Below are 70,702 nucleotides of genomic sequence, written 5' to 3'. Positions count from 1 at the left end.
AGAGTAGGGGGCGATATAACGCTCTATAACTTACATATTATCCACACGGTCGTTCTGACAGAGTGTAATACACTACGTGAAGAGTAGGGGGCGATATAATGCTCTAAAGTCCCTTTCAGACCTGCAGCGTATCCCAGAACTGTTCCGGACATTATTCAGCCCCCGGGTAATATCTCAGTGACCCCTGTGTGAACAGAGCCGGGAATGTTCTGGAGGATCACTTACTTTCCGGACCACGCCAGCCCTGATTAAGATGATTACAGAAGATGGATGGATGAATGGGCAGTACTCTGTAGTACTGAAATAGTGTTGTTTCTATCATGAATTTACTGAATTCCAGGCCCAGCTCTAGAGAAGGGTGTGTGAAACCTGACTGAGCAGTGTGTGTGTGTGTGTGTGTAACTGAGCTGGAATAAGAAGCTCAGCTCATTAAGTCCGTCATCTGAGCTCTGAGTCAGCTCCAGGCCGTGCAGTGAGGGAGTGTGGATCCTAATCCTGTTAAAACAGATAGGTGTGACATCCGAGGAACGGACGCTGGCAGGAATGCTGTACTGGAGCGAGAGCAGGAGGAGAGAGGAGTGTAAACAGTGACTGATTCACTGCAGAGTCAGCAACCCACACACACACATACACACTCTGTTTATCCTGCACTGTCCCTGGCTCTGAGAACTCTACAGCTGGGCACTGTCAACTCAGAGAGGGTCAGAGCAGTGGAAAGTGGAGGTGAATGGAAGCAGACGTCCTCCTCTAAAAGCCCCTTACAGAAAGTGAGGACAGTAGACGGTGGGGGACACACGGCTGGTGTCTGAGTGTAGTGGGGAGAAGGGGGTGGTGTGTAAACCCTGTCCTTTGGGAGAGGGACCTACAGGATGCTGTGAGGGACACACACTGACTGAAATGTTCACTGTTGGTTGAGTAGTGGTCCTCAGTTTTACCAAAAATGAGAAGTGATCACTAGACCCAGCCCTTTTGAAGGTGTGTGCTGTGTGAAAGGTGTGTGTGTGTGTGTGTAACTGAGCTCAAATAAGGAACTCTGAACATTAACTGCTGCTGAACATTGAGTCAACACCCGCAACATGATGAAATTTCCTGATTAACACACACATCACATCACATCTCTCTCTCTCTCACACACACACACATATAAACACTGATGTAGTGTGGGTATATGTTCAGTATTGTTAGTGTGCTATTAGAGTTTTCCAACTGGTTTTAAGGTGGTATGAGGCCGAAGTGTTAGTGTACTGCTGGTTTTAAGGTGGTATGGGTGTGTAGTGAGGCTGTAGTGTTTGTGTACTGCTGGTTTTAAGGTGGTATGAGTGTGTAGTGAGGCTGTAGTGTTTGTGTACTGCTGGTTTTAAGGTGGTATGGGTGTGTAGTGAGGCTGTAGTGTTTGTGTACTGCTGGTTTTAAGGTGGTATGAGTGTGTAGTGAGGCTGTAGTGTTTGTGTACTGCTGGTTTTAAGGTGGTATGAGTGTGTAGTGAGGCTGTAGTGTTTGTGTACTGCTGGTTTTAAGGTGGTATGCGTGTGTAGTGAGGCTGTAGTGTTTGTGTACTGCTGGTTTTAAGGTGGTATGCGTGTGTAGTGAGGCTGTAGTGTTTGTGTACTGCTGGTTTTAAGGTGGTATGAGTGTGTAGTGAGGCTGTAGTGTTTGTGTACTGCTGGTTTTAAGGTGGTATGAGTGTGTAGTGAGGCTGTAGTGTTTGTGTACTGCTGGTTTTAAGGTGGTATGAGTGTGTAGTGAGGCTGTAGTGTTTGTGTACTGCTGGTTTTAAGGTGGTATGGGTGTGTAGTGAGGCTGTAGTGTTTGTGTACTGCTGGTTTTAAGGTGGTATGGGTGTGTAGTGAGGCTGTAGTGTTTGTGTACTGCTGGTTTTAAGGTGGTATGAGTGTGTAGTGAGGCTGTAGTGTTTGTGTACTGCTGGTTTTAAGGTGGTATGGGTGTGTAGTGAGGCTGTAGTGTTTGTGTACTGCTGGTTTTAATGTGGTATGGGTGTGTAGTGAGGCTGTAGTGTTTGTGTACTGCTGGTTTTAAGGTGGTATGGGTGTGTAGTGAGGCTGTAGTGTTTGTGTACTGCTGGTTTTAAGGTGGTATGGGTGTGTAGTGAGGCTGTAGTGTTTGTGTACTGCTAGTTTTAAGGTGGTATGGGTGTGTAGTGAGGCTGTAGTGTTTGTGTACTGCTGGTTTTAAGGTGGTATGAGTGTGTAGTGAGGCTGTAGTGTTTGTGTACTGCTGGTTTTAAGGTGGTATGAGTGTGTAGTGAGGCTGTAGTGTTTGTGTACTGCTGGTTTTAAGGTTGTATGGGTGTGTAGTGAGGCTGTAGTGTTTGTGTACTGCTGGTTTTAAGGTGGTATGGGTGTGTAGTGAGGCTGTAGTGTTTGTGTACTGCTGGTTTTAAGGTGGTATGGGTATGTAGTGAGGCTGTAGTGTTTGTGTACTGCTGGTTTTAAGGTGGTATGGGTGTGTAGTGAGGCTGTAGTGTTTGTGTACTGCTGGTTTTAAGGTGGTATGGGTGTGTAGTGAGGCTGTAGTGTTTGTGTACTGCTGGTTTTAAGGTGGTATGGGTGTGTAGTGAGGCTGTAGAGTTGTACTGCTGGTTTTAAGGTGGTATGAGTGTGTAGTGAGGCTGTAGTGTTTGTGTACTGCTGGTTTTAAGGTGGTATGAGTGTGTAGTCTTGCTGTGCAGCTGACTCAGGGGTTTTCAGGCTGATTTTAAGGTGGTATGTGTGTGTAGTTATAGAACACTCCCTGGTTGGGTAATCTTAGTGAAGAACAGTTAAAGGAGGGAGGAGAAGCCCGGTCTGTTCGGCCGGAGCAGGTTTAGACACGAGTCTGAGACTGGAGCTTGGAGCAGTGTTTGGAGCTGTGTTTACGAGAGGAAGGAATGTGGGAACATAAACCTGCAGATCAGAGGTCACTCGGAGAGGAGGAAACTGCGGAATCAGCTCATTTCACTGAATCCTCAGAGAAATCCTCTCACTGTACATCAGTTTAACACAGGGGGCATCTCACGGGTTTTTTCTAAAGAAGAGAGCGTAGGGAGCGATCCATAAACACGAGCCACGTCACAGAACAATAGCAGATTCCAGAGAGATATATATTCTTTTATCAAGTGGAAAATTCTATTTATTGTTGTTGCACAACTGTCCACGTTTACATTTATGGTCCCCAGCCCTCTCTCTAACCAAAGTATTTAAGGGTTACAGTGCGTCTGAGAGAAGAGTCTCACACTGAATCAGTGCAGTGTTTAAATCTGAGGTTTAACTCCTGCCGTTTTCACAGCTCCTTATATGGCCATCCAGCCACACCCACAGCTTCTTTTATGGCCTTCCAGCCATGACCGCAAGTCCTTTTATGGCCTTCCTGCCATGCCCACAAGTGCTTATATGGCCATCCAGCCACACCCACAGCTCCTTTTATGGCCTTCCAGCCATGCCCGCAAGTCCTAATATGGCCATCCAGCCACACCCACAGCTCCTTTTATGGCCTTCCAGCCATGCCCGCAAGTCCTAATATGGCCATCCAGCCCCACCCACAATTCCTTATATGGACATCCAGCCATGCCCGCAAGTCCTAATATGGCCATCCAGCCCCACCCACAATTCCTTATATGGACATCCAGCCATGCCCGCAAGTCCTAATATGGCCATCCAGCCCCACCCACAATTCCTTATATGGACATCCAGCCATGACCGCAAGTCCTTATATGGCCATCCAGCCACACCCACTGCTCCTTTTATGGCCTTCCAGCCCCACCCACAATTCCTTATATGGCCATCCAGCCATGCCCGCAAGTCTTTATATGGCCATCCAGCCACACGCACAGCTCCTTATATGGATATCCAGCCACGACCGCAAGTCCTTATATGGACATCCAGCCACACCCACTGCTCCTTTTATGGCCTTCCAGCCCCACCCACAATTCCTTATATGGACATCCAGCAGCTGACACACTCAATCTAAGGCAGAAATGTTTTCTGTTGGTTTAGATTTTCTTCAGAAGTGTTTTGATCAGAAAGACAGAATCGTGTAAATAAATATGATTAATGTGTTGTGTATTTTGTTTCTGCAGATGGTTTAAGTTGGTGGGGAAGCCAGGAAAGCCGGAGAAGGATCGAGGAGAGGTGCAGCTGCAGATCCGTTTCCTGAAGAGCAGCCTCTCCGCGAGCATGTTCGAACTCTCCGGCTCCAAGCCCCGCTCCAAGATCGGAAAACTCTCCGACAAACTCCGCGGGAAGAAAAAGGAGGGGCTCTCTGACTCCGCCTCCGCCATCCTGCCCTCCGTCACTCAGGTGATGACGGACAGCGAGGGAGAGGCGCAGGAGGAGGAGCAGGAGGACGAGGAGGAGGCTGGAGCCGGAGAGAAGAAGAAGAAGAAGAAGAACAAACTCAAATCCCTCTTCGTCCCAAAGTCCTCGTTACAGAAGACCTCGTCCCAGTCCATGTCCTCGCTCGGCCCCACCCCCGAGAAGGACACGTCCGGACTCAGTGCCGAGTCTCCAGAGGGTGAGGAAAGACTTATTTATACACTGCGTGCAGCGTTTGATGGTATTCAGCCATAAGTGCCATAAGCTCACGCTCTGAGGAGTGTCCACAAACCTTTGGTCACTTGGTGTTTTAAACTACACGATCCTTGTATCTCCACAGTGGGCACCGAACATGCCTCGGTTGATGGAAAACGTGTCTAAAATTCTGATGTTTGTCTTTTCTTGTTCTTTTGAAGGAAAGAAGAAGTTTAAGTTGTTCACACACAAACGGCCGGACAGCTCAGACACGAAAGCGTCCCGACTGACCACTCCTCCTCAGCTCTGTGTGAACGACAGAGCGCTCGACACAGAACCTCAACACGCTGCCTCCACAGAGAGAGAACAAGCGGAGGAGGAGGAGGAGGAGAGGAGGAGAAAACTGAGCGAGGAAGAAGAGGAGCAGGAGAGGAGAAAGGTAGAGGAGGAAAGACAAAGAAAATTTGACGAGGAGAGAAAGAGAAAGGAGAGGGAGGAGGAAGAGAGGAAAAAGATGGAGGAGGAGGAAGAGAGGAAGAGGAAAATAGAGGAGGAGAGAAAGAGAAAGGAGAGGGAGGAGGAGGAAGAGAGGAAGAGGAAAATAGAGGAGGAGAAAAAGAGAAAGGAGAGGGAGGAGGAAGAGAGGAAGAAGATGGAGGAGGAGGAAGAGAGGAAGAGGAAAATAGAGGAGGAGAGAAAGAGAAAGGAGAGGGAGGAGGAGGAAGAGAGGAAGAGGAAAATAGAGGAGGAGAAAAAGAGAAAGGAGAGGGAGGAGGAAGAGAGGAAGAAGATGGAGGAGGAGGAAGAGAGGAAGAGGAAAATAGAGGAGGAGAGAAAGAGAAAGGAGAGGGAGGAGGAGGAAGAGAGGAAGAGGAAGATAGAGGAGGAGAGAAAGAGAAAGGAGAGAGAGGAGGAGGAAGATAGGAAGAGGAAGATAGAGGAGGAGAGAAAGAGAAAGGAGAGAGAGGAGGAGGAAGAGAGGAAGAGAAAGATAGAGGAGGAGAGAAAGAGAAAGGAGAGAGAGGAGGAGGAAGATAGGAAGAGGAAGATAGAGGAGGAGAGAAAGAGAAAGGAGAGAGAGGAGGAGGAAGAGAGGAAGAGAAAGAGAGAGGAGGAGGAAGAGAGGAAGAGGAAGATGGAGGAGAGAAAGAGAGAGGAGGAGGAAGAGAAGAAGAGGAAGATGGAGGAGGAAGAGAGGAAGATAGAGGAGGAGAGAAAGAGAAAGGAGAGAGAGGAGGAGGAGGAGGAGGAAGAGAGGAAATGGCAGATAGAGGAGGAGAGAAAGAGAAAGGAGAGGGAGGAGGAAGAGAGGAAGAGGAAGATAGAGGAGGAAGAGAGGAAGAGGAAGATAGAGGAGGAGAGAAAGCAAAAAGAGAGGGAGGAAGAAGAGGAGTGGAGAAAGATGGATGAGGAAAGACAAAGGAAGACAGAAGAGGAGAGAAAGAGAAAGGAGAGGGAAGAGGAGGAGGAGAAAGAGAGGAAGAGAAAGATAGATGAGGAGAGAAAGAGAAAAGAGAGGGCGGAGGAGGAAGAGAGGAAGAGGAAGGAAAGAGAGGAAGAGGAGGAAAGGATAAGAATAGAGAGAGAGAAAGAAGAGCAGAGAATAAAGATAGAGGAAGTAAGACAAAGAAAATTAAGAGAAGCGGAGGAAAGAAAGAGAAAAGAGAAAGATGAGGAAGAAGGGATGAGGAGGGAGAAGGAAAAAGAAGAGCAGAGAAAAAAGATGGAGGAGGAAAAAGAGAGGAAGAGGGCTGCAGAGAAGAAGGTGGCAGAAGAGCAAAGGAGAGAAGAAGAAAAGAGGGAGAGAAAGAGGAGAGAAGAGGAGGAAGAGAGGCTAAGGATGGAGAGAGAGAAAGAGAAAGAAAGACTGATGAAAGAAGAGGAGGAACATAAACAGAGGAAGAATGAGCGCGGGATGAAAGAAGGAGGACAGGAGCAGAAGCCGGTTCCAAAAGCCAGAAGTTCTAGAGTGGAACCTGTGGAACCTGGAGAACCGTTCTCTCTGAACCCGTTTGAGGAGCACAACGCCGTTCCCTCGGCCAGAGTCACCGCAGTGAAACCCAGGTTAGTCCCAGTTCTGTCCCAGTTAAACACAAACACCAGATTAGTTTAGCCAGATAACTTCAGTCATTAACTACAGACTCACCTTCACGTTCTGAAGCTGACGTTACACTGACCCCTAGTGGCCTGGACGTATCACAGGCTCCCCCTGGTGGTGAAGCTGGGTGGCATTACACAAAGTCAGATTTTTCAGTTAGCCAGATAACTTAAGCCCAAAGTTGGAGGAACAGCCCCCGAGTCTTTTGGCTAAAATGATCTGGCTAACGAGAGCAATCCACCCCGGATCTGCTCTAGGGCTGCGTTCACATTACAAGTGACTCAAATCAGATTTTTTTTTTTTGCCTTAATGTGACTTAGGTCTGATTTCTTCAGAGCTGTGTGAACATGTAAAATCTGATATTTTCAAATGTGCTCCTAGATCTGATATGTATCAGACCGATGAATGTGAACAGTCAAATCAGATTCCATTCACCTCTTTGCCTGTACACCTGCACTTAGTGCTGTGTCATCAACGACTGCAGGCTGTGTCTCAAACGGCCCCTTGCTCCCTACATAGTGCACTGCACTGTGAGGAAGCTACAGCATCTGCACCAAAAGACTTCCCTGAATGTTGAAAAGGAGGCGGCAGGTGAGAGCTGAGTATAAACGGATATGTGTTAGACAGACTGCGCTGTGCTGTGGTGTAGAAGTCGTTATTAAAGAACCTACATAGTGCCCTACACAGGGCTTAGGGTGACATTCGTGACGGAGCCACATGCATGTATCAGTGTGTTTCAGGAACAGGTTTGTTCACATTACAGACTAGAGCTGGACAATAATTCAGTATTGATATCTATCACAATATAAAATATTTCAATAACAATATTATTTGAAGCACATTTTCAGTATTTTATAAACATTATTTACAGCATCTGTCACTGACTTTTTAAAAAATAAATATATATTGAGATATAAATTGTGCCCATTTTGTCCAACCCTGTTACAGACAGATACAGGACGCATCCACGAGTGTGAACTTTTGAAATCCAAATCCAGTTTGAGTAAAAAATCTGAATTGATTAGAAGTTGTAATGTGAACGCAGCCTAGAAGTAAACAAGCCTTATTTACTAATGGCCGAGGACATGTTTGATCTTCATTAAAGCTTGTTTATGTGTTTTGTTATTGATCTTCCCGACCGGGTTCTTTGTGTTTGGTTATTGATGATCACCTGATCAATAGTTCTGATAGATAAAACCTTCTAAAGACGATGAGCCTCTGCTCTTGCGCTTCTCTCACTGCTCCAGTTCGGCTCTAACCTCCTCCGCCCTCCACATCACCCTCGCTCTGCCTCCGTCAGCAGGGAGCGTCGCTGCCTCTACACTGCCTCTGCTCCTCCGTAGTGTGTTCAGGACTAACGATGAGTGTTTGGAGAGGAGCCTGTGACGTGTTCCGCTGTGGCATCTGACACCGTCCTGCGCTGAGCAGCTCATTAGAGGAAGATATTCAGTGCCTCTCTGAAATATTCAGAGCTCCTGGGTGAGTGTGAGGCGTGAGGTCATTCCTGATGAGCCCCGGTTCAAAGAGTTTAGAAACACACTGAAATAAATGATGAAAAACATGTTTAATATTCATTTTAAATGTATTATTTATCAGTTGTACTGTCCAAGTTTGGCCCCTGAGGTCCGTTTACTTGTATTTACAAAACAGAAGTGTGTACTAACTAGTTAAGTACATGTGTATATATGTAAAATACTCGAAGATTTGTAATTTACTGAGTACTTTTAAGTACTTTTCCATATTCTGAAGTGTTCTGAGAATGGGGTCTTCACAAGGAACATATAGCGCCACGATGCTCACTGTACAACAGCCATAGTCTCGTGGGGCTGGTTATTGATATTGTAGAGAGAAGAGCTCAACAGCGCCCCCTAGGTTTGTTTAGAAATTCCCTGTGGTCAGGAGGCTGTGAGTTCAATCAATAATGAGATAAAAATGGGTTAAAATGACTGTGACCAATATTTTTAAATATAACATTTAAAATATAATATTAAATTATATAAACAACTAGATCCGCCCACTGCTCCAGGTGTGTGTGCTCACTGCCCCCTAGTGTTCAGTGTGTGTAAATGTGTTTCACTGCACGGATTGGGTTAAATGTGGAGAACTAATTCCTCTGTGTGCAGCACAGTGGCCAATAAAGTGATTCTAAATCTGATTCTAAATCTACATTAACCTAAAAATCTTTGTCCTCAAACATCCTCAATCCTTCATCATGCTTGGCCCTGTGAGGCCACCGTAGGCTGAACTAACCGATCACCTCATCATTAACCCGATTACCTCCACGTCACAATAAAACAGTTCCTCCCTGTGTCTGTCTGGTCTTTTCCTCGTTGTCGTGTTTAATGCTGACCGACGTTTCTGTAATTCCTGCTAATCCTTGTCATCTCTAACACCTCAGCACTTCCTCTGCCCACAGGAAGCTGAGGAAACCGCTGTCAGGCCCAAAACTGCCTCGTCAGCAGCCGACTCCTGCTTATTCACCCAGATATCTCCCAGAAACACATACTGACATCGGGGAGGGAGTGGGGGGGTGGTCACTGCTGGGCTTTGAGTCTTTTAAGGAGCCGGTTTCCTTCCTAAAGACCTTTTACAGAAGTGTGTTTAAACGAGCAAGAGTTCTCTTCCAGTCCTCTGTGTAAATAATGAATGGCTTACTGTGTTGAGGACTTGGATTACGCTGCAAAAATGATCTCTCATGACATGAAAGAATCCTAACTTTAATCGTTATGTCTCTAATATTTCTCTTTATATAAAAAATTATAGCTCCCTGTTTCCAAAAATGTTGGGACGCTGTGGAAAATGTAAATATAAACAGAATGCAATGGTGAGAAGTTCATTTAAACCCTGTCTTTAACTGAAAATTGTACAAAGACAACTCTGTACGTGATTATGAATGTTTTATTACTTATGGAAAATATTTGCCCGTTTCATGCCAACAAAAGCATTCAGAAAGGCGCAACAAAAGACAGAAAACACTGGGTGTCGCTTTATTAGCAACAGGTCAAAAGAGAGACTTTCAGAAGACTGCAAACTGTGCAGACAAAGAATGAAAGATTTCAAGAATAAAGTTTCTCAATGTAAAAAAACTTTATTTCAAAAATAAAGTTTCTCAATGTAAAATACAGAAGAACGGTGGGATTTCGTCATCTACAGAATTTAATATCATTAAAAGGTTTAGAGATTCTTGAGAAATCTCTGCATGTGAATTACAAAACAAAACCTTCTATGGTGATTTTCTTCTAGCCCTCAGACACCACTGGGTGTGGGGGACTGTCACATCTGTAAAGGCACTATTAATGCTGAAGGATATCTATAGCGTTTGGAGTGACACACTGCCGTCCAGGCAACGTCTTTTTCAGGGAAAGCCTTGTTTTTCGATTCTGCATCTGCATAAGAGTCCTGGCACTAAAATGACATTCCTGTAGTCCAGAACTGTCACTTACTGAAACATCTGGTGCATTATGTAGAACCCTGAGCTTTTAAACAGCTGAAATCCTGTATCCAGCAAGAATCAGAAAACTGTTTACTGTCAGGGCCACAGCGACTGGTCTCCTCAGTTCCCAAACGTTTACAGAGTGCTGGTAAAAGAAGCATGCTTTTTGAAACATGCCATTGGCATCAAACTTATGTGCAAATATTTTTCATATATTATAAACTTTCTCTGGTTCAGCTTCAGATAGATTTGATGTTAATTGTTTATTTTAATTATTTTTATTTTTATTCATTAAGACAGGGTTTAAATCATTTTAAAAAACTATTTACCATTTGCACAGCATCCCACCATTTTTTACATTTTATTTCTGATAGTTTTACATGGTTTAGGGGCCAGTGCAATGAGACACTGGGTAAAAAAGGCAAAGATCTTTAGAAATAGGTCAATGTTTTAAAATATTTTTATAAGGATCTCTACAACGGATATTGCCGATATCGACCTGATTTCGGAAGATATCGCTTCCTAAGATACAATTCTTTTTTGCAGTGTAAGGCTCTTGCTACTTGTATTTATCCTCATCCTGTTTCTTCAGCATTTCTCTGCCTTTTGTGGTCAACACCAACCCATTCTTGGACGATGATGATGATTCAGTAGATGGAAGCTTAGACAACTTTGGGAACATAGAGAGAACCTCTAAGAAAGGACGTGCCCCATTACCTCCACAGAACAGACCAGAGACGACAAGAACAACTGTTTCTCCCAGAGGGTTTACATTGGAGGAAACCAAGCAGTATTCCCAGACAAAAGAAGTGTCCAAGCGTCCAGCACCTCTACCACCAGGCAGTCTGAAGAAAACTACAGAGGAACCAGGAAAAGACCACCAGTCTTCTGTGGCTCTTGGTCAAGGGGTGAGGAAAACACTGACAGCCCTGGAGAAACCTCAGACAAAGGTGGTGTCCGTCTCCAAAGAGGAACTAAGGGCAGGGTACATTCAGAGCAAGAAGGAGAAGCATGTACAAGGTCCAATTCCTAAAAACATGGATCCCAACAACAAACAAGCTAATCCAAAGCATGCTGACACACAGATGGGCCAAAATCTGTCTAAGAAACAAGTTGATACCAATCCTTTCACGTGTGGAACATTGGTTGCCAAACACAACAAGGGACCAGCTCCTGCAAAACCCACCATTTCCTTTACATCAAGTCAGAAATCTCTATCTGACTCAAGTGGCTCAAGTCTAGAAGGGGACACCACTGACCTTAAGGAACAAGCACATCATTCTTTAAACCAAGATTGCCAAGATAAACTTTCAGACTTGACAGCAGCGGAAGAACCAAAGTCTGTTGTTGCTGACGACACCAAACCTGAGCTTGATGAAGAGTCCAGGAAGTTTACTGCTGCAGAACCTTTGCAGAATGACCACATTAATGATCATCCCAAAGGAGAAGTTACTGGAGAAGATCTGAACAAGTTGAACGTACCTGAATCTCTCAGCCTGAGAGACCAAGAGTCTCTTGTTTGTAAACAAGACGGATATCCGGATTTGGACAACCTGGCTCCTGAGAGTGATCCAGAAACCGAAATTTCCAAAAAGAAGTCCCAAGCTCCTCTACCTCCAGCTAAACCAAGACGAGCTGCAGACCCAGACTCACCAAATCAACAAATCTCTCTATCAGCAACTTTAAACCTCGGACATCTTCCAGTGAGCCGAAGCGATAGGAATGACCAAGAAAAGACCCAGGACACTGCAACTGTTACAGATACATCTTCCCCTTTCCCTCCACTTGCTGAAACACCAGATGTGAAGAAATCTAATATTTTTGTTTCGGCGGGTCCAGCTCCAGGGTCGGGGTCAAGGGCACTGCCGTGTGCCCGAGTGATGCCCACTGATGCCCAAAGCTCCACAGGTGAAATAAAGGTGGCAGGAAGTGCTCCTGCCTCGATAATCAGGTGAGATCTGTCTCTAGATCAGTCCCTAGATCCATCTACGTATATATCCATCCCTAGGCCTGTTAATAGATCCCTCTCAAAATCAGATCCCAGATCAGTCCCTGGATCTGTCAGTAGATCCCTCTCTAGATCAGACCCTGCATCAGTCCCTGTGTTTGTCACTAGATCTCTCTCTAGACCAATCCCCAGATCTCATACTAGATCCCACTCTGTATCAGACCTTGGATCTGTCACTAGATCCCTCTCTATATCAGCCCATAGATCAATCTCTGGTACTAAATCAAACTCTAGATCAGACCTTAGATAATACCACTAATCTGTTATTAGGTCCCCCTCTAGATCAGACCATAGATTATTCCCTGGATCTGTCACTAGATCCCTCTCTAGATCAGAGCCTAGATCATTCCATGGATGTGTTGTTAGGTCCCACTCTAGACCATTGCCTGGATCTGTCACTAGATCCCTCTCTAGATCAGAGCCTAGATCATTCCATGGATGTGTTGTTAGGTCCCACTCTAGATCAGTCCCTGGATCTGTCAGTAGACCCCTCTCTAGATCAGACCCTGCATCAGTCCCTGTGTTTGTCACTAGATCTCTCTCTAGACCAATCCCCAGATCTCACACTAGATCCCACTCTATATCAGACCTTGGATCTGTCACTAGATCCCTCTCTATATCAACCCATAGATCAGCCCATTCCATGGATCTGTTGTTAGGTCCCACTCTAGACCAGTGCCTGGATCTGTCACTAGATCCCTCTCTAGATCAGAGCCTAGATCATTCAATGGATTTGTTGTTACGTCCCACTCTAGGCCAGTGCCTGGATCTGTCACTAGATCCCTCTCTAGATCAGTCCCCAGATCTCATAGTATATCCCTGTCTAGATCAGACCTTATAGATCTTGTAGATCCCACTATAAATCAGGCCCCAGATAGGTCACTAGGAGTGTCTCTAGGTCACTAGATTTTTGCCTGGATTAATATCAGCTACTAGATCAGTCCCTAGATCAGTGCCTACACTAGTCCCTGAGTTAATCTCAGACTCTAGCTCTTTCCCTAAACTGTAGCAGTGAAAAGCACAGTGTCCTTAATTACAGCTTCTACTCTTCTGTAAGACTCTGAGCCTCTGTTGTTAAACTGGGTTTGATGGTGTTTCACCACGAGAGCATTACTGTGGTTAGGGACTGAGGTAATTCCTTCCAGACACACACTTCCATGTTTCTCCAGGCCGCCTCATGTTGGAGAAAAAGATTTTAATGCTCTGCAGATTGGGTCTCGCATGTGTAAGATAGATTTAGTACATAATCACTCACACACCCAGGCCTGTAGGTGTCAGTAATGTTTCATATTCAGAGGTAAAATTGAGTGAGAGTCACTTGGAAACTCAAAATAAACAGATCTTAGTTTGTTCGGTCCAAACTGCGTCTGATCCGAGATGTGGTGTGCATTTGGTCTCTGCGTTTCGCTGTGTGCCTGTGGGAGCTTTAGCAATAACACAGTTCTGTCACAGTCTGAGAACACCGTTCTCCGTGTCCTGTTTTCCGTTCTCTGTTCTCGGGTTCTTGAGGTTGTTCTTGGATTGACAGCTTGTCAAGAACAGTGTTCTCATAACGACAAATCTGATTCCTGACATTCCTGGTACTGAGAATCACACTATGGCTGTATTCAGATGGACATACTGCACTAGTGTGTACTGCATACTGCCCCCTGTATGTAGTATTCAGTATGGTAGCAGACGTTGACACACAACGTAGGGTTCTACAGTCACCTCACCTTTCCCTCAGAGCTGGGAATTCATCAGACGATTTTTAACTGTAAAAACGTCCTACATTTCAGTTATTAAAACCTGTCACTGCAAGAAGCAGAAGGTCTGCGCTGCTGTCCTGAACAGACTAGTTCCTGGTTTTGATTGGTTTCCATGGTGACACATCAAAGGAGTGAAGCTGAACTTTTTTATTTGCTTTGTTCTTTTTAACTTCCCCACACAGAGACACTGACAACAGCTGAACAGATCTAACACACCTCTCTCTGTCTCCTGCAGACAACACGCAGTTAAACCCCTCAACACCAACCAACAACAGCCGGACAGCAGCCAAACTCCTGGAGTGAGCGACACCATGCGTCCCGGAGCAGAGGTACTGATCAACCCTCTAATCCAGTCTGAGTCTGGTGTAAACCAAATCCATGGAGGGCCGGGTTTTTTTCAACCCTCCTCCATTCAAGCCTCTGTCTGATTGGTCAATGGTTGTAGGTGTAGACAGTGTTACACGTGTGGTGTTGTTGCCCGAGCTGGGTATTAAACCCCAGTCTGCTACATAGAGCACAGTGATGTTACCTTCTATTCTGTACAATCTACACTGTTATTTTACCCCTCTCTACCCCCTCTCCCCCTCTGCACTGTGTGACCCGACCTCACTCTGTGTTTCTCTGTGTTGCAGTCCACAGAGGAGGGGGGTAAAGGTCCGTACTCCCTGCTGACCCGTTCTGAGCTGATCTCTCTGCTGATGCAGCAGCAGGAGCAGCTCTCCAAGCGTGACAACAGGATCTCAGAACTGGAGGAGTACATCGACAAACTGCTGCTCCGAATCCTGGAGGAACAGCCAAGCATCCTCCTCTCCAACAGCTCCCAGAAAAAGATGGTGTAAACCATGAAGTCCAGAACACACCTCTCCGACAGCTCCCAGAGGAACAGCACCAACCCAGTGTGTGTCTCACACGTCGCTCTGCACCAGGACTGGGTTTAAACACCACCCCCTTCTCCAAACTACGGCCAGACACCAGCCCTGTGTCCTCCACTGTCCCCCACTGTCCACTGTCCCCCACCGTCTACTGTCCTCACTTTCTGTGAGGGGCTTTTAGAGGAGGACGTCTGGTTCCATTCACCTCCACTGTCCACTGTCTCCTGCTCTGACCCTCACTGAAACACTCTACATCACTGAAAGGTTTAAACTAGCCTTAGTCTTGAGAAGCACTGTGTTTTTTGGGATCTAGAGCTAAACTAGATTTAAGCCTGAATTAATGAGACATGATGGAGTTAAAGGTGTATTTCACTACAAACTAAAGATTAAATCTTTAAAATCTTTATTACTTTAAATGCACACTCAGAACTGCAAAAAAATATATATCTAAGCACATCTCAAATCGAGTCAGAGTCTCTAATATTTCACAGTCAGATTCCAAAACATTCTCATGTCCATCAGCTCCATCTCTGATCAAACCCCCGTCAGGTTCGAGAGCGAGTGAATCAGAGCACAACGGTTTAACACCATCATCAATAACAGCCATAACAATAAGAACAGGAGCAGACACTCACTAATAACCTGCACAGGGCTGGAGTCCTAAAGTGGGCGGAGTTATTCCTCCATGTGCCCTGATATAAACACACACCGCTCCTCCTCCTCCACGTTCTGTACGACTGACTCCACCCACAAACTCCACCCTAAACACAGGGGGTGGAGCCACAGCCTCTAATCCACTGCAGTAACACACCGTTTACACCGTCTCCAACCAATCAGCACGCTCCATTTACTCCACTGTTTACTTCTCCACACTCAGGCACAGCACATTTAAGGCACGGAAGCTGATTCATCAACTGCACTCAGATCTCTGCTTGTTTCTTCATTAGAGGAACATTTATACGTCGTTCAGCGCAGTCAGGTCTGAGCTCATTTACATAACTCTGATCAATACGGGCTGACCACTCTGATCTGTAAGAGGCAGTGACTAGATTTAAGAGGGTTTACCTTTGTAATACCACACAATTTTCCTGTAAATAGAAACTTCATTAAGCACATTTCTCTGAGGATCTTTTCTATCTGCTCTCTGTTAAGATCCCGTAAGAACTTCTATAGCTTTATTTTCTTTAATGTTCCAGCTTTTCGTGTTTAATAACCCTCACCTTCCAGATGTTTACTGTACGATGATGATGTCTTTAACAAAAACAAAGCACTTTAATCAATGAATCATTTGCTTCTCAGTAAATCTGTAAATATTTTCTACTCGATGATTATTTGTTCTTGATCTGTCACTTTAACAATGAAAGAATAAAAGAATAAAACATTGTTTGCAGAAAGGTTTCTCACTGGAGTCATTTTAATAGAAGAGAGCAGGTAACGGGCTCTGATCATTAAAGCACCCACAGCCTATATTTGAACTGGGTTTAAAATATTCCTAATTCTGAAATCACTGACCTGCCTCTTTTTAAATCTTAGAATATAACAGACTGTGCCTTTAAGGTGGAGTCACAGCTGCAAGGGCTCGGGGTCCTCTCCTCGGGTCACTGTCTGTGAGGAGTATGGTGTGTTCTCTGTGTGTGAGTGTGTGTGTGTGTGTGTGTGTGTGTGTGAGTGACAGGGTGAGTGACTGGATGTGTGTGAGTGACGGGGTGAGTGTGTGAGTGATTGGATGTGTGTGGGAGTGACGGGGTGAGTGAATGTGTGTGTGAGTGACTGGATGTGTGTGGGAGTGACAGGGTGAGTGAATGTGTCTAGATGTGTGTGTGAGTGTTAAAGGTGAGTGTGTGATTGACTGGGTCTGTCCAGGGTGTGTTCCTGCCTTGCCCTCAGTGTTTTTTTTTTTTACAGAAAATGAATGAATGATTATAAAGCCTCAGTGGGTGGGGCCAAACCCGTGTCCAACAAATCAGTTTATGAAGGATTTATGTTAATAAACTCTGCTCTGATTGGCTGTACCGAGCGGAGCTAAACCTATTGAAATACAAGGTAGGTGTTTCTAATAAAGTGGCCAGAGAAAATGGGCAAATAAAATATATTTATAAAGTACTTTTTAAACACAAAATCACCCCAGAGTGCCTTACAGAATCAGAAGGGAGGTAAGAATAAAATACGTGACCGAAAAAGACAAACAAAGACGGACAGAAATAAACTGAGAATTTAAACTGAGATTAAACAGGTTTAAAACGAGGGAACGACTTGTAAATCATGGGAGTATCATTAGGAAAATAGACAGAGACTGCAGATTGGATTAATACTGACATTATTTTGGAAATATTACGCTTTATTTTCAGACTCTAATTTAATTTTAATTGTGTCTCTGGTTTTGGCGCGTGTTATTTACAGTGAGGGGCGGAACCTTTGTTTCCGTGGCTTCAGTTTCCGCTCGGAGCGCGTTGTGTGTAAACCTTCTGAACCGTTTTGAGTTTAATTCTCTAAATGTAGTCTGTTTTAAAGTGGTTTTTGCTCTAGATTCGGGACTAAACGAAGTGTGTGTGTGAACGGGAGTGTGTGAACCCGGCTTTAATCTGGATATTAAACGCTGCTCGTGACTTTTATTTATTATCGGTTATATTTCTACTTCTCTACTTGTTTCTCTGTTGTTATTGTGAAGGAGTGTGATTATATTCCGGTGCGTTTTTCTCTTATTTAACACCATTAAAGCCCGGTTAATTGTTATAATGGGAACTCTAATTTCTACAGTTCTGTGGAGGAGGTGTAAACACAGTGATGGCGTTTTGGTTCTAGATTCATTTTCGGGGGGTGTTTCACAAAATAAATAGGCGGATAACCTAAGCCCAAAGTTGAGGACTGTCTCTCAGCTCTGTTCCCATTGGACAGGCTCGACTTTGGGCTGAAGTTGTCTGTATAATCTGATAAATCCTCCTCTGTGGAGTACTCTTCAGAGTCCTTCAGCCTAAAGTCAGTGGAGTTCAGAAGGAAAAGAGCAGGAGGACATTCCTACAGGACAGTCCTCAGCTCTGGGCTTAAGTTATCCAGCTAACCGACAGACCCTGCTGTGTGGAACAGCCCCTGGGGGAGTTAGAGACCCTTGTAGACCCCCTGACAGGTGTGTGTACTGTGTGCTGGACAGGTGGATGATGCCGGACCCGTGTCCTGAGTGCGGCTCTGGGAACGTGGTGGAGGATGATCTGTATTCTCAGAAGCAGTGGGTCTGCGAGGACTGTGGGTCTCTGGTCTCTGAAGGAGTTTACACCACCACCCTCAGTGAAGAGCAGCACAGCAGGAGTAATCACACTCAGCATCTCCACACAGACTCTATTCAACATTAAAGCACTGTTAATCTCACTAATCGGTCTCCCCTTTCTGTGTTTACAGCTGTCCCCTATTACGCCACCACAGAGGTGACCAAGAAACCCTGCCCCAACCTCATTAAAGGTAATGTACTCTCATAGTCAATGATCTGGAGGTATGTGTCTCTGTGAGCTTCTGATGGTGTGTCCCTACTGGACTCCACTGGTCTGTTCCACTCCTCCACCAGGTGAATCAGGTCCTGGTTCTGGAAGCGGGTTCTTGTTTAGTGGCTGTTCTCTCGTGGTTCAGAGCGAGTCGAGTAGGGACTAAACCGTGGCGTGTAAACCTTGCAGAGCGCTGATTGTCCAGAGAGAGTCGTCACTCTATGCCACGCAACGCAGACGACCAGCACCAACTCTCAATTGGTTCCCCTTAGAGACGACACCCGATAAATTTTGGGGGGGAGCTGTGGGAAACCAACCAGGGACCAATCAGAGAGTAGAGTCCAGTAGAGTCTGTACCATGCAGTAGAAAAGCGCCATAAGATTCATGCAAAAACCAACGGTGTGCTAATGGCTCCCCCTTGTGGAGAAATTATATTATTGCTCAGGGAATTGATATATAAATTTTTATATATAACATCTCTCTTCCCTCTGCCTTCTGTCTTTCTTTTTTCCACTTTTTTCACTCTCCTCTGTTTGTGCTTTGTCTCCTCTGCACCCCCCACTCTGTCTCTGTCTCTCTCTCTCTCTCTCTCTCTGCCTTTCTCTGCAGGTCTGGGTCGAGTGAGGGCTCTGAGCCGTATCCTGCGGTTGTCTGCAGATCTGGAGTCTGCAGCTGTGTGTCTGTTTGAGCGAGCGTACGTTCATCCCTCGTTCCTCCACGTGCGTCTGGTGAAGAAGGAGGTCCTGGCTGGATGCTGTGTGCTCTCCACCTGCCGACAGAGCGGATGGCCCATCACCATGGCGACAGTCTGCAGCCTGCTGGAGGCTGACCCCGCCCTCATGGGCGTGGTCTATCAGGATCTGATCAAAGCCCTGGGAATCGAATCCACAACCACAAGCCTCATAGACCTGTTAGAGAGCTACTGCTGCGGGTGATTAATCCCTCAGATTATTAGATTATTAACCCTTTGATTATTAGATTAGTAACCCTCAAATTATTAGATTATTAACCCTCAGATTATTAGATTATTAGCCCTCAAATTATTAGATTATTAACCCTCAGATTATTAGATTAGCCCTCAGATTATTAGATTATTAACCCTTTGATTATTAGATTTTTAACCCTCAGATTATTAGATTATTAGCCCTCAGATTATTTGATTATTAACCCTCAGATTATTAGATTATTAGCCCTCAGATTATTAGATGTGTAATCCATTAGATTATTTATTCATAGATCTTTACATATTATCCTTTCGATTATTAACCCTTAGATTATAACTTGATATTTTTATTAATTGACCCATTAGACCGCTGCTTCTGTGGGTGATTTTTAAATGATTAACCCTTAGATTATTGAACCTTAGATTATTACATATTCTGTACCTAGATTTTTCTATTATTAGCCCTTAGAGAGTTAGATTATTAACCCTTAGATTATTAGATATTTAGAGCATTACTGACCTGTTCGTCAGCTGCTGCAGTGGATGATTAAAGTGTGTGTGGTGCGAGTTAATCCTGTGTGACTCGGGGTTTGTTTTGTTGGGTCAGGTTTAAACTGTCCCCTGGGGAAGTGGCGGATGTTTTTGTGGAACCCCGTTCTCGGCTGGTGGAACGCAGTTCTGTGCTGGTGGAGTTAGCGTCTGATACGTGGATAGTGACGGGACGCCACCCTCAGCCCATCCTCATGGCCTGTGTTTACATGGCCTGGCAGTCTCTGAAACCCACGGTGAGTTTAATAACGGAGTGTGTGTCGGGTGTGTGCTCTCCTCCGGAGCGTTGAGCTGGTCAGTGTTGGAGTTTGGAGGAAGCACAGGTCCCAGTCCTCCACTACCCTCCCGAGGCTGGGGCACTGTGTGGGCTCAGGGGGAGACTGGAGACCAGTCGTCTTTAACAGTTCAGTGACATTTGGGAAGAAACAGAAAATCTAAGGCAGGGTCTAGTTACACTAAATAAATAAAGCATATAAGATGTGTGTGTGTGGGGGGGGCCGGATGTCCCTATGAGGAGTTGGGGTGTGGCCGGATGTCCCTATGAGGAGTTGGGGGTGTGGCCATATTTCTCTGTGACGAATGAATGTAGTGTTTGAAAAATCTACAGATGAAATTTAGTCTTAAATCTATTTTAATTTATGGATTCTTTTATTGGTCTGTGCTGACTACAGAATGTGTGTGTGTGTGTGATCCTCAGGTCCGTATGAAGGTGAACCTGAATAAGTTCTGTAAGATCTCGGGGCTCAGTAAAGAGGAGTGCGCTGTGAGGAAGGACACCGTTCAGAAGCGGATCTCAGAGCTGAAGGAGGTCCTGTGTAAACTGGGAAATGAGCTGCCGTGGCTGAGAGGGGGCACTGTGGAGCACGGCACTGTGGCTCGGCAGGTGGATGACATCCTCAAACACAGACGGGTAAAATCAGATCAGTGTTAATCTTATTGGGTTTTTTGCTGTTGTAAATACACTGTGTCCGAAAGTTTGTGGACATCCGCTGGTCCATTTCTCCAGGCGTTAATCAGGAGTTGGTTCCTCTCCAGCGACGTTCTCTGATTTTCTGGAAAGACTTTATAACTGATGTTAGAACTTTGCTGTGAGAATTTCGCTGCCATACAGCTACATACACAGTTAGTTTACTAGTGACATGATTAGTTCTGGATCACAAACTGATCCCCAGAGGAATGGATGGAGCTCCATCACTCCACAGAGAAAAGATATGGTCCTTTCCCACCCCCTGCCCCTCCCCCTTACCCCTGCCCCTCCATGTCCCCTAGGGCTGGGGGTCTCAGCTCTTGTTGGGAGACAGAACTGTGAGAGCGACATGGCTCTTCAAACTGAGTTGTTTCAGAGTCACGCTCCAAGCGGAGGGTTCTGACGCCTTGTAAATCAGCAGCGAGACTCAGTGCAGCGCCCAAAGTAACCCACAGGTGTCAGTGTTTCCTCCTTTAAACTCTATGAGCCCAAGTGTATTCTCTGAGTTTAATGTAGTTTCAGTGGATTATGGCCTTTACTTCAGAACGAGCAGAAAACACCACGAGGAGCAGCTGATGTCTCGGGAGTTAGCTGTAAATGTTCAGTTCCACCTTAAATACTAAGTAACATTTAAGGTGGAACTGTGGTGTGAACAGAACTCTGCAGAATGAGAATCTGAGCTGAGCTCCATGTCACAGAAGAGTGAGGAGAGGGGGGTAATCTCTGATTGTGGAACTCTTCTGAAGGAGAATGAGGCTCTAAATGTAACTAAAGTCCAGCAGCTCCTCTGATATCACTGTGGTCTTTACTTCCCTCAGGACCTCGGTTTAACGTCTCAGTGAAGGACGGCGCTGTTTATTCAGTAAAGTAAATAAATGAAATTTATGATGTAACATTTTGATTGAATTGACCACCTTTTTCAGGCTCTGCATTTGAAAGCCATGAGACGGTACGAGGAGGAACTGCAGAAGGATCTCGTTAAGGATTCAGACACTAATAACGCTGTCTCAGCCTCGTCTCAGACCCTGACGTCCAGCGAGCAGGAGAAGAGTCCCTCGGAGACGTGTCCCGCCTCTGAGTTAAACTGCCAGGATGAATCTCCAGGGGAAGCGGCGCCTCCTGGTGGAGAGGTTCACTGGAGTAAACAGTACTTGTTCCTGCCCCCCTGCGTCCGAGCCGAAAAACGCCCGCGAGAGAACCCCCCCGAGACGAGCGTCACCGGAGACGAGGAGATCTCAGACTCGGAGATCGAGACGTACCTCCGCTCTCCGGACGAGATCACGGCTTATTTACAAACCAACAAGAGGTTAAAGGAGGGTCAGGACTCATGAACTTCTTCGAGGTGTTTCCGCCCCCTGGTGGGGGACCCTCTCTGTGGAGAATAGACTGGTTTATAGTTTGTTTACAGTTTGTTTATCTGCTCTTTATTATTCAGTTTGTGTTTGTGTTACACACTGAGTTCTTCCTTATTTTAATTTTAAAATGTAAATAAAACACAGCACACCATTACATTACACCAAATAAACAGTTCAACAACATGGGACTCCTGGTGTTCTGAAAGTGTGTGTGTGTGTGTGTGTGTGAAAGAGAGAGAGAGAGTGTGTGTATGTGTGAGAGAGAGAGTGTATGTGAGTGTGTGTATGTGAGAGAGAATGTGTGTGTGAGAGAGAGAGAGAGAGAGAGAGTGTGTGTGTGTGTGAGAAAGATTGTGTGGGAGAGTGAGTGTGTGTGTGTGAGAGAGAGAGAGAGAATGTGTGTGAGAGAGTGAGTGTGTGTGTGTGAGAGAGAGAGACTGTGTGTGTGAGTGTGAGTGTATGTGAGAGAGAGTGAGTGAGTGTGTGTGTGTGTGAGAGATCCTCAGGTCCGTATAAAGATGAACATTAATAACAGAGAGCCCTTCAGTTGTTGTTTGTATTTTTATTTACATGGCTCAGGGTCTGGGGTCTAATGCTATGCTCTTTGTGCACCCCCCCCTCCACCGGTGCAGATTAGATCGGACCGCTCGGTCTGACCCGCTTCTTCTGAGGGCTTCTCTCACGCTGGTGATTGGCCGATGCTGTCTCTGGAGCAGATGTGAGGCTGGTGTTTATCGTGAAGATAAAGAGTGGTGTGTCCTGCTGCTGTCTGTGGTCAGTTGGCGGTAGATTAAACCTCCCGCGGCTCAGGGGCGGTCACTTCAACAACATCGTGTCCTGAGAGAAGAGAACTGTCGTTCATTTCAAAATCAAAACATTAAAAATGATATGAAACATTTACCTGATATCGGTTCATAACTTAAATCTCTTTTAAAGGAACAGCAGGGAAGGTGTGTATTTGCCCCGGGGTCTCCCCCTGGTGTAATGTTGGGGTGGGGGTGAGAGGGGGGGTGTCCTACTTTCTTGCAGAAGTTACGTAATGCAGTCTCTGAGGTGCTGACAGGGGCTCTGCTCTCTCCCAGTTACAGCACTGTGGAGCATCACTGCACTACAGTGGTTTCCAGGCGAAGGACACACTTCTCGGTGAGTGAGGGGTTAAATGTAAAATGTTTCTGAGCACAGTGTAAAAGCCCTGTTTTTTTAAAAATAATTTCTTTATTGAGTGTCCACACACTACATATTACTTCATTACTGCTCCAGGGTTCAAACCCCAGCTCGGGTCACTGTCTGAGGAGTGTGTGTGTGTGTGTTTCTGTGAAAGTGGTGCGTCCCCTATTCTCACGCTGTTCTGCTGTATATGGGTGGCACAGTGTGTGGTCTGAGTTCCGTTATCTAGAACATGCTGCAGTGGAGGAAGTGATTCTGGGCTCTCACCACGTACCGAACCAATACAACGACAGCCTCAGCTCTGCTCTGTGATGGAGATCAGAATAAAGATAAACACGTTTAAATCTCTTCAGATAAAAACATTCTGCGCTTAAAATATCAGTCACTTTCAGTTCATTGTTGGAGAATAATGACATGACATTTTTACAGCACACGCAGACGTCTTTAAATTAACTCATTCATCCCCCCTCTCTCCGCACATACTCTAAAGTATATTATCACTGTCCAATAAAACCATGTGTCTCCAAAACAGGAACTTTACAGGAGAAGGGTATAAAGAAAACAGGGCTCAGCGCGACAGAAACTGAATTATGTAACTGAGAGGAGGGCAGGAAACCACCGCCACCTTGAATTACAGTGAGGGGAACCCCATCTGTAAACATTATCTTTAACATCAACCAACAGGGGGAGGGACTAAAATACCATCACTGTCCAATTAAAACCCTGTATCTATGGGGGTGTGGGGGTGTGAGAGAGAGAGAGAGAGGGAGAGTGTGTGTGAGTGAGTGTGAGAGAGTGAGAGAGAGAGAGAGTGAGGGAGAGAAAGTGGGGGAGTGAGTGAGTGAGTGAGTGAGTGAGTGATTTTATGACAGCAAAGTAAATGTGAATTACACTCAGCAGCAGGTAGAGGGAGCTCAGGTGACAAAAAAATCCATGTCTTACAACAGCATTTAAAGGAACAGAATGTATGTTGCACAGTGTTAAATGACTACATTTACGTATGGCACAGTAACGAAAGTAGAAGGTTCCCCTGCTGTGTGTGAGCCGCAGGGTGATACTCACTCTCCCTCGGTTTAAAGCACGGTCGGACTGAGCTGATGCGCTGATCGTGTGGTTCTGAGTTCTGATTCTCTGTAGAAGAGTCTGGGTCTGGGTCTGTTCTGTTCTGTCGACTGTGACGAGAGAGACAAGGACAGTGGTTCTGCAGGAGTTTACAGAGCCGGACCAGGACAGAGCTGGGGGCGAGGCCCCGACAGATTCTGGGTTTGAGGAGCAGGGCCTGGAAGGCGGCGCGGTACTCAGCGCTGTGGAAGTAGATGAAGGGGTTGAGGGTGGAGTTGAAGTATCCGAGCCAGTTCAGCCAAAAAAGAACAGTGTCCCAGTAACACATCGTCTTAGTCTGGAACGCCATAAAGATGTTCATCACGAAGAAGGGCAGCCAGCACACAGTAAACCCCCCCATGATCAGACCCAGTGTCTTCAGAACACGATGCTGGCGCATGATCATCTTCATCGAACGCTGGAACAGTCTTCGGCCCACATCTAACTCTACATGGGTCAGAACACAACAACAATAAAATATAAATTTCATAATAACAACAGTATCTGGATTGGGGCCCTACCCAAAACCTTAGTTCCTTGTTTACTCCTAGTTACAGCCGTTTACTCCTATATACAGTTACAGCACCGAAACACTGACACACACCAGTTACAGCCGTTTACTCCTATATACAGTTACAGCACTGAAATACTGACACACACCAGTTACAGCCGTTTACTCCTATATACAGTTACAGCACTGAAATACTGACACACACCAGTTACAGCACCGAAATACTGACACACACCAGTTACAGCCGTTTACTCCTATATATAGTTACAGCACCGAAATACTGAAACACACCAGCTACAGCTGTTTACTCCTACATACAGTTACAGCACCGAAACACTGACACACACCAGTTACAGCCGTTTACTCCTACATACAGTTACAGCACCGAAATACTGACACACACCAGCTACAGCTGTTTACTCCTACATACAGTTACAGCACCGAAATACTGACACACACCAGCTACAGCTGTTTACTCCTACATACAGTTACAGCACCGAAATACTGACACACACCAGTTACAGCCGTTTACTCCTATATATAGTTACAGCACCGAAATACTGAAACACACCAGCTACAGCTGTTTACTCCTACATACAGTTACAGCACCGAAACACTGACACACACCAGTTACAGCCGTTTACTCCTACATACAGTTACAGCACCGAAATACTGAAACACACCAGCTACAGCTGTTTACTCCTACATACAGTTACAGCACCGAAATACTGACACACACCAGCTACAGCCGTTTACTCCTACATACAGTTACAGCACCGAAATACTGACACACACCAGCTACAGCCGTTTACTCCTACATATGAAAATGTGTTACCAGCATTAACTTTGACAACCCTAATAATATGTATCTGTATGACTGTATCACATACAGTGCTGATATGCATTGTACTGTATGTTTGTGATGTGAAGACGCTAATACCAGTGCTTCCTTCTTGTTCCTCATGGATCTGTGAGTCATCTCTGGACGTGAAGCGGACTTTGCCCTGTTTGATCGTCTTGACCTGGCGAGAGGCGATAATGAACACCTGTCCATAAACGAACAGCATGACCAGCAGGGGGAGGTAGAAGGAGATCAGTGAGGAGGCGATAGCATATGTCTTGTTTGGGTTAAAGTCACAGCCCCGTGTTTCTTCAGAGCCATTGATGGAACTGTTACCATGAGCTCGATAGAAGTCTCCAAAGATTGGGACGAAGGAGATGAGAGTTGAAACTATCCACACCACTCCAGCAATGAACCGGGCTCTCCGCTTATCCAGGAGAGCCTTGTACCTGCAGAGAAAAAGGCTACAGGTGAGACACCATGACTAGCTACATACCACAGAGAAAATTCATGGAAATTCAGTCAGTAATTTCCCGATCTGTAATCCTTTAATTTAAATGTGAGGGGGCGCCACAGTGCATCAGTTGAACCAGATCATCAACATGGAACCACACCCAGACTCCTCTCCATCATTACATGAGGTGACACGGTGGATTGGTGGGTCCATGTTCTCCCTGTGTTTGTGTGGGTTTCCTATCACAATCTAAGGTTAATAGGATTCTCTAATAACTGTCCTGGTGTGTGAGTGAATGAGTGAATGTGTGTGTGCCCAGATATGACTGGTGATGAGACTGGTGCTCTCTCCTGGGTGAAACCCGGTGCCCAATGCAGTCCTCCAAGTGGACGGTCGTTCCTGGTTGAGAGAATGCTGTGTGCGTTTAGCTGCCACTTCTCAGCAGTTTGTTTGTATGTGTGTGTGTGTGTGTGTGTGTGTGTGTGTATTGAGTGTTCAATGGAATGGCGTTCTGTGCAGCGCTTATAGTAAAGTATCCTTTGGTGTCTAGAAAGGTGCTATATAAGTGTAAATATAGATACAAATAAAATAAAAAAATAAAATAATTTACACACCATTAGGAACCACTCCCCTCCCCTCACCTTCTCACCCCACCACCGCCTCAACCCCTCCTTTTCCTTCAGTGTCTCTGTCTTTGCTCGTCAAGGGGGCTCCGGCCTCAGTTTTCACCAGCAGAAGCCGTTCAGAGCACCAGGCCAATTCTGTCTTCAGGTGTGGCTCGCACTTCTCAAAACGCTGGACGCCCATCCTGAGGCTACTGTCCAATTCCATCTGGGCTTGAGCCCAGCAGAAGTGCAGTGACCAGTGAAACCCTAAAACCCAGACCCCACAACTGTGCATCAATGACATCAAGCTGTGCCACAGCACCTCCCTCTGATCTATCACCACACTTAAGTCCACGCTGACACAAGGTCAGTTTTTCACCAGTCTTTCTGTGTGTTACTTTCTGTGTGTTTCACCCTCTTCCCCAGTACAGTGTTGGTCGTGTGTTACCTCAGTGGCCTGGTGATGGCGACGTAGCGGTCCAGGGCGATGGTGCAGAGGGTCTGCGTGCTGGCCGTCACACCCAGGACATCCAGCGAGAGCCAGAGGTCACAGACCATTTTTCCAAGTGGCCAGGTCTTGGTCAGCAGACCCACCAAGCTCAGCGGCTGGATCACAGCTCCCACCACCAGGTCGGCCAGCGCCAGGGACGCGAAAAACACACCCGTACTGCCCCGGAGCTGCGGCGTCCGAAACACTAGCAGCATCACCAGCACGTTCCCCAGCACAGTCACCACCATCATGGGAACCAGGATCAGAGACAGATACGGTGAGTGTTTGTGGTCTGAAACCCCACACATGTTCATCTACTGAAACACAGAAGACACAGGACCACGCTGTGCTCAGTAGAAGAGGCAGTGCTGACATCTTAAATTCATTAAATATCCTGTGTTAAACATCTCATTCCCACACTTTGTTAAGTCATACTTATGGCCTTATTAAAATGTTCAGACACATTATTAATTATTTCCCAAACCCAGTTAATGACACTCTTTATTCATTTGTTGCCACACGTTATTAATGAAGTCATATGAGGGAATGTCCCCAGCAGGCCTCTGTAGAAAAGAGAATCACTGAATAAAGTGCAGGGAAAGCAACTGATGAATGGAAAAGAAAGGAAAGGAAGCAGTGCTCTACTTTTCCATGTACTGTGATAAATACAAACCGGATTCCAAAAGAGTTGGGACACTACACAAACTGTGAATAAAAACTGAATGCAATGATGAGGAGGTGCCAACATCTAATATTTTATTCGGAATAAAACACAAATCACAGATCAAAAGTTTAAATTGAGAGAATGTATCATTTTAAGAGAAAAATATGTTGTTTCAAAATTTCATGGCGTCAACAAATCTCAAAAAAGTTGGGACAAGACCATTTTTTACCACTGTGTGGCATCCCCCCTTCTTCTTACAACACTCAACAGACGTCTGGGGACAGAGGAGACCAGTTTCTCAAGTTTAGAAATAGGAATGCTCTCCCATTCATGTCTAATACAGGCCTCTAACTGTTCAATCGTCTTGGGCCTTCTTTGTCACACCTTCCTCTTTATGATGCTCCAAATGTTCTCTATAGGTGAAAGATCTGGACTGCAGGCTGCCATTTCAGTCCCCGGATCCTTCTCCTACGTAGCCATGATGTTGTGATTGCTGCAGAATGTGGTCTGGCATTATCTTGTTGAAAAATGCAGGGTCTTCCCTGAAAGAGATGATGTCTAGATGGGAGCATATGTTGTTCTAGAACCTGAACATAGTTCTCTGCATTAATGGTGCCTTTCCAGACATGCAAGCTGCCCATGCCACAAGCACTCATGCAACCCCATACCATCAGTGATGCAGGCTTCTGAACGCAGCGTCGATAACAACTTGGGTTATCCTTGTCCTCTCTGGTCCGAATGACATGGCGTCCCAGTGTTCCATATAGAACTTCAAATCGTGACTCATCTGACCACAGAACAGTCTTCCATTTTGCCACACTCCATTTTAAAAGACCCCTGGCCCAGTGCAAACGTCTGAGCTTGTGGAGCTTGCTTAGAAATGGCTTCCTCTTTGCACTGTAGAGTTTCAGCTGGCGACGGCGGATGGCACGGTGGATTGTGTTCACTGACAATGCTTTCTGGAAGTGTTCCTGAGCTCATTCTGTTATTTCCTTGACAGTGGCGTTCCTGTTTGAGGTGCAGTGACGTTTAAGGGCCCGGAGATCACGAGCATCCAGTAGAGTTTTACGGCCTTGACCCTTACACAATTTGTTTAGTGTCCCAACTTTTTTGGAATCCGGTTTGTATTAAAACTTACTTTAACTCTGGTAATTATTACTGAATCCATTTTTAACTCATTATTAGGACGACAGTGTGTTCAGTGGAAGTGACACTGGTGACATCAGACAGGGGTTCTATTCCCTGCTCGGGCCACAGACAACAGGAGATAAGACGTTAATTCCTGAAGGGAAATATCCCCACAATAACACCGTAGGTTCAGGGTCAGGGTCAGGGCTGAGCGGCCCATCGACTTCTCCATCCTTTGAGGTGGGTTTATCACATATTTGGGATACATTTGCATTGGGCCAATGTTCTACTTTAAGCTTAGAATAAAACTAACGTTTGAATTTGCACAGAGTCAGTAACACAAAGAATTTAGCTTTGAGCTGAGAGCATCTGTAGACACCCCACAATCAGAGCTTAGACTTCATTAAAATAATTATCAGCACAAAATACAGCAGAGTTATCACTTAATTATCACTTAATTATCACTGAATTATCACAGAGCTGATGGTGGGCTACAGAGGCATCGTGTAACTCCTCGTGTCATGTGCAGGAATAAAGGTTTACCTCTAACAGGTTTAATCTGAATGGAGGGCTGGACGATACGGCCACAGTTTATATCACAATATATTTTATTGATGAAAAATGGATATGGATATGAAAAATAAAAAAAGCCACAGAAAAACAGCAAGAACTGAAGGAAAAATATGACCTCAGCCTCAGACAACAACCTCTTAGCTTTGTCAATATTAATATCTTTAAACTAACTATAAATGGAGTGCTGAACTGACGACAGCGCCCTCTAATGACCGTCAGTCACAGACGCTGTAAATAACGAGTACTGAAATACTGACACTGTGTTTAAAATCATATCATTATTGAAACATTTAGTATTGTGATATTTATTGATATTGAACTATTGTCCAGCTCTAATCCGAATGCAATATTATAATTTATTCTCAAACCAGACTTTTTTAACCCTTAAACATAGTCACAGGTTGAATATTATGCACACTGTAGCTGATGTGGTGTGTGCGCTTCATCTCTCGAATGTTGGTGATGATATCTATCAAAACTCACTGACCTGAATCTGCAGCTCTGCAGCACCAGCTTTCTCAAAACTCCAGGAAAAACAGACTGCAGGTTGTTTTCAGAATTATAAACAGATCTAATCTAGTTCTGCTTCAAATGCAGATGATACAGAATTAGGAATGTGGCCCAAGGTCTTTATCCTTCCCTGAGAGGGGAATCAAACCCTGCTCTGCACTGGCCTTATGCTCTACACCAAACCTGCTGAAATCTGAAGACCAGGTCTGAGCAAACACACACTAAGACGAGAGCTGTGGATGATAGAAAGAGGTAACACCCTCCTGAACTGTTCCTAGACTGCAGCGCTTAGTAGAGACCACATTTAGACTGAAATTTATTTGTGAATAATATATTCCCTCATTTTCTTTTGTTGCTTACAGACAGTCACCCGGAGGAAACCCACGCAGACACAGGGAGAACACACCACACTCCTCACAGTCACCCGGAGGAAACCCACACAGACACAGAGAGAACACACCACACTCCTCACAGACAGTCACCCGGAGGAAACCCACACAGACACAGGGAGAACACACCACACTCCTCACAGACAGTCACCAGGAGGAAACCCACGCAGACACAGAGAGAACACACCACACTCCTCACAGTCACCCGGAGGAAACCCACGCAGACACAGGGAGAACACACCACACTCCTCACAGACAGTCACCCGGAGGAAACCCACGCAGACACAGGGAGAACACACCACACTCCTCACAGTCACCCGGAGGAAACCCACGCAGACACAGAGAGAACACACCACACTCCTCACAGGCAGTCACCCGGAGGAAACCCACGCAGACACAGAGAGAACACACCACACTCCTCACAGACAGTCACCCGGAGGAAACCCACGCAGACACAGGGAGAACACACCACACTCCTCACAGACAGTCACCCGGAGGAAACCCACGCAGACACAGGGAGAACACACCAAACTCCTCACAGACAGTCACCCGGAGGAAACCCACACAGACACAGGGAGAACACACCACACTCCTCACAGACAGTCACCAGGAGGAAACCCACGCAGACACAGAGAGAATACACCACACTCCTCACAGACTGTCACCCGGAGTGGGACTCAAACCCACAACCTCCAGGACCCTGGAGCTGTGACAGAGACACACAATTCATACCCACACATTATTGATGATGTCATATGAAGATATGTCCCCAACAGGCCTCTGTAGAAAAGAGAATAATCCTAAATAAAGTGCCGGGAATGAACTGAAGAGATCCTTTTACTCGAGAGTTTCACAAAGTGTGGGGTGTGTGGGTCCTGGAGGTGGGGTGCAGTGAGCCTGTCTTTGTTAATGCCTGGAACCAAAATGTGCTTTTATTCACAAAGCTTTATTTTGAAAATGCGCCCCTGAGATTAATGCATTTTGGCGATGAGTCAGAAACAGGATCTTTTTTCAGCCTTCGTTAAGGCCCCTGTTCAAATATAAATCTGCTCCAATCATCAGCTTCACCTCCGCTTCACCGTCAGAGTCTGGTTTATAAAGTTAGTGTCGACCAGCTCTGGTCTGAGGTCAGTGACGAGAGCACCACAGAGAACAGACGGATCATTACAGTTCTAAAAGAGGCTTGTATTTAACTGTTAGAGAAACAGAGGAGGATCTGAGAGTTAGTGAATGTTAATATCAGCTGTGTTCAGGTCGTGAGAAAGAGCTCTAAACATGCAGCAAGTTAACGTTAGTCTCTGGCCGTGTCCCAAACCGCACACTGCTGCTCTGAACAGTGTGAATATATACACCACCCTCAGCAGTGTCTCTGTCGTGTAGTGTGTAAAGGTCCAGTGTGTGGTTTGGGACACAGCCTCACTCTCTAATGTTAATGTTAATCAAATGCTGTTCTTTATAAACACAGTATTTTACTGCATTATCTACATAGGAATCAGCTTATAGATAATACTCTGGGTATGGGGTGGGTTTTGACTCAGCAACTATGTCCCTCACCAATATCAGACTCACTCCTACGCCCTGCACCTGCCTTTGCTCATTTTTGCACAGATTGAAAAGATTCTGCACAGTGTTTCTGTGTTTCTAAACAGTGGTGTTAGTGTTGTGTCTGCGGTTATAATGTTAATATTAAGCTGCTGATTTAGAGAGAGAAGTTGATGTTACTTAAATTAGATAATTTTTAACTTGCATGTGTATTTTATTACCATTTTTTGGGGCGATATGGTACAGGACAGGTGCGGAAATTCCCCTTTGTCTGAGGTGGGGAATGATAGAAAATGTTTGAGAACCACTGCTTTACTCTGATTTACTGCAGAAAGAAAAGAGAGAGAGGGAGGGAGGGAAGAGAAATGATAGAAAGGAAAGATACCGCAACAGACTGAATGGAAAAGAAAGGAAACAGTGCTCTATTTACATCTACTGTAATAATAATAAAACCTAACTCTTAAATACTTAAATCATTTTAAATACAGTTTAGCTCATTGTTATTGTACTAGAAAACGCCGGTGACCCCTGGAGAACTCTAATACACATACACTTTATAAGAAATGAACACATTAGCATGGTAACATTAACCCTTAAATGTAAAGAGGCTTACCGATCAGTTGAGTCTCATAGCCTTGCAATATTAGCATAGTAGCATATTAGCACATTGGTGCGTGTATTTACTGAGCTATTCTGACAGCTGTTATAAGTCATACTTTTATTCTTCTTCAGAACCGAGTCATTTTCCCAGGCATACGTGGTGTGTGTGTGCGAGTGTGTTGTGTGTACGAGGTGTTCTTGTTTCATCTTGACATCCTGTGGTTTCCATTTTGACATCCTGTGGTATCGGCGCAAGTTCAGCATTAAGGGTTGAGACCTGACACCACACCAGCAATAAAATAGAAATATATCAAAGCACAAAACAAACAAACACCAGCAAATACATAAATACAACAAAAGCACCAGTAAAGCACAGATGTCACAAAGTCGAAGAATAAAGGTCAGAGCACAAACAAACACCAACAAAAACCAACCAACTGAAACCAACCAACAACCAACACAAATGCCAACTATCACCAGCACACACCAACGTAAACACAAACACACACCAAAAAACACCAACACACACAAACTAAAACCAATACAAAGTAGCAAATACTAACAACAATGCCAACAAACACAAATAAACATCAACACACACCAACACACATGCCAAGAAACACAAACACACACCAAAAAATACCAACACAAATGCCAAGAAACACCAACAAACACCAACACAAATGCACACAACATAAGTTCAGCAGCAAGGGCATAGACACAAACACCACTGGAAACAAATTGCCGTTTCACACCTGCTTCACACTGTACTGGCGCCCCTGGGAATTAGGAGGGGTAATTATGTATATATTGTTGACTACAGCTCAGCATTTAACATGATAATTCACTCCAAATAGTCCACTGAGTGCCCACTGAGTTGGAAGATCTTGGATCTCATCCATCTCTGTGTCACTGGATCTCCAAACTCCTGAAAAACAGACCACAAGGTGTTCAGGTGGTCAGACATGTCTCGCCCACTCTCACCCTCACTCCTGGAGCCCCCCAGGGTTGTGTTCGCGACCCCCTGCCATATACACAGTACACTTATGACTGTGCGGCCTAATCCAGCTCTACACCCATCGCCATGTTTGGTGAGGACCCTGCTGTGATGGACCTGAACTCTGACAATGGTGAGTTGTGGAACACCAACTTCTGGTGAAGAAGGCCTTCCAAGACCCTTAAGACTAGGGCTGTTGCAGTGAAAGAATTCCCTGTGTGGTGTTTTAACCGGACTCAGCGCTGCGGTGTTCGATATCACTGCCCCAAATTACTTCACTAATCCTGATTCCAGTGTTACAATCCTCACTGTCACCTGGAACCGGCCTGAACTGTTCCTTCTGAGGCTGCTCCACGACTCTGCACTGCTGGAGGCAGAAGGGCTTCGAGAGCTGGACGACAGGAAGCTGGATGACACTCAAATTCTCATTTCCCCATTTCACAGAGACCTCTCTGGCACAGATTTTGTCTGAATCGCCCGGCTCTCCCTTTTCATTTGGTGAAAACTGAAATGCTCCCAAACTGAGGAAGCTGCATTTGGTTTTGCAGCTGGTTTGCTGCCATTGTGTTCATTTTATAAACGGAGACTGACACATAGTTCAGACGCAGTTCAGATGCCAGCAGCTGGAGAATTTTACACACAACCTTTTTTTAACTAATTACACACATACAAACATCAGACGTTTTTTAATAGACGCTTAGCATTGAAATGTAACCAACCAGAGAGAACTACACTTAGCCACAATAGACGTTCCCTGTTTGTTTCACAGTTTGAACTTCATTTGAACTCGAGCTGTTTAGTTTTGTAGCAACATCCTCAGCTTGGTTCATGCTTTACATCATTTGGAGGCCTCTTCATTGTCCAAATGCCATTCTCCGCTGTGAGCAGAGAGAGAGAGAAAGCCTGTTTTTACAAAAATGTGTATTTTTATTTATTACAGACACTGGATTCCTAAACACATTAGACAAGTTTCCAGTGCAAACCGACTGGACTTTGTAAAATTAAAATCATGAGCATTAACTTATGTGTCTCTGCTTTATTCATTGAATAAGAAACACCTTGTTTTAGACCAGAAACCCATACGGTTCTGTTAGCCCAGAACAAGTTCACTGTGCTAATGCTAGTTCAAAAATACTTAGCTGTGTTAATGCTAATGTGAATACTGTATAAGATAAACTTACGATGCATTTACTGTATAAATTATATAAGAAAGAGTGTAGAGATCTACATGTTGTTTTCCTAGATTTAGCAAATGCCTTTGGCTCAGTGCCACATAAACTTATGTGGAAAGCTTTTGAATTTTTCCAGGAGCCAGATAAGGTTACTAGGCTGGTTAAAGGATACTTTGAGGACAATCATTTGTACAGGGGAATTTGTTACGCCAACGCAGAATAGGTATCATGGCTGGATGTATGATTTCACCATTAGTGTTTACAATGGCGATGGAGGTAGTAATCAGGGCTAAGTGGGTTGTAGACGGGGAGAGGTTGCATGATGGCGCTCAGCTTCCCCCAGTCAGGGCTTACATGGACGACACTAACGACTACTGTGCCTTGCACATGGTAGTTGCTGTGGGAGTTAAATAATAATCTAAGGTTGGCACGGCTGAAAGTTAAACTGAGCAATTCTAGAAGTGTGATGATTGTCAAAGAAAAACTTGTAAAGGAAAATTTTGATGGAAGGAGATATAATTCCTACAGTACTGGAGAGACCAGTGAAGAGTTTAGGTACATGGTTTAGTGAAGCACCTAACCATACAGAACAAGTTGTGGGAATAAAGGCTGTTAACTGGTGAAGGCTGTTAATAGCAGTGATAGATAATGTTTGCCATGGAAGTCACAGAAAGTCACAGGTGTGTGACTGGGTGAGTGCCTAAAACTGTGCACAGGTATGAGTGACTGGATGAGTGTGTGAAACTGTCCACAGGTGTGTGACTTGTTGAGTGTGTGAAACTGTCCACAGGTTTGAGTGTGTGAGTGACTGGATGCGTGTGTGAAACTGTCCACAGGTTTGAGTGTGTGAGTGACTGGGTGAGTGTGTGAGTAATGTTTGCCATGGAAGTTGAAATTGTGGTGTCTGTAGTTTGGCTTCCTGCCTCACATTAGGTGGAAATTTATGACGTTTCGATCACACAAGTAGATAGACTGGAATGTGTTATGAACATGGCCATAAGGAAGTGGCTAAGAGTTGCCACAGTGAGTCATGAGATGATTTTGGCAGGGTCTAAGGATGCAGTGGTAAAAGCAGCAGTGCCAGTCACAACAACAGGAAGGAAGTTAAACCCACAAGTGGCAGTGTAGGTAGCCAGGATCTCATGAGAACTATAGGGATGTGATTGGCTAAGTGCAATGCGGAAGAGCGGGCCTTGGGTCAGGTGATTTGTGGAAAGCGTTTAGTAAGTCCACACCACCAAAGAGAAGGCAAATGATGACTACTTTTATTCGCAATAAGGAATAGGAGGTACAGTGCGCAACAGCAGCGTCACAGGGAAAACAAGGCCAGTGGCCTTGCTGGGAGAATCTAGAGAACTGGAAGATCACTGGGAAAGAGCTGTGGGCGATGGAGGCAAGTTGTATTATGTTTTTGCTTTGAGCAACTTATGACATCCTTCCAACTCCACAAAATCTTGGACCGTGGGTAGGTGAAGACCCTAGTTGTAGATTATGTACATGGGTTGGCATTTACTATCAGCTTGCAAGGTTAGTTTTTCGCAGGGGAGGTATACATGGAGACATAATCAGGTGCTAAGGGTTTTAGCTTGTTTGTTGGACAGCAAACGCTTAGAGGTAAATGCATGCAAGAGTGGTTGTAGTAATAAAGTGATTAGGTTTGTGCGTGTGGGGGAACGTATTCGAGCTTCTGCGCAGGCTACAAATATTGGTAGATTGGGTGAAGCACTCGATTGGAAATTGCTGGTGGACGTAGGTAAAAAAATAACAGGTCCCAGAGTGCATTGTGTTAAGTACACTGAGGATAGACACGATGCTGTAATCTGAAAGTAAACATAGTGTATTTCATAGAGTTAACGGTTCCCTCTGAGGATGCAGTAGATGAAGCATTAGAAAGGAAGAAGCTGAAGTACACAGACTTGGCAGTCGAGTCGAGAAGGAATGTGGGTGGCAGGCACATGTAAGACCGGTGGAGATAGGTGTTAAGGGATTTGTAGTCAAGTCTGCCACATCCCTGTTTGTGCAGTTTGGCATCAGGATCCAGAAATTAAGGGCATAGCTGTGAAGGAGCAATCAGAAACAGCTGAAAAGTGTAGTCAGTGGCTGTGGATAAGGAGAACACAGAATAGTTGGGGAAATGCACTGTAGAGGTGCTGTTGTGGTGGTTAATGATGTAGCACATAAAGCTCACATGGAACTGGTGGCACTGAGCATGAATTAACGGTACCAGTGGGGCTAGGTACAGTCACCAGGGAGGCCAGTATGGATTTATGGTTGTTGATGGTAAAGGGTAAGGCAGGACTTTAAAGCTGGCTCAGAGGTGGGGGTGGGTCTGGGACCATAGTTGTTAAGGCTCGCTATTTGCTGATCAGATCGGGTGTAGCTGTAGGATTGGAACAATAGAAATTGTGTGGCTGCTGGTAGGAAGAGAGTGGGGTGGGACATATGTGGAGCTCTAATGGATCTTATCTTGTGTATGATTATATTTAACTTTTTACATGTTTTTCAGTTTGATTTTACATATTTATATCCTAGGGTTATTTGTAGTATTTTTTGGATTTAATTTTAATAGATTCAGAATAGTTTATTTCTATTAAATTTCTTGTTAAAACAGATTTAACTTAAACTTTATAATTCAGATTAAACCAGTGAATTGTTATGGTTTGTATATGGAGTTCCGCTGGTATTTTCTGTTCCATTTTTGTGCATTATTTTATCTGATTGTTCTTGTGGTTCGGTGTTTATCAGATGGTTCTTGTTGATCTGTGTTTGTGAAGTAAAGCAGTTTGACCACAGTTTGGAGCTGTCAGATATAGCCAGTGATTTATCTCTATGTGGCTTGTGTTAAAGCTCGGTTTAATGCTGGATTTGACATCAGCTCATTTATGAACCCAGATCTTTATCTGGCACCTGGTAGATGTAAGGCAAACGTATTATTATAAGCACAATTATTTCCTTCAGTTCTTCAGATTGTTCATTCCAACTATTAACCAACAACTTACCTTAATGCCAAGGAGAGCAAATCTTGTACGAGGATAAAGTCAGAACAGTGTACAGTGGAAGTGAATGGAACCAGACGTCCTCCTCCAAATTCTCCTTTCTGGGGTGAACCAGCGACCTCCTGAAGACAGGGCCAACGCTTACAGAACTGATGATTCAGATGAGAGTTACATTTTCTAAACTTTATTTTGTCTCCTAACAATTGACTTAAGAAAGAAAAGAATCAGTGAGTGTAGGAAAAATAACTGTTTATTCATGTCAAACTGTGCAAATATCTTTTCTTTTTCTCCCAGATATACACATCAGAGGCGACAGACTGATACCATTTTAATAGAAGAGGTTATTTATCTGTAACTCTATCTATTTCACATTTAAAGGAACAATATAAAAGACTCTATCAATAAGCTTCTAGTGCTGAGGGTAAAAATCTGCTTTAGCTGTAAACTAAGAAAACTAAACTTTACAGACTTTACAGACAGAGGTCTGCTCTGAGTGCGTTTAAAAGTGCACATGAAAAAAACAAATATTTTCTGATAGAAAAGTGATGTGAGAGAGATGAACAGAACAGAAACAGTTTCTGAACTGAAACCCACCCACAGAGGAAACACTTACAGAACAAACACAGAAAAACTGTGCTACAACGCTGGGGGCAGAAAGGGGGCGCTGCTGGTTCTCTGGGTCCTGGGTGGGATATTTTCCTCGGGTCTCTGTGAAGAGAGTGGTGTGTTCTCCCTGTATCTATGTGGGTTTCCTCTGGGTTCTCTGATTATCTCCCACAGTTCAACACAGACATGTTGGTAGGTGGAGAGGTTGGTGAGTGACTGGGTGAGTGTGTGAAATTTCCACATGTGTGTGACTGGGTGAGTGTGTGAAATTTCCACAGGTATGAGTGACTGGGTGAATGCGTGAAACTGTCCACAGGTGTGTGACTGGGTGAGTGTGTGAAACTGTCCACAGGTGTGAGTGTGTGAGTGACTGGGTGAGTGTGTGAAACTGTCCACAGGTGTGAGTGTGTGAGTGACTGGGTGAGTGTGTGAAACTGTCCACAGGTTTGAGTGTGTGAGTGACTGGGTGAGTGTGTGAAACTGTCCACAGGTTTGAGTGTGTGAGTGACTGGGTGAGTGTGTGAATCTGTCCACAGGTGTGTGTGTGAGTGAGTGAATCTGTCCACAGGTGTGTGTGTGTGTGTGAGTGACTGGGTGAGTGTGTGACACTGTCCACAGGTGTGAGTGTGTGAGTGACTGGGTGAGTGTGTGAGACTGTCCACAGGTGTGAGTGTGTGAGTGACTGTATGAGTGTGTGAAACTGTCCACAGGTGTGAGTGACTGGGTGAGTGTGTGAGTGACTGAGTGAGAGTGTGAATCTGTCCACAGGTGAGTGTGTGAGTGACTGAGTGAGAGTGTGAATCTGTCCACAGGTGTCAGTGTGTGAGTGACTGGGTGAGTGTGTGAATCTGTCCACAGGTGAGTGTGTGAGTGACTGGGTGAGTGTGTGACACTGTCCACAGGTGTGAGTGTGTGAGTGACTGGGTGAGTGTGTGAGACTGTCCACAGGTGTGAGTGTGTGAGTGACTGTATGAGTGTGTGAAACTGTCCACAGGTGTGAGTGACTGGGTGAGTGTGTGAGTGACTGAGTGAGAGTGTGAATCTGTCCACAGGTGAGTGTGTGAGTGACTGAGTGAGAGTGTGAATCTGTCCACAGGTGTCAGTGTGTGAGTGACTGGGTGAGTGTGTGAATCTGTCCACAGGTGAGTGTGTGAGTGACTGGATGAGAGTGTAAAACTGTCCACAGGTGCGAGTGTGTGAGTAACTGGGTGAGTGTGTGAAACTGTCCACAGGTGTCAGTGTGTGAGTGACTGGGTGAGTGTGTGAAACTGTCCACAGGTGTCAGTGTGTGAGTGACTGAGTGAGAGTGTGAATCTGTCCACAGGTGTCAGTGTGTGAGTGACTGGGTGAGTGTGTGAATCTGTCCACAGGTGCGAGTGTGTGAGTAACTGGGTGAGTGTGTGAAACTGTCCACAGGTGTCAGTGTGTGAGTGACTGGGTGAGTGTGTGAAACTGTCCACAGGTGTCAGTGTGTGAGTGACTGGGTGAGTGTGTGAATCTGTCCACAGGTGTCAGTGTGTGAGTGACTGGGTGAGTGTGTGAATCTGTCCACAGGTGAGTGTGTGAGTGACTGGATGAGAGTGTAAAACTGTCCACAGGTGCGAGTGTGTGAGTAACTGGGTGAGTGTGTGAAACTGTCCACAGGTGTCAGTGTGTGAGTGACTGGGTGAGTGTGTGAAACTGTCCACAGGTGTCAGTGTGTGAGTGACTGGGTGAGTGTGTGAAACTGTCCACAGGTGTCAGTGTGTGAGTGTATGGTGTTGTATCCAGTGTGTGCTCCTGCCTTGCACCCAGTGATTCCCTGTAGGACACAGACCCAATCCTGAAGAGGATGAAGTGCTTACAGAAGCTGAATATATGAAAGGATGAATAAATGCAAGGATTAGTAAAAAGGTTTTTCAGAAGTATATATCTGCATGAAGTAAACAAAGTGGACAGTGGGTTGTCCGCGGAGGTGTCCACACTGAGTGCGGCGTCCCTTTCGAACCCGCTGTGATTTATTTTGTCACTGATCTGGAAAATGAAGCAGAAGACAGAAAGTTATGAAAGTGGATTCTGCAGTGAACAGACGCGGAGTCCTCATTTCCACTCGTAGGACCCCGGGCTCCCGACGCTCTGAACGCAGAGAGACTCCCACTCATCCCCACACCAGCAGGTCAAAGCCTGGAGGGAGATTAGACGAGCTGCGGGACTCAGCTGTATTTGGTTCCAAAGAAGAAAGAAATTGGCACCAGGAGAGTTCCAGCGTCCTGATTGGCTCTTTAAATTGTAGGGTGGGACTTTTCCTTTAAACAGACAGCATGATGAACACGACTAGCTTTGCTCACCATCTGATTGGTCGACCTGTTTGGACAGTAACTATGATGACTGAGCTCTGATTGGTCGGCCTGTTTTGACTGCGCCTATGACGACTGAACGCTGATTGGTTGGCCTGTTTGGACTGCGTCTATGACAACTGAGCTCTGATTGGTCGGCCTGTTTGTACTATGACTATGACAACTGAGCTCTGATAGGTCTGCCTGTTTGGACTGTGACTATGACAACTGAGCTCTGACTGGTCTGCCTGTTTGGACTGTGACTATGACAACTGAGCTCTGATTGGTCGGCCTGTTTGGACTGTGACTATGACAACTGAGCTCTGATTGGTCTGCCTGTTTGGCCTGAGACTATAAAGACTGAGATCTGATTGGTCTGCCTGTTTGGACTGAGACTATAAAGACTGAGATCTGATTGGTCTGCCTGTTTGGACTGAGACTATAAAGACTGAGATCTGACTGGGCTGCCTGTTTAGACTGTGACTATGACAACTGAGCTCTGATTGGTCGGCCTGTTTGGACTGTGACTATGACAACTGAGCTCTGATTGGTCGGCCTGTTTGGCCTGAGACTATAAAGACTGAGATCTGATTGGTCTGCCTGTTTGGACTGAGACTATAAAGACTGAGATCTGATTGGTCTGCCTGTTTGGACTGAGACTATAAAGACTGAGATCTGACTGGGCTGCCTGTTTAGACTGTGACTATGACAACTGAGATCTGATTGGTCGGCCTGTTTGGACTACGTCTATGAAGACTTAGATCTGATTGGTCTGCCTGTTTGTACTGTGACTATGACGACTGAGCTCTGATTGGTCGGCCTGTTTGGACTACGTCTATGAAGACTTAGATCTGATTGGTCTGCCTGTTTGTACTGTGACTATGACGACTGAGCTCTGATTGGTCTGCCTGTTTAGACTGTGACTATGACAACTGAGATCTGATTGGTCGGCCTGTTTGGACTACGTCTATGAAGACTTAGATCTGATTGGTCTGCCTGTTTGTACTGTGACTATGACGACTGAGCTCTGATTGGTCTGCCTGTTTGGACTGTGACTATGATGACTGAGCTCTGATTGGTCGGCCTGTTAGGACTGTGACTATGACAGACCTCTGGTCGTTGGCTGATCTTTATCAGCAGGCTGTCCTCACTGAACTGATCGTTAGCTTCATTTGTTTGTGAGGTGTTAATTGAATGTGAGCTGATTGCTGGGGGCAGGTTGTCCTCAGTGAGCTGATCGTTAGCTGATCTTTGTGAGCAGTTTATCCTCGGTCAGTGTGAACTGGACACTGACGGACATTTCAGCGATGAACCTCTCGCAGGCCGGGCGCGTCACGTGATCGCAGGAGCGAAGGTCAATGGAGCTGAGGCTCCCACAGCGTTTAAAATAAACCAGACACAGATCAGTCACTCTGTGGCAAACTGCAAAAAAAAACAAAAAAACAACACAGACTTTATTACACTAAAACATCACTCCCTGAGACTAGTTTATGTAAATTAGCTCTATTCTAATAGGCTGACTGGTATTGTACCTTTCCAGCTGAAAGACAGATGTGTGTGTGTGTGTACCTGACAGACTGATGTGTGTGAGTGTGTCTCTGCTGCTGGTTCCAGACGCTGTAATGATGTTGACGCTGTGGTCAGTGATGTTGTTACAGTAGCTCAGATCCAGATGTGTGAGTAAAGGCAGATGTTTAATAATGAGACGAAGGGAGAGGTCGGTGATGTCCAAGCCGCACAGACTCAGATCTTCAACGTTACCCAGTCTACCGCTGCAGTCCAGCTGACCTACACACACACACACACACTCATATTGCTGTGCATACACCTTCACAGAGGGCTGGCAGAAATATTCATCATCATGTTCTCTGTGTGTGTGTGTGTTTGTGTAAGACCTGGTCTGTAGTCTGATGGGGGGGGGGAGGCAGTGTGTGTGTGTGTGTGTGTGTGTGTGTGTGAGAGACCTGGTCTGTAGTCTGATGGGGGGGGGGGGCAGTGTGTGTGTGTGTGTGTGTGAGACCTGGTCTGTAGTCTGATGGGGGGGACAGTAGGTCAGTGAACTGTTGGTCTTTGAGCCCCTCGACCCACTGCAGGTCCAGAGTCCTGAGCGGAGGACAGGAGGAGGAACACAGCGCGGACACCGCCGCCCACGAACAACCAGCTAACTGCAGCTTACGCAACCCTGCAAAACACATACACTAATTTCAGAACTCTGTAATCTTAGACGGACTGTACTGTCACAGTACATTCCTCTTTACAGATTCATCAATAAACACAGTGCATCATGGGAAACATTCACACTGTCTTCTTAACACCGAGCCTAGGGCATCACGTGACAGCTGTAGTGTTGAAATTAGTTTGCAGCGTTTACTGTGTGTTTGGGAAACTCGTGCAGATGTAGATCTAAAGACTTCAGGGTGATGTGATGCTAAAATAACAGCTGCTTTTTACATTCAACATTCAAAATATCTTGCTCCTTCTCTCGCCCAGGAGTCCTCAGTAATCTCAGAGAGTCAGGGCCTCGGTTTACGTCTCATCAGAAGGACGACGCTGTTTATTTAGCACAGTGTCCCCTCACTGCACCGAAGCGCTGGGGTCCACACAGATCACAGGGACCAGCGCCCTCTGTTGGTCTCACTCGCACCAGCTCCATACACTGTACTGTGTACTGATGACTGAACCCCCCCCCCCAGGAGACAGGAGACAGAACACACCTGGGAGCCGGTTGATGAGCCAGCTCAGCTGTTTTTTGGAGATGTTTGTCCAGCTGAGGTCCAGAGACACCGGCTGTCTGCGAATTATTCCACTCAGCATCAGGGGGGTGATGGACTTACAGCGTTTCACATCAATCCTTCTCCACAGACGCTTATCACAGCACCTGGGGGAGAGAGAGAGAGAGAGAGAGAGAGAGAGATGAGAACAGGAGAGAAAATGGAAATAAAGAAGGAAAAAAGTATAACAATAAATAGAATATCAGAAACATTGGAGCACGCGTTATAAAGTTATCATTTTTGGAACATGTTTCCAGAGAACACTGTTCCACTGTTCCATACACCAGAGGAACTCCATCATTCCAGAGAACACAGTTCCACTGTTCCACACACCAGAGGAACCCCATCACTCCAGAGAACACAGTTCCACTGTTCCACACACCAGAGGAACTCCATCGCTACAGAGAACACAGTTCCACTGTTCCACACACCAGAGGAACCCCATCGCTCCAGAGAACACAGTTCCACTGTTCCACACACCAGAGGAACTCCATCATTCCAGAGAACACAGTTCCACTGTTCCACACACCAGAGGAACCCCATCGCTCCAGAGAACACAGTTCCACTGTTCCACACACCAGAGGAACCCCATCGCTCCAGAGAACACAGTTCCACTGTTCCACACACCAGAGGAACTCCATCGCTCCAGAGAACACAGTTCCACTGTTCCACACTCCAGAGGAACTCCATCGCTCCAGAGAACACAATTCCGCTGTTCCACACACCAGAGGAACCCCATCACTCCAGAAAACACAGTTCCACTGTTCCACACACCAGAGGAACTCCATCGCTCCAGAGAACACAGTTCCACTGTTCCACACACCAGAGGAACTCCATCGCTCCAGAGAACACAGTTCCACTGTTCCACACACCAGAGGAACCCCATCGCTCCAGAGAACACAGTTCCACTGTTCCACACACCAGAGGAACCCCATCAGTCCAGAGAACACAGTTCCACTGTTCCACACACCAGAGGAACCCCATCGCTCCAGAGAACACAGTTCCACTGTTCATTTTTAGCAGTAAGGAGAATATTTTCTGATCACCTTAATTTGTATTTAGAAACTGTGTGTGTGTGTGTGTGTGTGTGTATGTTGTGTGTATACTCACCACCTGTTCCAGGTCCTGCAGACTCTCATACACACACACAGCTCTTCGTGCTTTAACAGACTGAACACGCCCATCCACTCCTCTCGGGCAATCATGTGACTCCGCCCGTCTTGGAGTGGGAGGAGGTCTGGGGGTGGGCTGATGGGCGGCGGCCTGATGACATGCCTCTCCACCTTCACGCCATTTAAAATGATGATTATGATTCATGTTGTTATTTTATAGATTTTGGCTACTATTATTATTGTTTTTATATTTTGATTTTTTACCTGTGAACACCTGGGCGGGGCTTGGGTGGTGACTAGGGGCTGAGCTTTAATTGCTATAAGCTCCTCCCCCTTTTCAATCTCTTCCTTTGGCCCCAGCCAGTCACCTAGGCAACCATCCCCATCAGCAACACCCTCCTCCGTCTCTTTGGATAGTGCTCCGTTCTGATTGGCCAGTCTCCCCTCGCTCTGCTTCAACCGCTTACTCCTGTGTTTTGATTGGCTCTTGGCCTGTTTCTCCGTGCGTGATTTGCTGGAAGCCTGTGTCTTGTTTGAGAGAGTTAGGGGTTTTTGTTCCTCTCCCTCTCTCTCCTCCTCTTTCAGGCAGAAAGTTGTATCCTTCTCATCTTCCCCTCTCTCCTCCTCTTTTTCCTCACGCTCTCTCTTTATGCTGAGCAGGATTTCAGGGCTCGGGACGCCGGGGATCTTCTTCTAAGGGATCACAGACAGCAGGAGATAAAGTCATTTTGGGGTCACTGCAGATCCACCCACTGTCCTGGTCTCCTCCAATCACATTGTTCTGAAGCAGGAAGGGTGTAGGCAGCACATGCTGCAGTGTATCTTCACAAACTGGCACTAAGGGCACTTTTCCACTGCACTGTATCTCTCTACTGGACTCCACTCTCTGATTGGTCCCTGGTTGGTTTCCCACAGCTCCCCCCTGAAATGTATCTGGTGTCGTCTCTAACCCAGTCTCTAAGGGGAACAGTGGGCTTTGGAAACCACAACAACGGCGGCGGTAACGTTAAGCGGTGTTTACTCATGGTGTATTGGCGTGTTGTTGTTGTTTGGGACTGAACACAGCTCCGTCATCAGTTCAGACAGATCAGTAGAGTTTGTTCCTTCCTTGTTGCAGCGTCCAGCTCTCGCTGGATTCTTTCGTCGGCCACCGATCCAAGGAGCGTTTGAAACTCAAAAAGGTTCCTTCAAAACCTCAAAAAGAACCTTCAAAAGACCGCGCCGTAATTTTACGAGCTGCCGTCGTGAGTCGGATAAAAACAAACGTGATCTCTGCTGCAGCTGGAGATTTTACAGATGGAGAGTTGGTGCTGGTCGTCTGCGTTGCGTGGCGTAGAGTGACGACTCTCTCTGGACAATCAGCGCTCTGCAAGGTTTACACGCCACGGTTTAGTCCCTACTCGACTCGCTCTGAACCACGAGAGAACAGCCACTAAACAAGAACCCACTTCCAGAACCAGGACCGGAGTCACCTGGTGGAGGAGTGGAACAGACCAGTAGAGGAGGGACCATGCAGTGGAAAAGCACTGTAACACACCACTGGAGCTCAATACGCTTGGAGGAGATCACTAATTGCTCATTTGTAATGCAGTAAGAAGGGTGTAGCAGACACAGCATGGTTAACAGACAGGATTCGTGTCTCTTTAATGAACAAAACTATCTGTACCATTCACTAATGTATCTGAACTATGCAGTTAGTGATCTCCTCCAAGCATGTTGAGGTCAGTGACCCCCAGCATCATGTGACAGAGGGAGAACTAGCTAACAGGTGGAAGTGGGCAATTCATAATACAATAACCAATCAGCTCAGGCCTGTTGGCATGCTAATGTTGTTCTTGAGTGACAGGTCCAGTGACCTTCTTCCTGCTGGGCTCTATCTCAGAGTCTTTACAGCATTTCCTCTTCCTGTGCACAGGCTCCTCCTCCTCGGCCTTGGGTTTCAGCTCTGGCTCCGCCCCCAGGGAGGGTTGTGGCTTCTCTGCTTGGTCAGGTTTACTGATGGGCGTGTCCTCCGGCTCTGTTTTCTGTTTTGAGGCTGTCGAGTCGGGGGTGGTTTCCGCGGTCTTGGTTGCGTCCGGTTTTGGCACTGGGTCGCTGGGGGGGCGTGGCTTTTGGACAGAGCCCGGCAGAGTCGGAGCGAACTTAAACCCTGGACCCCTCTTCTGCTTAAAGGTCAGAGAGAAAACACAATAAAAGGCTTTATGACTTTCCTAATAATAAAAAAAAATACTAAAACAATATAGAGCTGTTATACTGACACCTTGTGGCTAAAAATGTCAGTGGTATTATTTTCAAAATGTATTCAAAGTGTATTATTCTCATAACATTCAACCTTAATCTTTACTAGACCTTTGTTAAACATGGTCACTGTGTTACAGAATAATTGTCCTGAAGCTGCGAGATGTGCTCAGTCTGTTAGAGTTTTTAAAAGTAACCAGAAAACAAATTTATAAAAACTGTTTTATACCAATTACATTTCAGTTAATATTTTAAACTGTTTTTAGTTTGTATACAGTTCATTCACTCATTGTCTGTAACTCTTATCCAGTTCAGGGTGGAGGTGGGTCCGGAGCCTACCTGGAAAAACACTGGGCGTACGGCACACACCCTGGAGGGGGCGCCAGTCGTTCACAGGGCGTCACACACTCACACATTCACTCACACACACGGACACTTCTGAGTTTCCAATCCACCTACCAACATGTGTTTTTGGAGCGTGGGAGGAAACAGAAGCACCCGGAGGAAACCCACGCAGACACAGGGAGAACACACCACACTCCTCACAGACAGTCACCCGGAGGAAACCCACGCAGACACAGAGAGAACACACCACACTCCTCACAGACAGTCACCCGGAGGAAACCCACGCAGACACAGGGAGAACACACCACACTCCTCACAGACAGTCACTCGGAGGAAACCCACACAGACACAGGGAGAACACACCACACTCCTCACAGACAGTCACTCGGAGGAAACCCACACAGACGCAGGAAGAACACACCACACTCCTCACAGACAGTCACCCGAAGGAAACCCACACAGACACAGGGAGAACACACCACACTCCTCACAGACAGTCACTCGAAGGAAACCCACACAGACACAGGGAGAACACACCACACTCCTCACAGACAGTCACCCGGAGGAAACCCACACAGACACAGGGAGAACACACCACACTCCTCACAGACAGTCACTCGAAGGAAACCCACACAGACACAGGGAGAACACACCACACTCCTCACAGACAGTCACCTGGAGCGGGACTCAAACCCACACCCTCCAGGACCCTGGAGCTGTGACAGAGACACTACCTGCTGCTATATATAGTTCTCATGTTTTTATCAATTTTAAATTTAAAACATTTATTTCTAACCTTTTATATTTTTATGTATTTACTCTAATTATGTAAAGCACATAGTATTGCCTCTGCTGTATGAAATGTGGTGTAAACATAAATGTTCCTTGGAAACAACTAAAATAAAAATGTAATATGTGAAAAACATTAAACATAACAATAACAATGGATTCAGTTTGAAACTCAGCCTCCTCTGGGTAAAGCCTCACCACAGACACGGCAATGTTCTCATTAAACTAATCACTGCTTAATTAAAAACATCGTTTAAAGGACTTTTATTTTAGTCTAGTTCAGCGGTTCCTGGTTTTGCTGATGCCCGTTCTGTGGCTATTAGTGAGGGGAGTGTGGGTGGGTTAACTGGTCATTTCTGTGGTCAGTTCTTACTTTCCCAGCTTTTCCTGCCTGGCTGCATTTGGGACACTCCCAACAGTTTGGAACCACCTCATTCACGACTCCGCCCACTTCCTGTACAAAATACAACACACCAAGCATTAATCTACTGCAGCAGACACCAAATCCATACGTTACAGTAAGCAGTCTGACATTTTTGTTTTTCGTTGAAAGTTCTCTGCAGTCCTCAGTTGTCTCCAGTTCCCCGTCAGTGAGTCTCCCCCTGATCACACAGCGCCCCCTGCCTCCGGAGGGCCATGGGGACACGTGAGAGTGGGGTCTAATGAGGCATCCCCGGGGATGGACCCTGACTCTTGGAGGAACTCTTAGACAACTGCACAAACCAGTGTTTTAATAAATGCTCAGTAAATTTAGTTTTAAAGTTTAAATACTGAACCTCTGATGATATTCTAAGTGAAATGATGTAAATCCTCCACAAAGAACACAATTAAATTATGCATTTCTGATTCACTCTTTATGAGTACAGATAACTTTTAAGCGTTTTTGTGCAGCTTTTAAATTTAATAAAAAAGTCAAACATTCTCCTGTTCTTTTGTTACTTTACAGTGACTGTGTGTCGTATTAAAATCACAGTCTCATTCTCTTCAACAGAAAAGAACCTGAGACTGAAGCCGTGTGGAGAGTGAAGAGTTTATTGGGCGCTGCGTTGGTTCTGAGCTCCATCAGGAAAAAGCTGCAGAAGACTGTGATGGGTTTGTTCTGTTCTTGGGGACAGTACTGTGTCCTAAAGTCCGTGTGAGTGTGGGTTTAGACCAGTTACAGATGGAGTCAGTGTTAGAGTCGGGAACGGAGCGCAGTGACACTGTGTTTTTAGGTTCTATTCTGTGGAGTAAAATGAGAATGTGATTTTTAATTCTACACAGTTACTGTACAATGACCAACGAGCGGAGAACGTATGAATTATTAATTACAATTACACTCCAGCCACAAACACTTTAAAACGTCCTAATATTTCTTTTTAATCATTGGCGAGGTCTGTTTTCCACACTCCACAGGAGCGGGTGTCACTCGTCAGTGAGTAAAGGCTGTTACCGGGGCCTTGAGGCAGGCTGGGTGTATGATCTCATTACAGACGGAGCACTCCATCAGCATCAGACGAAACTTTTCATCCTCCTTCTCCACTGTGTCCTCCTTCCCCGCCTCACCACACACCACACACACCGCTGTGTGAGGCAGAACAGGCTGTAACACACACACACACACACATACAGCTTTATTATTAAACTTCACGGCCAACACTGCTCCCTGTAAACCACTTACATCTGACACTGACACTTTACTCACACTAACACAGACTCTAAACGTACTGGAGGATGTACAGTGCACACGGCACCAGAGGCGATGAGATTTAAAAAGCTGTTTATCAGAGCAGTAAGGGTTTATTTGCTAAAAAACAATACCCCTCATTAGATTAAACCCAGTCACATGACTCCAGTGTGATCCTCTGTGTGTGAAAGTCTCTCCTCGTGGAGTGTGTATTATTTGAGGTGATCATCCAGTGCCTGGTTTTAGCGGTGAATTAATAATGACATTAAATAATGTGCTGTGGATTTAACAAATTCATGTAAATCAAGGAGAATCTGAACAAAACACTGTTCTTCAAACTCACTCTCACCCACTGCTTTATAGAGAAACATTGTCTTATGTTTCTGATGTGTTTCATATTATTATTGTTTGTGTTTACTGTCATTATATAATATACATAATACAATATATATAATGTGTAGAAATGCACTCAGATTAGCAACACTGACTGATTCTTCCAATCTGATGCACTATTATTATGCCCCAAGATTGATGTCACTATTATGATTATTATTATGATTATTATTATGATTATTATTATTATTATTATTATTATTATTATTATTATGTAGCATAATGACACTTCATTGGTGATCATTTAAAATTCAATCTACAGTTTGATCAGAGGAGGATGGGTCCCCTTTGTGAGTCTTGTTTCCTCCCAAGGTTTCTTCCTCCAGCCTCGAGGGAGTTCTTCCTTGTCACTGTCGCCATCGGCTTGCTCTCATTGGACTTTGATTTAAATGTTCTGTTCTGAAACTGTGAAGCTGCTTTGTGACAACGTCAGTTGTAAAAGGCGCTATATAAATAAATTTGATTTGATTTGAAATACAATTTATATATTATTAGATTTAGTATAATAATTATAATATTTATGTTATCTTACATTATTTATATTATTATTACTACATATATTTATTATATTATTATAATACAGTATTTATTCTATAATATTCTTTCTACCAGCCCCACACTCACAGAGAAGGCATTAGTTTAAATATATTATTATTATCTCAGGGGCCCAAGACTTCTGCGCACTGCTGTAGATATAAAACATGCAGCATTTAATTCAATACTGTGTGAGATTTATACTAATGTAATGTGTAATATTCTATGAACGATAATCGTGTATGTAGTTGTAAATATTCAATGTAAATCGTTTTTGATATATTTTTATTCATTCATTTATTCATTATCTGTAACCCTTATCCAGTTCAGGGTCACGGTGGGTCCAGAGCCTCCCTGGAATCATTGGGCGCAAGGCGGGAATACACCCTGGAGGGGGCGCCAGTCCTTCACAGGGCAACAAACACACACACACACACACATTCACTCACACACTCACACCTACGGACACTTTTGAGTTGCCAATCCACCTACCAATGTGTGTTTTTGGACTGTGGGAGGAAACCGTGGGAGGACACCGGAGCACCCGGAGGAAACCCACGCAGACACAGAGAGAACACACCACACTCTTCACAGACAGTCACCTGGAGCGGGAATCGAACCCACAACCTCCAGGTCCATGGAGCTGTGTGACTGCGACACCTACCTGCTGCGCCACCGTGCCGCCCCTGATATATTTTTAATATATATTTATATGTTATTTATGATATTTATGTTTACGGTAATTACTAGGGTTTCTTCTGTTGCCTCATTCTATTACTGAGTTCCTTTTACTGTGGGACTAATAAAGTCTTATCTTATTAAAAGTGCAGCTACTGTGGCTGCCGTACCTCAGTTCAACATTCGAAATTAAAGCAACACTATGTAATATTTTTACCTTACAATTGCAGCTTCAAAATTATTTTGAAGTTCCACTGAGCTGTAACAGAGAGATTAGAGCCTCTGTCTTTGCTACTCCAGGCTCAGCACTGCAGAAACTGCACTATGTAACTTTTGGAGGAGGGTAGTAAACCACTACCCTCCCTCCCTTCCCATTAAGTTCAGGACAGTGCTGAAAAAGTGAATTACTCTTCAGCTGCAGGTGGATCCCAGGAGCAAAAATACCAAATCTTACCTATTGTTACTTTAAAAGCACAGAGACCCTTTAAACCACAACAGCCACTCTGTCTCATCCCCAGACCTCACACCCCTCACATCTGGAGTTATGAGGCTGTGGGGAGGGGTGAGACGCCTGTCTGTCTCTGTGTGTGTGAGACCGATGGAGCTGTGTGTCTGTCTCCGTTCTGTGTGTCACTCAGAGATTAACTCACGGCGATGCACTGCCTGAGGATGCAGGTCTGCTTCATTCGTCCCGGACCCCCGAACTTCCTCATGTCTTTACAGAAGTGACAGAGTCCACACTCCGTCCTCACACACGCCTCACAGCGTCTGCATCGCGTCCGTCTGCGCCGCGCGGCCGAGCTGCTGGACACACACGCTCCTGTCCCACCACACACACTCACACGAGGGCGGGGACGAGAGGGGGCACGTGGCTGCACACACACACACACACACGAACACACACATTAAATATTAATATACACACCAGGGGTCACCAGTAAATTCTGGCCTTAAATACAGCTTCTTTCTCTCGTTGTGAAGCATCTACTGGACTCTACTCTTTAAGGGGAACAGTGGGCTTTGGAAACCACAACAACAGCGGTGGTAACGTTAAGCGGTGTTTACTCATGGTGTATCGGCGTGTTGTTGTTGTTTGGGACTGAACACAGCTCCGTCATCAGTTCAGACAGATCAGTAGAGTTTGTTCCTTCCTTGTTGCAGTGTCCAGCTCTCGCTGGATTCTTTCGTCGGCCACCGATCCAAGGAGCGTTTGAACCTCTTCAAAAGACCACGGCGTCATTTTACGAGCTGCCGTCGTGAGTCGGATAAAAACAAACGTGATCTCTGCTGCAGCTGGAGATTTTACAGATGGAGAGTTGGTGCTGGTCGTCTGCGTTGCGTGGCGTAGAGTGACGACTCTCTCTGGACGATCAGCGCTCTGCAAGGTTTACACGCCACGGTTTAGTCCCTACTCGACTCGCTCTGAACCACGAGAGAACAGCCACTAAACAAGAACCCGGTAGAGTCCAGTAGAGCAATGTAAATCCCATGTATCAATCAGAGATTCTGTAATAAACATGTTCTAAACAGGGCTGCCCCATCACTGTCAGATTTTATTTATTTATTAGAATACAATCACTGTTTGAATCTGAAATGACTGATGACTCCTTTAAGAAGAAAACAGACTGGGCTCAGTGTGAGCTCCCTGCAGAAAAACAGTGGATGGATTTAACCATATTTTACCTTGGTGGACTTCTTCGGCCAGCACACGACAGGCGTCCCCGTGATGGCCAGCTTGGGGTCATCATCTGCATGTTCCTTCAGGACTGCCTATTCTCACACACACACACACACACACACACACGCATGCGCACGCACACGCACACACGCGGAAGTAAGCACCTGTTAATGTTGAGAGAGGAGCACAGCGCTGTTCCTTCCCTCCCTCCTCCTCCAGTTTTCCTGCCAGTCTTTGGGATCCAAACGCTCGTCTCTAAACATCAGGCCACGCTTTACATTCCTCACGCTTTACACACACATACACACACACACACACACACACACACACAGACACACACACAGACGGACGGAAACAAACACAGACGGACGCACACACACACAGACAGACAGACAGACACAAACACAGACACACAAACACAGACACAGACACACACAGACACAAACACAGACGGACACACACACACACACACAGACAGACACACATACACACACACACACACACACACACACAGACACAGACGGACACACACACACACACAGACGGACACACACACACACAGACACAGACAGACACAGACAGACACACACACACACAGACAGACACACACACACACAGACAGACACACACACACACAGACAGACACACACACACACACACAGACACAGACGGACACACACACACAGACACAGACGGACACACACACACAGACACAGACGGACACACACACACACACACAGACGGACACACACACACACAGACACAGACAGACACACACACACACACAGACGGACACACACACACACACACAGACACAAACAGACACACACACAGACACAGACAGACACACACACACACACACACACAGACGGACACACACACAGACACAGACGGACACACACACACACAGACACAGACGGACACACACAGACACAGACACAGACGGACGGAAACAAACACAGATGGACGCACACACACACAGACACAGACACAGACACACACACAGACACAAACACAGACACACACACACACACAGACACAGACACAGACACACACACAGACACAGACGGACACACAGACACACACACAGACACACACACAGACACACACACACACACAGACAGACACACATACACACACACACAGACGGACACACACACACACAGACACAGACGGACACACACACACAGACACAGACGGACACACACACACACAGACACAGACAGACACACACACACACAGACAGACACACACACACACAGACGGACACACACAGACGGACACACACAGACGGACACACACAGACGGACACACACAGACACAGACGGACACACACAGACACAGACGGACACACACAGACACAGACGGACACACACAGACACAGACGGACACACACACAGACACAGAGCTGACCTTCATGTGTTGCAGCAGACCCTGAGGGTCCTGTATTCCCTGTGGAACACAGCGTTTAGTGGCAGGAAGTGACTCCAGTTTCTCCACCAGGGCTCGCAGACCGCTCAGCTCAAACTCGGTCAGGTGAGTCCACTCGCCCGGAACCTCATCCACATGAGGGGGAGTGTCCAGCGCTGGTCTGGAGGACATTTTAGGGTCCAGCAACAGTTTGGGGTCAGCGTCAGGGCTCTGTGTTGTTTTATGATCCGGCGCCATGTCGGGGTCCTGTGCTCTTTCAGGTTCTGCTGATGATACAAGGTCCAGTGTGGCTTTAGGTGCTGCTTTGGGGTGAGGTTCTGTTTCAAAACCCAGCTGTGGTTTGGGGTCCTGTGTGGCCTTTGAGTCTGGAGATGTTTGAGGGTCCAGCAGCACTTTGTTGCTGACCGTGGTTTCGGGTTCTGCGGCTGTTCCTGGGTCTGGTGCTGTTTTGGAATCGGTGGCAGATGTGGGCTCCAGGACCGTTTTGGGGTCCGGTGCTGGTTCAGGGAGCTGTAGCACAGACGCGCTGCTGTCCTCGGAGTCGCTGGCCGGCACTTTCTGTGTGTGTGAGGTGTGTGTAGTGTGTGTGTTGTGTGTGTGGTTAAGGTGTGACTCTTCTGTCTCAGTCTCAGTGTGTGGATCAGAACTGTCGCAGAACAGAGACGGCTCAGGGCCTGAAACACACACACACACAGGTTTTAGGTACTACATTACCCACAATGCAACACAGTTCCAGAAGTGTTTACATCTCACTCTAGATTGGCATAACCGTCCGACCTAATGGATTAATCCCACATTATCAAAATCTCTAAGGAAAGTGTGCAAGTGTAGGGAGAATGTGTAGGGAGAGTCTGTAGGGAGAGCGTGTAGGGAGAGCGTGTAGGGAGAGCGTGTAGGGAGAGCGTGTAGGGAGAGCCTGTAGGGGGAGCCTGTAGGGGGAGCCTGTAGGGAGAGCGTGTAGGGAGAGCGCGTAGGGAGAGTGCGTAGGGAGAGTGCGTAGGGAGAGCGCGTAGGGAGAGTGCGTAGGGAGAGTGCGTAGGGAGAGCGCGTAGGGAGAGTCTGTAGGGAGAGTCTGTAGGGAGAGTCTGTAGGGGGAGCCTGTAGGGGGAGCCTGTAGGGGGAGCCTGTAGGGGGAGCCTGTAGGGAGAGCGCGTAGGGAGAGCGCGTAGGGAGAGCGCGTAGGGAGAGTCTGTAGGGAGAGTCTGTAGGGAGAGTCTGTAGGGAGAGCGTGTAGGGAGAGCGTGTAGGGAGAGCGTGTAGGGGGAGTCTGTAGGGAGAGCGTGTAGGGAGGGTGTGTACGGAGAGCCTGTAGGGGGAGCCTGTAGGGGGAGCCTGTAGGGGGAGCCTGTAGGGGGAGCCTGTAGGGGGAGCCTGTAGGGAGAGTGCGTAGGGAGAGCGCGTAGGGAGAGCGCGTAGGGAGAGCGCGTAGGGAGAGCGCGTAGGGAGAGCTTGTAGGGCGAGTGTGTACGGAGAGCTTGTAGGGCGAGTGCGTACGGAGAGCTTGTAGGGCGAGTGCGTACGGAGAGCTTGTAGGGAGGGTGCGTACGGAGAGCTTGTAGGGCGGGTGCGTAGGGAGAGCTTGTAGGGCGCGTGCGTAGGGAGAGCTTGTAGGGCGAGTGCGTAGGGAGAGCTTGTAGGGCGAGTGCGTAGGGAGAGCTTGTAGGGCGAGTGCGTAGGGAGAGCTTGTAGGGCGAGTGCGTAGGGAGAGCTTGTAGGGCGAGTGCGTAGGGAGAGCTTGTAGGGCGAGTGCGTAGGGAGAGCTTGTAGGGCGAGTGCGTAGGGAGAGCTTGTAGGGCGAGTGCGTAGGGAGAGCTTGTAGGGCGAGTGCGTAGGGAGAGTCTTTGGCGAGTGCGTAGGGAGAGTCTTTGGCGAGTGCGTAGGGAGAGTCTTTGGCGAGTGCGTAGGGAGAGTCTGTAGGGAGGGTGTGTAGGGAGAGTCTGTAGGGAGGGCGTGTAGGGAGAGTCTGTAGGGTGAGCGTGTAGGGAGAATCTGTAGGGAGGGTGTGTAGGCAGAGTCTGTAGGGAGGGTGTGTAGGGAGAGTCTGTAGGGAGAGTCTGTAGGGTGAGCGCGTAGGGAGAGTCTGTAGGGAGGGTGTGTAGGGTGAGCGTGTAGGGAGAGTCTGTAGGGAGAGTCTGTAGGGAGAGTCTGTAGGGAGAGTCTGTAGGGAGGGTGTGTAGGGAGAGTCTGTAGGGAGGGTGTGTAGGGAGAGTCTGTAGGGAGGGTGTGTAGGGAGAGTCTGTAGGGAGGGTGTGTAGGGAGAGTCTGTAGGGAGGGTGTGTAGGGAGAGCGTGTAGGGAGAATCTGTAGGGAAAGTGTGTAGGGAGAATCTGTAGGGAGAGTGTGTAGGGAGAATCTGTAGGGAGAGTGTGTAGGGAGAATCTGTAGGGAGAGTGTGTAGGGAGAATCTGTAGGGAGAGTGTGTAGGGAGAATCTGTAGGGAGAGTGTGTAGGGAGAGTCTGTAGGGAGGGTGTGTAGGGAGAGTCTGTAGGGAGAGTCTGTAGGGAGGGTGTGTAGGGAGAGTCTGTAGGGAGAGCGTGTAGGGAGAGTCTGTAGGGAGAGCGTGTAGGGAGAATCTGTAGGGAGAGTGTGTAGGGAGAGTCTGTAGGGAGGGTGTGTAGGGAGAGTCTGTAGGGAGAGTCTGTAGGGAGGGTGTGTAGGGAGAGTCTGTAGGGAGAGCGTGTAGGGAGAGTCTGTAGGGAGAGCGTGTAGGGAGAATCTGTAGGGAGGGTGTGTAGGGAGAGTCTGTAGGGAGGGTGTGTAGGGAGAGTCTGTAGGGAGGGTCTGTAGGGAGGGTGTGTAGAGAGAGTCTGTAGGGAGGGTGTGTAGGGAGAGTCTGTAGGGAGGGTGTGTAGGGAGAGCGTGTAGGGAGAATCTGTAGGGAGAGTGTGTAGGGAGAATCTGTAGGGAGAGTGTGTAGGGAGAATCCGTAGGGAGAGTGTGCAGGGAGAGTGTGCAGGGAGAGTGTGTAGGGAAAGTCTATAGGGAGAGTCTGTAGGGAGAGTCCAGTAGAGTTGGTACCAGTGGAAAAATACCGTTACATGTGACTTATTTTTCCCTCCCTCTCTTCCTCCCTCCCTCTCACCTGAGACACTGGCCTCGCTCTGAAACTCCTGGGTGAGGTAGGAGTGTTTTGTGAGGCACTGCACGTATCTCTCCAGAACGTACCAACACATCTCATAGAAGAATGGATAACGGAACTTAGAGTGGACCTGAAAAACACGTACATCCTCACCATCATCAACATCAGAACCATCTCTGGACACAGAGTCCGTGTTTACAGCCGAAAGCCCTTACCTTCGTCCTGTTCTCGATGTCGTAAACGTTGAGCTGCATGGGGATGTTAAAACTGTGCAGCAGATTCCCACCAAACACCAACGTGTCCTCAGGAGTGTAAACAGCATGGATCCATCCTGCACACACACACACACACACCTGATGAATTAAGAATGTAATGTACGTGTTTGAGGATAATGCACTCTTTACAGTTAATAAAGTTACAGTCAGCTCGAGTTTGAGGAATGAAGAAGTTTAATGCTGTTGTTATACATGTGTTACACAGTGTTTTACTTTGATCCTATAGCTGTTATAACGTGTTGTAATCATCACCTGACGGGATGAAGAAGGTATAGCCCTGTTTAAGGTGGATTCTCTGGCAGCCCTCCACCTGATCGCCCAGAAAGATGTCGCTCTGTTTCCCCGATAAAACCCACTGCTCGTACAGCTCCAGATTTTGGGAGGATGGAGGGATCAACCAAAACACCTGCCAAGGAGGGATGAGAGAGAGAGAGAGAGGGAGAGAGAGAGAAAGAGAGAGAGAGAGAAGGGTAAGTCAGAGAGTGACAGAAAAGCTGATGGGCGTCTTTAAGAGCAGAACACTCCACACTTACCTTCTCCCCTTTAAAGACATGGTACCACACTGAGGTTCCACCAAAATCAATGTGGAAATCAGTGTAACATCCTTTAACACTCATCAGACAATACCTGCAGAGAAAGAGAGAGAGAGAGAGAGAGAGAGAGAGAGAGATAGAGAGACAGACACAGAGACAGAGAGACAGAGAGAGAGAGAGACAGAGAGAGAGAGAGAGACAGAGACAGAGTGAGTGAGAGAGAGAGACAGAGTGAGTGAGAGAGAGAGACAGAGAGAGAGACAGAGAGAGACAGAGAGAGAGACAGAGAGAGACAGAGAGAGAGAGAGAGAGAGAGAGAGAGAGAGACAGAGACAGAGAGAGAGACACAGACACAGACACAGAGAGAGAGAGAGAGAGAGAGAGAGAGAGAGGGAGACAGAGAGAGAGAGAGACAAACACTTACACAGAATAATTTTTCTACACAGAATAATTTTTCTACACAAAATATGACGTTTAATTCTTAAGTACAGAGCTGTCTCAACTCTCTCCTCCACTAGAGGGCGGTGCAGAGCGGGTGACTTACAGTTTCCAAAGTGCTGACACTTGTGAAGGAAACAGAAAGAGTACAGCAGCCGTCTAAACACCACCACACACTGGAAGAGGAGCTCCACACGGCGCACAGCTACAGCTCTAACGCTCCAACACTCCCATATTATTACTGCCCCCAGACTCAGAACCCGGGATTACTCAGTGAAGAGGGGACCCCAACACGGAGAGGGGAGTGCCAAGCCGCCAACCAAAGGCTCCCGAGTTCTCGAGAGAATACTTTAAACTCTGCCAAAATGGTGTGAATCCTATTTGCTCTGGGACCGAAGTCAGGTTCAGGCTCCTCACTCAGGGGCATGGTCACCCTGCTCCTCCAGGGTGGAGTGTCCCCTCTCCAGGGGGTCCTTGGCCGTTTCTCGTTGTGTTCTCGTGTTCTTGCTCAATGTCATCTTCCACTGATGAAGTTACAGTCCAGTTCACCGAGAATGGTTAAAGAACCCGGAAGGTCGAATCGGTTCACGACTCGCCAACGAAAACGACCTGAACATCCCATTGTTCTCAGCGGCATCACGACTCTGCTCCTGCAAGGTCACTCCTCAAGTACCTCCCCCTCGAGAACACTAGTCTGTTCTTTGTGTCCTTGGTGTTGAGAAACAGCCCATGTGTGTGAGCTTTGGGGTCTGGATCTCCAGCAAAATACTGTGGACCCTCTGTGAATCCCACAAACTCAAATCCCACACGATGGAACCCTGCAGGACGTACCTCTGGACTTTGGGATACTTCATCTCGGAAATGACGTTTGTGGCTTCGGTCTGTTTCTCTTTCAGATGAAGTGGCCACATGTTGTCCACCCAGTCCACAAGGTCCACCTTAAAACATGTGACAAACACACATTACTCCCTTAAAGTCGAATACTATACGAATGAGAAAAAAAGGACACGTCTCTGAACTCCAGTCGACCAAGTGAACCCCTACAGCGCGGAGCATTAGCTTTCATTTAAACGATAAACACTGGAACACAGTGAAAATTGGTTGCGGATCCCAGTTTATACTAATTACACTAAAACATGTTAATCACTCAGGACAACACTGTTCTACTGCTGGGAGGCGTTAGACCCCTCTGCTGGACTCTTGGCTCTAGGCATGGTGTCCTCAGACTCATGTGCAGCTGCTCCAAAGCGTCTCATTGGTCAATACGTTTCTGTAGCGATTAGACAAACTGCGTGTAAGGAATGGTGGAACCTGTATGGGGTTCACTCAGTATGAGGCCTGTCCACAAACGTTTGGAGCAGAACCAGAAGCAGAAGGAAGGCGGGTACCACAGCGGGCCTCTGGATGAGGTTCTCCAGTTTGGTGTGACTGAACTCCAGGCTGATCACGTTAAATAACTTCTCCCTCTCGCCCTCCGGCGTCTCGTAATAACGAGCAAACTGAGCCATGCTCATCTCCGAGCCTTTCTGAGTGCTCACGTCCATCACATCTACGGTCCTCCGGCTCCCTGCGCACACACACACACACACACACACACACACACACACACACACACACTAACCACTGACTCTGATCTATTACCTCAACACACTCAGAGGAGAAGTGTGTACTCACACATGAACTCATAAAGGGAATGTATACAGTGAAAAAGAAGCCACTTACCCACCAGTCCTTTAATCTCACTCACGGTGAACTCGGACTCGGGCATTCTGCAACAGAGAGAGTGCGGTGGGTCGGAGACGGGTGTAAACGGGTGTAAGGCAGCGTTCAGCGGAGGTCTGTGGTGTTTATATCAGAGTGAGGTGGAGTTAAACTCAGGTGTCGAGGTGTGTTTTACCTGATCCCCAGTCCTTCCTTAGATTTGAAGACCAGAGGAAGTCGCAGGGCCTCTCTCTGGACGTATTCATAGGTGAAGTCTGATCAGAGAAAACACAACATTAGTGAGTTCCCCGGCCAACATTCTACTGATTCACTTTCACCAGCTCAACACACTCAGAGCTGAGGGAAATGTTGAATTCTATCATGGTAGTTTACAGATGTCTGAGGGAGAGAGAGAGAGGGGGGGGGGGCAGAAAGACAGAGAGACAGACACAAGAGAGAGAGAGAGACACACACGAGAGAGACACACACGAGAGAGAGAGAGAGAGAGAGAGAGAGAGAGAGAGAGAGAGAGAGAGAGAGAGATACTGAGACAGAGAGAGAGAGAGAGATACTGAGAGAGAGAGAGAGAGACAGACAGAGAGAAAGATACAGAGAGAGATACAGAGAGAGAGAGACAGAGAGATGGAAACAGACAGACAGAGAGACAGACAGATGAACAGAGAAACAAAAACAGCGAGAGTGGGACAGAGAGAGGGATGGAGAGGGAGAGACAGAGAGAGAGGACATTTATGACCTCCTGGACTTACGAATGGCTGTGGCATCACTGCGCTTAAACTGCTGTCTCCTGATTTTAGGAAGGACACACTGTAGCAAACTTATCTGTAAATAAACTGTGAAAACTGCAGGGAATTCTGGGAACTCGTACCTTTTCCCTCCATGAAGTGCACAAAGCTGCAGTCGTAGCGACCGCTGTGCAGTTTTTCTTCCACATTAAAGCCTCGGATATTCGCCATGTCCTCCACGTCTGATAGGTCCTCATTTTCATCGTACATTCTCCTGCAGCCGGAGCGCTGCGTAAACAACAACAACAACAACAGGTGAAGGGATTAGACTTGTGGGATAGTGACTGACGCCTGATCATGAATTACCATTTTTAAAAAGCATGATTAAAGATCTAATCTCCCAGAACAGATACAATAATAATAGATTACCCCAAGATTACAACCTTAAGCCTCAGAGTGGCGCTATTGCATTTCCTCTGATACATAAACAACTGCTGCCCCAGTAAACAAGGGACGTCCCTGGACGTTCAAAATAGGTCAAAAATAGTCTGTCCGTCAAGGACATATTTTAAACGTTAATGGACTTCCAAAATCTATCTTAATAAGTTAGTTAAGTGGTGACCAATCGATAACGTCAGTGGACGTCCAAAATACGTCTAATAGTCGTCTTTTCAATGTCTGTGTTTGGACGTCTTTTCAACTTTCATTTTCAACCTTAAGAGAACGTTGATTAGACGGCAGTCATTACGTTATTTCAACGTTGAATCAACGGCTAAATGTTTACTGGGGCAGCTCAGAGTCCGGAGTCGTGTGGATGTTTTTAATAAATGGAGCATCATTTCATCATTTAATCCACTGAAGCGTCTCGTCCAGAAAGAGGCACCGCTTTAACACCAGCTTCGGCTTTAGGTTTTTTAGCTGCTGTTGGACACAGTCACACCGTACACTGACGGAGTTTCACTCTAAGCCTACATTATACAAACTGCACTTCTAATTTACATAGAGTTAAGATTAGTGCAACTTTGTGCAATGTTGCTGACGTTGCCAATATTCATCATAATACATCTTTATACATCTATTAATGTGGTCCGTTTGACCCATCATGGCACTCCCAGTGTTACCAGAGGGTAACAGCCCAGTCTGAAACAAATGACTGAAAAGGGAAATTCAATTCTTTGAGTGGGAGTTCTTTCCACTGGTGGTGAATGGAACCATACGTCTTCATGTCTCCAACATTTTATATCCTCTACCCTTTTAAAGAGATTTATATTCAGCGATGACAATAAACACAATACACATAAAAATGATTATAATAAACATTCTCCTTGGGGCTTATTTGGCCCCATAAACATGGTTCTTCTCAAAACTCAGCACGGTGTCCACCAACATTCACCGCAATAACTTTCTGCCAGCAGCTTTTAGAAGATGACGTCTGGTTCCATTCACCTCCGCCGTGAACTGTTCTAATTCTGTGAGTTTCTCTGGGGAAGACACATCAAATCATTCTGAGGAATTTATCTATGTCTTGAGAGGTGACATTTGCAGAATGTTTACAAAATGGCTGTAATGTTCCTTTAAACGCAGTGCAGGGTTGTGTAATCCACTTTAAAATGCATAATGACCATCTTAATAATAACATTACAGTGTTTGTCTGGCTCTGATAGGTTTATATGGTTATTATTAATAAACACCTTTTATTTTTTGCACACAACCTACGTGAATGCACAAATATCAAATAAAAACGACAGTTTACCGTTTTATCCGTGACTTTTGCGTAAGTACAGGAAGAAAATAAAGAGCAGATACAAGTCTTCGGAAAGCGAATGGACTGACGTTTGTTTACATCGAGAACATTTAAAGGAAAGGTTACGAACCCAGTTATTTACTGAAACATTCAACTAGAACTGCGTGTGTAGTAAATGTAGGCCACTGACCACAACAGCCCCAGTCACGATGCTGAAGTTTGGATTCTGGTTCGACAAGTTATTAGAATTATCCCATTCCACCTTAAAACGTGCAGCAGTTACATTGTGCAGCCCTGTGTCTGGGGTTTTCCGTTCCACCTTAAACAGTGCAGCAGATACAGCTTGTTGCCCAGAGTTTGGGTTTGGTAAACTGTTCCGTTCCACCTTAAAGAAGCCAAACACGGGGTGCCAAACTGCTGCACTATTTAAGGTGGAATGGAAAGTTACAATAACAAGCCAAAAACACAGGGTCCAGAATGCAACAGCAGCACTATTTAAGGTGGAAAGCAACATTAATCCAAGGCAAAATGGGGCGCCAGAATGCAGCTGCAGTACTATTTAAGGTGGAACGGAGAGAGTAAGAGCAAGAAGCCAAACTGTTGAAAGCGTTAATGTACACACCAGTCTGCGGCTGGAGTCCTTCATCATCATCATCATCATCTCCGCGTCTTCAGCCGCTCAGAGCCGCGGAAACGCCCCGAACACTCATCACCTGCAAATAACAATAAAAACAAAAACAACAACAACACAACACACGCCGCTCTCTGAGCAGCAGCGCTCTATTCGCGTAGAGGCCCGTGACGTCACCGCTGGGCCAAACCAAAACATTGCGTCACACCTCTCGGTTTATGCGGTATAAATTTATGTATATATCGGTATGATAGATAAATCACGACACAGAGGGGACAGACTACTAGCAACGACATAACAGCACTGCAGTAAAAACAGCTACACATTTCTGTAATCTAAACCACCTGATCACACTAAAGTTCACTCGCTGTATAGTTCTACAACTACAGTAGTTTAGCACCCTCTCCCCCTGTTCATCAATTGCCAGGACCCCTGCAGGACTACCAGAAACTCCAGCAGCACTGCTGTGTCTGATCCACTCGCACCAGAACAACACACACTAACACACCACCACCACGTCAGTGTCACTGCAGCGCTGAGAATGATCCACCACCACATCACACCTGCTCTGTGGGGGTCCTGACTGCTGAAAGAATTCAGACAGGGCATAGTCACTAACTAACCTATAATTAGGTGGTTTAATGATCTAACATTAATTTTAAAATGTTTTTGTAATTACTGAATGTAAAATCTTATTTTTCATTAATTGTGACCTTTGTCTGTGACCCTTATCCAGTTCAGGGTTGCAGAGGGTCTGGAGCCTACCCAGAGTCACTGGGCGTAAGGTGGGAACACACTCACACTTTTGAGTCTCCAATCCACCTACCAATATGTGTTTTTGGAGCGTGGGAGGAAACCGGAGCACCCGGAGGAAACCCACGCGAACACAGGGAGAACACACCGCACTCCTCACAGACAGTCACCTGGAGGAAACCCATGCGGACACAGGGAGAACACACCGCACTCCTCACAGACAGTCACCCGGAGGAAACCCACGCAGACACAGGGAGAACACACCACATTCCTCACAGACAGTCACCAGGAGGAAACCCACGCGGACACGTGGAGAACACACCACACTCCTCACAGACAGTCACCCGGAGGAAACCCACGCAGACACAGGGAGAACACACCTCACTCCTCACAGACAGTCATCTGGAGGAAACCCATGCGGACACAGGGAGAACACACCTCACTCCTCACAGACAGTCATCCGGAGGAAACCCACGCGGACACAGGGAGAACACACCGCACTCCTCACAGACAGACACCCGGAGGAAACCCACGCGGACACAGGGAGAACACACCGCACTCCTCATAGACAGTCACCCGGAGGAAACCCACGCGGACACAGGGAGAACACACCGCACTCCTCACAGACAGTCACCCGGAGGAAACCCACGCGGACACAGGGAGAACACACCGCACTCCTCACAGACAGTCACCCGGAGGAAACCCACGCGGACACAGGGAGAACACACCGCACTCCTCACAGACAGTCACCCGGAGGAAACCCACGCGGACACAGGGAGAACACACCGCACTCCTCACAGACAGTCACTCGGAAGAAACCCACGCGGACACAGGGAGAACACAACGCACTCCTCACAGACAGTCACTCGGAAGAAACCCACGCGGACACAGGGAGAACACACCGCACTCCTCACAGACAGTGACCCGGAGGAAACTCACGTGGACACAGGGAGAACACACCGCACTCCTCACAGACAGTAACCCGGAGGAAACTCACGCGGACACAGGGAGAACACACCGCACTCCTCACAGACAGTCACCCGGAGGAATCCCACGCAGACACAGGGAGAACACACCACACTCCTCACAGACAGTCATCCGGAGGAAACCCACGCGGACACAGGGAGAACACACCGCACTCCTCACAGACAGTCACCCGGAGGAAACCCACGCAGACACAGGGAGAACACACCACATTCCTCACAGACAGTCACCAGGAGGAAACCCACGCGGACACGTGGAGAACACACCACACTCCTCACAGACAGTCACCCGGAGGAAACCCACGCAGACACAGGGAGAACACACCGCACTCCTCACAGACAGTCATCTGGAGGAAACCCATGCGGACACAGGGAGAACACACCTCACTCCTCACAGACAGTCATCCGGAGGAAACCCACGCGGACACAGGGAGAACACACCGCACTCCTCACAGACAGACACCCGGAGGAAACCCACGCGGACACAGGGAGAACACACCGCACTCCTCATAGACAGTCACCCGGAGGAAACCCACGCGGACACAGGGAGAACACACCGCACTCCTCACAGACAGTCACCCGGAGGAAACCCACGCGGACACAGGGAGAACACACCGCACTCCTCACAGACAGTCACCCGGAGGAAACCCACGCGGACACAGGGAGAACACACCGCACTCCTCACAGACAGTCACCCGGAGGAAACCCACGCAGACACAGGGAGAACACACCTTACTCCTCACAGACAGTCATCTGGAGGAAACCCATGCGGACACAGGGAGAACACACCTCACTCCTCACAGACAGTCATCCGGAGGAAACCCACGCGGACACAGGGAGAACACACCGCACTCCTCACAGACAGACACCCGGAGGAAACCCACGCGGACACAGGGAGAACACACCGCACTCCTCATAGACAGTCACCCGGAGGAAACCCACGCGGACACAGGGAGAACACACCGCACTCCTCACAGACAGTCACCCGGAGGAAACCCACGCGGACACAGGGAGAACACACCGCACTCCTCACAGACAGTCACCCGGAGGAAACCCACGCGGACACAGGGAGAACACACCGCACTCCTCACAGACAGTCACCCGGAGGAAACCCACGCGGACACAGGGAGAACACACCGCACTCCTCACAGACAGTCACTCGGAAGAAACTCACGCGGACACAGGGAGAACACACCGCACTCCTCACAGACAGTCACCCGGAGGAATCCCACGCAGACACAGGGAGAACACACCACACTCCTCACAGACAGTCATCCGGAGGAAACCCACGCGGACACAGGGAGAACACACCGCACTCCTCACAGACAGACACCCGGAGGAAACCCACGCGGACACAGGGAGAACACACCGCACTCCTCACAGACAGTCACCCGGAGGAAACCCACGCGGTCACAAGGAGAACACACCGCACTCCTCACAGACAGTCACCCGGAGGAATCCCACGCGGACACAGGGAGAACACACCGCACTCCTCAAAGACAGTCACCCGGAGGAAACCCACGCGGACACAGGGAGAACACACCGCACTCCTCACAGACAGTCACCCGGAGGAAACCCATGCGGACACAGGGAGAACACACCGCACTCCTCACAGACAGTCACTCGGAAGAAACCCACGCGGACACAGGGAGAACACACCGCACTCCTCACAGACAGTAACCCGGAGGAAACTCACGCGGACACAGGGAGAACACACCGCACTCCTCACAGACAGTCACCTGGAGGAATCCCACGCGGACACAGGGAGAACACACCGCACTCCTCACAGACAGTCACCCGGAGGAAACCCACGCGGACACAGGGAGAACACACCGCACTCCTCACAGACAGTCACCCAGAGGAAACCCACGCGGACACAGGGAGAACACACCGCACTCCTCACAGACACTCACCCGGAGGAAACCCACGCGGACACAGGGAGAACACACCGCACTCCTCACAGACAGTAACCCGGAGGAAACTCACGCGGACACAGGGAGAACACACCGCACTCCTCACAGACAGTCACCCGGAGGAATCCCACGCGGACACAGGGAGAACACACCGCACTCCTCACAGACAGTCACCCGGAGGAAACCCACGCGGACACAGGGAGAACACACCGCACTCCTCACAGACAGTCACCCGGAGGAAACCCACGCGGACACAGGGAGAACACACCGCACTCCTCACAGACAGTCACCCAGAGAAAACCCACGCGGACACAGGGAGAACACACCGTACTCCTCACAGACAGTCATCCGGAGGAAACCCACGCGGACACTGTGAGAACACACCACACTCCTCAAAGACAGTCACCCGGAGGAAACCCACGCGGACACGTGGAGAACACACCACACTCCTCACAGACAGTCACCCGAAGGAAAACCCACGCAGACACAGGGAGAAAACACCACACTCCTCACAGACAGTCACCCGGAGGAAACCCACGCAGACACAGGGAGAAAACACCTCACTCCTCACAGACAGTCATCCGGAGGAAACCCACGCGGACACAAGGAGAACACACCGCACTCCTCACAGACAGACACCCGGAGGAAACCCACGCGGACAATGGGAGAACACACCGCACTCCTCACAGACAGTCACCCGGAGGAAACCCACGCGGACACAGGGAGAGCACACCGCACTCCTCACAGACAGTCACCCGGAGGAAACCCACGCGGACACAGGGAGAACACACCGCACTCCTCACAGACAGTCACCCGGAGGAAACCCACGCGGACACAGGAAGAACACACCGCACTCCTCTCAGACAGTCACCCGGAGGAATCCCACGCGGACACAGGGAGAACACACCGCACTCCTCAAAGACAGTCACCCGGAGGAAACCCACGCGGACACAGGGAGAACACACCGCACTCCTCATAGACAGTCACCCGGAGGAAACCCACGCGGACACAGGGAGAACACACCGCACTCCTCATAGACAGTCACCAGGAGGAAACCCACACGGACACAGGGAGAACACACCGCACTCCTCACAGACAGTCACCCGGAGGAAACCCACGCGGACACAGGGAGAACACACCGCACTCCTCACAGACAGTCACCCGGAGGAAACCCACGCGGACACAGGGAGAACACACCGCACTCCTCACAGACAGTCACTCGGAAGAAACCCACGCGGACACAGGGAGAACACACCACGCTCCTCACAGACAGTCACTCGGAAGAAACCCACGCGGACACAGGGAGAACACACCGCACTCCTCACAGACAGTAACCCGGAGGAAACTCACGTGGACACAGGGAGAACACACCGCACTCCTCACAGACAGTAACCCGGAGGAAACTCACGCGGACACAGGGAGAACACACCGCACTCCTCACAGACAGTCACCCGGAGGAACCCCACGCAGACACAGGGAGAACACACCACACTCCTCACAGACAGTCATCCGGAGGAAACCCACGTGGACACAGGGAGAACACACCGCACTCCTCACAGACAGACACCCGGAGGAAACCCACGCGGACACAGGGAGAACACACCGCACTCCTCACAGACAGTCACCCGGAGGAAACCCACGCGGTCACAAGGAGAACACACCGCACTCCTCACAGACAGTCACCCGGAGGAATCCCATGCGGACACAGGGAGAACACACCGCACTCCTCAAAGACAGTCACCCGGAGGAAACCCACGCGGACACAGGGAGAACACACCGCACTCCTCACAGACAGTCACCCGGAGGAAACCCATGCGGACACAGGGAGAACACACCGCACTCCTCACAGACAGTCACTCGGAAGAAACCCACGCGGACACAGGGAGAACACACCGCACTCCTCACAGACAGTAACCCGGAGGAAACTCACGCGGACACAGGGAGAACACACCGCACTCCTCACAGACAATCACCTGGAGGAATCCCACGCGGACACAGGGAGAACACACCGCACTCCTCACAGACAGTCACCCGGAGGAAACCCACGCGGACACAGGGAGAACACACCGCACTCCTCACAGACAGTCACCCAGAGGAAACCCACGCGGACACAGGGAGAACACACCGCATTCCTCACAGACACTCACCCGGAGGAAACCCACGCGGACACAGGAAGAACACACCGCACTCCTCACAGACACTCACCCGGAGGAAACCCACGCGGACACAGGGAGAACACACCGCACTCCTCACAGACAGTAACCCGGAGGAAACTCACGTGGACACAGGGAGAACACACCGCACTCCTCACAGACAGTCACCCAGAGAAAACCCACGCGGACACAGGGAGAACACACCGCACTCCTCACAGACAGTCACCCAGAGAAAACCCACGCGGACACAGGGAGAACACACCGCACTCCTCACAGACAGTCATCCGGAGGAAACCCACGCGGACACTGTGAGAACACACCACACTCCTCAAAGACAGTCACCCGGAGGAAACCCACGCGGACACGTGGAGAACACACCACACTCCTCACAGACAGTCACCCGAAGGAAAACCCACGCAGACACAGGAAGAAAACACCACACTCCTCACAGACAGTCACCCGGAGGAAACCCACGCAGACACAGGGAGAACACACCTCACTCCTCACAGACAGTCATCCGGAGGAAACCCACGCGGACACAGGGAGAACACACCGCACTCCTCACAGACAGACACCCGGAGGAAACCCACGCGGACAATGGGAGAACACACCGCACTCCTCACAGACAGTCACCCGGAGGAAACCCACGCGGACACAGGGAGAACACACCGCACTCCTCACAGACAGTCACCCGGAGGAAACCCACGCGGACACAGGGAGAACACACCGCACTCCTCACAGACAGTCACCCGGAGGAAACCCACGCGGACACAGGGAGAACACACCGCACTCCTCACAGACAGTCACCCGGAGGAATCCCACGCGGACACAGGGAGAACACACCGCACTCCTCACAGACAGTCACCCGGAGGAAACCCACGCGGACACAGGGAGAACACACCGCACTCCTCACAGACAGTAACCCGGAGGAAACCCACGCGGACACAGGGAGAACACACCGCACTCCTCACAGACAGTCACCCGGAGGAAACCCACGCGGACACGTGAGAACACACCGCTCTCCTCACAGACAGTCACCCGGAGGAAACCCACGCGGACACAGGGAGAACACACCGCACTCCTCACAGACAGTCACCCGGAGGAAACCCACGCGGACACGTGAGAACACACCGCTCTCCTCACAGACAGTCACCCGGAGGAAACCCACGCGGACACAGGGAGAACACATCGCACTCCTCACAGACAGTCACCCGGAGGAAACCCACGCGGACACAGGGAGAACACACCGCACTCCTCACAGACAGTCACCCGGAGGAAACCCACGCGGACACAGGGAGAACACACCGCACTCCTCACAGACAGTCACCCAGAGGAAACCCACGCGGACACGTGGAGAACATACCGCACTCCTCACAGACAGTCACCCGGAGGAAACCCACGCGGACACGTGGAGAACACACCGCACTCCTCACAGACAGTCACCCGGAGAAAACCCACGCAGACACGGAGAACACATCGCATTCCTCAAAGACAGTCATCTGGAGGA

General features: G+C 47.4%; 4 protein-coding genes across 12 annotated transcripts in view; 2 read left to right on the top strand and 2 right to left on the bottom strand.

The window, feature by feature from the left end:
* The window catches only part of rab11fip1b (RAB11 family interacting protein 1 (class I) b), a 21,641-nt gene extending 5,622 nt beyond the window's left edge, over positions 1-16,019 (top strand). For 2 of the 3 annotated variants that reach the window (XM_066650171.1, XM_066650172.1), the window contains exons 2-6: positions 4,076-4,509; positions 4,727-6,569; positions 10,629-11,987; positions 14,028-14,121; positions 14,425-16,019. In XM_066650171.1, the coding sequence (XP_066506268.1) occupies positions 4,076-4,509; positions 4,727-6,569; positions 10,629-11,987; positions 14,028-14,121; positions 14,425-14,631 (3,937 nt within the window). In that variant the 3' untranslated portion in view covers positions 14,632-16,019. The remainder of the gene's footprint in view (positions 1-4,075; positions 4,510-4,726; positions 6,570-10,628; positions 11,988-14,027; positions 14,122-14,424) is intronic. The other variant, XM_066650174.1, reaches the window with a different exon arrangement.
* Positions 16,020-17,090: 1,071 nt separating this feature from the next.
* brf2 (BRF2 RNA polymerase III transcription initiation factor subunit) lies at positions 17,091-22,168 on the top strand. Its single transcript, XM_066651021.1, has 7 exons — positions 17,091-17,350; positions 17,813-17,967; positions 18,058-18,117; positions 18,748-19,069; positions 19,689-19,866; positions 20,328-20,540; positions 21,521-22,168. The coding sequence occupies exons 2-7, from the start codon at positions 17,817-17,819 to the stop codon at positions 21,926-21,928; spliced, it is 1,332 nt and encodes a 443-aa protein (XP_066507118.1). The 5' UTR covers positions 17,091-17,350; positions 17,813-17,816; the 3' UTR covers positions 21,929-22,168.
* A 160-nt stretch (positions 22,169-22,328) lies between these two features.
* On the bottom strand, positions 22,329-32,713 carry LOC136675302 (beta-4C adrenergic receptor-like). Of its 5 annotated transcripts, none has more exons than XM_066651803.1 (5): positions 32,541-32,713; positions 27,080-27,326; positions 25,672-26,021; positions 24,182-24,667; positions 22,329-22,789 (listed from the first exon to the last, which is right to left on the bottom strand). In XM_066651803.1, exons 1-5 carry the CDS (start codon positions 32,575-32,577, stop codon positions 22,743-22,745), a joined length of 1,167 nt encoding a protein of 388 aa, XP_066507900.1. In that variant the 5' UTR covers positions 32,578-32,713; the 3' UTR covers positions 22,329-22,742. The 5 variants fall into 5 exon arrangements, with proteins under 5 accessions (XP_066507900.1, XP_066507898.1, XP_066507899.1 ...); XM_066651801.1 differs by lacking the exon at positions 32,541-32,713 and adding an exon at positions 32,149-32,168 and having other exon boundaries at positions 27,080-27,438; XM_066651802.1 differs by lacking the exon at positions 32,541-32,713 and adding an exon at positions 29,974-29,993 and having other exon boundaries at positions 27,080-27,438.
* A 9,137-nt stretch (positions 32,714-41,850) lies between these two features.
* Positions 41,851-63,583, bottom strand: kdm2bb (lysine (K)-specific demethylase 2Bb). 3 transcript variants are annotated; one of them, XM_066651795.1, is made up of 22 exons: positions 63,385-63,583; positions 61,162-61,306; positions 60,472-60,550; positions 60,297-60,343; positions 59,963-60,141; positions 59,406-59,512; positions 58,137-58,230; positions 57,856-58,009; positions 57,544-57,659; positions 57,332-57,458; positions 54,231-54,922; positions 52,823-52,909; positions 51,790-52,011; positions 49,301-49,450; positions 48,242-48,322; positions 46,353-46,661; positions 44,761-45,189; positions 44,495-44,667; positions 43,328-43,491; positions 42,634-42,795; positions 42,183-42,401; positions 41,851-42,035 (listed from the first exon to the last, which is right to left on the bottom strand). In XM_066651795.1, the coding sequence occupies exons 1-22, from the start codon at positions 63,421-63,423 to the stop codon at positions 41,854-41,856; spliced, it is 3,957 nt and encodes a 1,318-aa protein (XP_066507892.1). In that variant the 5' UTR covers positions 63,424-63,583; the 3' UTR covers positions 41,851-41,853. The 3 variants fall into 3 exon arrangements, with proteins under 3 accessions (XP_066507892.1, XP_066507893.1, XP_066507894.1); XM_066651796.1 differs by having other exon boundaries at positions 44,761-45,186; XM_066651797.1 differs by having other exon boundaries at positions 46,353-46,658.
* Positions 63,584-70,702: the final 7,119 nt, after the last annotated feature.

The sequence above is a fragment of the Hoplias malabaricus genome, chromosome 18, assembly GCF_029633855.1.
Source record: "Hoplias malabaricus isolate fHopMal1 chromosome 18, fHopMal1.hap1, whole genome shotgun sequence".
NCBI lineage: Eukaryota > Metazoa > Chordata > Actinopteri > Characiformes > Erythrinidae > Hoplias > Hoplias malabaricus.
The sequence above is the reverse complement of the archived record's forward strand: the minus strand, read 5'-3'. Positions and strand labels throughout refer to the sequence as shown.

Excerpts from the sequence above, each read along its gene's own strand:
- brf2 (XM_066651021.1), top strand. The coding sequence starts at position 17,817 with ATGATGCCGGACCCGTGTCCTGAGTGCGGCTCTGGGAACGTGGTGGAG. Across the intron at positions 18,118-18,747 it reads CTGCCCCAACCTCATTAAAG|GTCTGGGTCGAGTGAGGGCT; the intron begins GTAATGTACTCT and ends CTTTCTCTGCAG. Across the intron at positions 19,867-20,327 it reads GGCAGTCTCTGAAACCCACG|GTCCGTATGAAGGTGAACCT; the intron begins GTGAGTTTAATA and ends TGTGATCCTCAG.
- LOC136675302 (XM_066651799.1), bottom strand. The coding sequence starts at position 27,435 with ATGAACATGTGTGGGGTTTCAGACCACAAACACTCACCGTATCTGTCT. Across the intron at positions 26,022-27,079 it reads GCCATCACCAGGCCACTGAG|GTACAAGGCTCTCCTGGATA; the intron begins GTAACACACGAC and ends TTTTCTCTGCAG. Across the intron at positions 22,790-24,181 it reads GTGCTTTAAACCGAGGGAGA|GACACGATGTTGTTGAAGTG; the intron begins GTGAGTATCACC and ends CTCTTCTCTCAG.
- kdm2bb (XM_066651795.1), bottom strand. The coding sequence starts at position 63,423 with ATGATGATGATGATGATGAAGGACTCCAGCCGCAGACTG. Across the intron at positions 60,344-60,471 it reads AAGGAAGGACTGGGGATCAG|AATGCCCGAGTCCGAGTTCA; the intron begins GTAAAACACACC and ends TCTCTGTTGCAG. Across the intron at positions 52,910-54,230 it reads GTCTGCTGCAACACATGAAG|GCAGTCCTGAAGGAACATGC; the intron begins GTCAGCTCTGTG and ends GTGTGAGAATAG.